We start from the raw sequence: 72,089 nt of genomic DNA on the forward strand, positions 1-72,089 counted from the left end.
TTTTTCAGAATTCAAATGTCCGACTTGTGTGTTCGCTAAGAGTCATAGCACCATTTTTTATTCGAGTGATAGTTACAGTGCGGTTCCTTTTGAATTGATGCATTCTAATGTTGGGGGGCCTGCCCCACTATCTACTCATAATGGTGTTCTTTGGTTTGTTACTTTCATTGACAATTGCACCCAAATGACATGGGTCTATTTTTTGCATAATAAGAGTGATGTCTGTGATGTCTTCAAACTTTTTTATCATATGGTTTTTACTCAGTTTAATTACTTCATTCATGTTTTGCGTTCTAATAATGGTGGCGAGTACATTAATACAGGACTAACTGAATTTCTTGGTTCTCATGGCATTCTTCATCAGACTACTTGTCCTTACACTCCACAACAAAATGGAGTAGCAGAGCGCAAGAACATACATTTACTGGAGGTTACTTGTTCCTTGTTGATTGGTGGTAATATATGTTCCATCTTTTTATGGGATGATGCTTTAAGCTCCGATGTGTATCTACTTAACCGGACTCTTTCAAGTGTCCTTGAGTTTCAGAGGCCATTGGACGTCTTGTCAGACTATTGTGTGCTTCCTTCTATTTTGCATTTAGAACCTTGGGTTTTCGGTTCTACAGTTTATGTTCACTTGCATGGTCATCAACGAAACAAGCTTGAGGCTTATGTGTTCATTGGATATGGTCCGAATCAAAAGGGGTATAAATGTTACTATCCGTTGTCCCATAAGTTCTATGTTTCCTTAGATGTTACATTTCATAAGGACGACTTGTTCTATCGTACAGATGGTTGTGATTCTTCTCTTCAGGGGGAGAATAATGGTATGGAAGGCAAGAATCAGGTGGATGAAATTGATATGGGGTTTTTCTTTAGTTTCGGGTTGTAGAATGATGAAGCTTCTCGTACCAATCGCTAGATAGCTCCTGCCGATCGCTCGGTGGACTCTATCGATCGCTTCGCAAAAGACTTGTGGGAAACCAAGCCCCTTGATGATCGATCCTTCAATATGGAGCCCCTAGAGGATCGATGATACAAGGGGATGTCAGGTGGTAAGCTCCTAGAAGACTGATCCTTTAGAACTAATCATCGCTCCCCGAGCATTACTGAGCGCTTGACTTCCCCTGCCGATCACTCGAGAGTGGATTCTTCTTCAGAGACTTTGTTTGGTGATTTATTGAACCAATCATCTCCTGGTATTTCTGAAGAGATAACTACTCTCATATTTGATTCTAGTGATTTAAATGTTCAAATTGATTCTGAGTCTAGTTCCCATAAGTATCATATACCATAATACCACCCCGGTTTTTTAATATATAATGTTTTGGGTAGAAAATAATAGATATGAAGGTGCATAGAGGTTAACTGTTAAGAAAGAAGCATGTTGTATGGCAGAACCACATTATTGGAATTAGTTGGGGAAATATATTTTAATTTGACATACACATACAGATTTCTCAAAATTGTCCACCTAATAGTGATTTGTATTTTTCCACCATAATAGGGATTTGTATTTTGCCACAATAATAGGGATTTGTATTTTGTCTAGTTACCCTACGTATGCATTTTTTGCTGTTTGTATTCTAATATTCAGGGGACAACTTTTATCTGGTAGTGGTTATCTTCAAGGATTTTTTTTCCTTTCATTGCAATGTATATAGAATCACGGATATATGTAACATATTATATATATCATGTTAGGAAAAAACTTACCTATAACAAGAATAGAGGCTGACTTGGCATCTCTTGAGATATGTTTTATCTTGAAATTAAAATTTTTTTAATGTAATGAAGTATAAGATCGAGCATATGTGTCATCATGTTATTGAGTTGTGATACCAAATTAACCATATCCCTGTTACAGGGAAGTTTCTCTCAACATGTTATATTTTCAAATTGTCACTCTAAAATATTAATTATAAAGCGATTAATTCTAAAAAATATTAATTAGGCAACATTTTATTTGAATGAGAGCTAGTGATCTATATTGACAAATGATTTGAACAACCCGTAGTATATCTTGTAAGAAAACATCCCATATATGTATGTATAGGTAATCAAATTTACTATTAGCGTCAAACTATAAATTTTGGTCATGAATTAGGTTAATTCTTATTTAAATGCGTGGTCAGGATTTATAATATGTCAATATAATATTTTATATTTTACAACCTCGTGAATATATATATATACAGGCTCCTTGAGGTATACATCAACTTATTTATGTTGAGGTATACCATGTTGGGGCCCACACGAGTCGTTTTGTGTCGATCCGAACCGTTCAATTTTTACATCTCCATAGATAGATCATCCTTGCAAAAAATTAGCCAAATCGAAAATCATTTACCTATCTAACTTTGATCAAATAAATGGACGAACCAAATATTTTCAATGAAAACCGTCCATTTGTTTTATCAAAGTTAGATAGGCAAATGATTTCCGATTTGACTAATTTTTGGCAAGGATGATCTATTAATGAAGATGTAAAAATTGAACGGTTCGGATTGACACAAAACGACTCGTGTGGGCCCTAACAAGGTCATATCTCAACATAAATAAGTTGAAGTATACCTCAGCAGAAGGAACCTCTGTATATATATATATATATATATATATATTTTTTTTTTGATACATGGTTGGTAAAACATGAGCATCCATGGTTCTGAGTACTGATCGATTAACCTTCTATTTTCATATATTTCCTTGGTCAATATTTTGGCACATTTCTGAACCTCACATGCCGCATGAGGTCAATTCTCCTCATCATTTTACACATATATAAAACATAAAAATATAAATTATGAAGAAGATCATAGGAGTACTAGCACCTCAAAGTTAGTGTGTCATCATTTTACAATTTCCTTATACTAGTTAGAAATTTCTTAATCAACGAGAATTACGTGGTCGTACACTATGCATACATACTTCAACATAAAACAAATTTTCACCTTTATATCAGAATTTTATAATCTATGCAAGCATATGGTTAATTATAAACTATTTTAACACATAAGAAAAACTATAAACAATTCAAAATGCAAGGTGATGACCAATACATGCATATGTATAAATATATGTGGTGGTTTAAATGTAAGGATCAAGGCGTTATTTAAGTTAATGTGTACACCAATACCACTGGCTCTCGATATATATGAGATGTGCAAGCATGCTAATATTGTAATATTTAGTATATAATATCCTAAATTAATTAGAGTCTATATCTGTAAGCAAACAAAAATTAGAGACTGTATCTGCTTAACCTGGACAGGTCCTGTCCTCTACTCATTGATTGGATATGTAGATGATAGTCATAGAGGTTCATCGAAAGAAAATAAAATAGTTAATGTTTATTAAACAACATGTCTTGCATTGGTATTTTTTTTTTGGTACCTTTATTCATTTTTCTTCTTCTTGTTCTTATGCTTTTGCTCTTTTCGTTGTTGTAAGTTGTCATAATATTATTAGTTTTATTATGATAATCATAGAAAAAGACCCCTTGCAATTGCTTAATTTACTAGCTTTTCTTTTTGGACAATTAAATGTAGAAGGAGAAATAAGCTAGTTAAAAAAAGAAGAAGATCTAGCTGGAAATATTACTTTTTTTTATCCCCATTTATTCTTTTGGGTGGTTTGGGATTGGGGAGTTCAAAACTTTAATAACCATCACACAACAAAATCTGATAAGAATGTGCCAACATATGCTACACATTGTTTGACCCCCTTTTTGTTGTTTATGAGGTAAACTGCCCAGAACTAAGTTGACTTAATTAAAATATAGTACTACAGTTGAAGTGGTCAGGATGGATGGAGTTGGCTTGTGGGCTCAAAATATAATATTATATCAAGTATCATCCAATTGCATCAATATATTTCTGAAGTGGAAATTCAAGTTGTAATTGTGATTGCTTAACAACTCTAATTATATGCACTAATAATTTAGTTTTTTAATTAAAATATTATTGGGTAGTACGTTCTGATCGATATACATATATTTATATCTATTCTACCAACCCTAGCTAATTAACAACTTATAATCTTGTCATTTCCCAAGTGAGAGTAGGTGCAATATACTCATAGCTGGCCGTCTGTGTGAGTTAGTGCAATACCCTTGCTTTCTCTGCTTCTTGCCAATGAATTAACAAATGTAAATTAAAGACTGGTTGGTCTAACAGAAGCATGCTTCAATTTTGAGTACGTATCACACATACGTTGCCAGGAGAGATGTGAAAATGCATGTAAGCCATCATATGCATCTAGCTAATTTGAAACATTTTGTTCTCATACAGTTCGATATCTTGTCAGATTATCAATCTCTAAATATTATCGACCAAGTGAAGTCGATCTTTTTCAAATATTTACAGTGTGAGAATATAGAGTGTTGTCCCACATTGAAAAATTATAATTTTGCATAGTGACTTATAAGGGTCTTGGACTACTCCTCTTATTGTCAATTGATTTTGGGATAAATGTCTTGATTTTTTCATAATATCAGAGCAGGTTTACCCACGTACGTTTGTTAGGCCGAGTGGCCACACGTGCTCTACGTCACCCAATATGAGTATTAGTTGTCTACATGTTTAGCTTAAATGACGCCACACATGCGGAAACTTGTGAGAATGTAAAGTATTGTCCTACATTAAAAAATTATAACATAACTTGCATAGTAACTTATAAGGGTCTTGGATTACACCCTAAGCTTATACTTAATTTTCTTCTCATTCAAATGAAGAAATTAAGCACCAAAACTTAATGCAAATTAATCATGTATTGCTTTGGGCTTCAAAAGTGGCCCAACATTCTATATCAATATTAGCGATCGAATCATCATTATTTTTCTGATGTAGTCACCAAATTAATTATTTACATACGAATAGGACAAATATATTACAACTAATCCAATATAGGTTGTTGAGGGGTTAAGATCATATGAATGAGAAGTTGAACAACCAGGCTTAATTTTTAATTTAAAACAATCAAAAGAATTATAGGATCTCTAGATGATTATTGTTTGGAACTCTTCACAATTCAGTAGTTAAGATTGGGTGCAGCTGCCCTATCTACCTTGCCATCCAATGAAAAAAGCAAAATGCCAAAAAGTCATATGGCAATGGTAAATTGGTAATTATATATATTATATAGAATTTTTCTCTAATGTGGTGAAACCACGTACAACTTGATAAGCTGTCAATCTGCTAATACATCTAAAAACTTACATTTGTATTTTTATTTAATTTTCTGATATTGTTAATTATCTTCGATATAGAATTGATCACCATTTTTTAAACTTAAACTTTAGATTTAAATTCTTCGCTATATATGAAATTTTGGCTTTTTTTTTTTTTTTTTCTACTAGAAAAAATAAATAACAAATTACATTAAAATCAATAAAAAATTTTAATATTACATAATAGTTAATATAAATTTTCTTTTCCCATAAATATCAATGAGTTTTGAAATTAAATTCCATTTTAGTCACTAAGCCTAATTCACTTGATGATGTCATGTATTTTGGTGCATTGGAAAATACTACTTTACCCATTCCTTTTTTTTATTACTTATGGGCGTAAAATTATGACGTTGCCCTTAATTTAGTTTAGGGTATAGAAATGAGGTGCAATGTATATAAATGAGGTTTATGGTTTAGAATTAGAGTTTTTAAACTTATGGCTTAGAGTTTAAGTCTCGAATTTCTTCGTAGCAGTCAAATACAAACCTAACTAATACAAATCTAAATATGAATAATAATGTTTGTTTATTAATTTATTGTAATTTTTTTTTTTCATTTTGGTCAATAGTGACTAAAATGAAATTATGAAAAAGTGCATTGATTAAAATGTAATTATGAAAATTTTTATTGATTTATTTGTAATTAGCCCAAAAAATAAATTTCGTTTTTTACTTCATATTTTAAAAAAATTCTTCTCGGACATGAAAGACATCAAAAGATTGACCTTGAATGATATTCAAGTTTCAATATATATTCTTAGAAATACAAAAGTTCCAATTTAATTATATATGGAACAACCTGGCCAAAAAAAAATTATATATGGAACAAAAATATGCTATAAATTAAAAAAAGGACCAAAAATAAAAGTAACAACCATTATATTGACTTGAGCATAAAAAAACAAAAATCATGATATTGGTTAGACGGTTAGACCATTATAATATTGCTTTGAGTATACAGGAAGAAACACCTTACAAAATGGAAATCATCCCCATCTCGTCGTCAAAAAAAAAAAAAAAAAAGAGTGGGGATCCTATACTCGTATTTTATGTGCTGATCAGGAAGGGAGTAAAGGCAGAAGGCTAGAAAGGACTGGTTGAATTGGTTGATATTGTGTAGAAAAAAAAAAAAAAAAAAAATCTCAGAAGGCCATTGCTGTTAGCTATTATTCGTTATTTGAGTGGATATTGTGTTGATGATTAAAATTATATTGTTTCGGGTCTATATTCAAGTATCTTTCAACTATAAATGTTAAAAGACTTTTTATTTGATATTTTATTTATGATTAAAATTATGTTGTTTCGGGTCTCCTATTCAATTATCTTTCCACTGTAAATATTAAAAACTTTTGTGTTGATATAATGTTTATAATTAAAACAATGTTGAGAATTTGAGCATCCAACCAATAATATAAAGTAATGTTTCACATCGGAAAACTAGAATTTAGCATATGTGCTTATAAGATTTTGGGTCTCTTCACCCATTGCCAATTGGTTTTAGGTTGGATGCTCAAATTCTATCATGGTATCAGAGCTTGGTTATTTGCGTGTAAGACCCAATGGTCACACGTGTTCCCATGCATGTCACCCAATACAATTTATTCACGTGTTAGGCTCAAAATCTCACCACGCATGCAGATGCGTGTAAAGAGTAATGCGGAACAATGTACCACATCGAAAAATTAGAACTTAGCATATGTGCTTTTCAACAATTTAAAGTCTCTATTTAATTATATTTTTACTGTACATGTTACACTGCACTAAACCTAATTAAAGCACAAAATGCTTAAATCTAAACATTACAACTATATTATTTTGTCTATAACACATACTATCGATGCAGTAAGCATAAACAAGAGATCTATTTCAAGAACAGAAAAAAAAAAAAAAAAAAAAAAGAAACTGAATTTGTGCATATCAATGCAGTAACAAAACGGTTGTAGCAGATGTTGGGATGATGGGATCGATACCCATGTGACAGTCCCAAATTTTTGTACCTGAATAAAAAAACAAATTGATAATAACAATTAAGATTGAGGATAATCTATGGCAGTGATTGCATTAATATCTAACTCATCAGACTAAAGGTTAGCAACTATATAATATTTTAATTTTAAGTAACTCAGTCAGATTCAAACTCCATGTGATATGTGTACCCAGTTTGGGTAGACAAATAGACATGCAATGAAAAAGCCACAAGTACCTGCAGAATAATTTAGAGCTTGTTCTTATTATGTAATAACAATCATTAAGTAGAGACATGGCTTGTGTAGATAGGATAGCACAAAAAACATGCAGTGGGTCAATGGTTTGGCACTTTTATCATACAAATTAATGCACAGCTTGTGAAATGACCATGTTTTCCAACCCAATCTCAGTAGTTTTATGCAATCTTACCCCTCATAGAAGGGCAAATTCGACAGTTAAGTTGGAAAAGGAGGGATGGTGCTTCATTGTTTTTATCTGTTCATATTTCCGTGCTAATTGTTTGTGTCCAAAACCACGTTATTTTGAAGTGAGGATTAAGTCTTTTGAAATTAGAATTTTGTAGTGAAGAAATAATTAAATGGGAGCCTGAAACAATGTAATTCTATAATTCTAAATATAAGCATAATATCAATGTAAAAATATAGAAGCAAGGGATATATCCTCCAAAAGAAAAGGGTTGCCAAGCAATGGCCCATATTAAATAATGGTATTAAGTTTGATTGGAAGTGTTGAAAAATGATGACAAAGAGGATAAGGTAGGGATGTAAATGACTGCTAATAAGGAACCAAACAGAGATCTCATTGAATTGAGGAAGCAAAGGCAAAGGCCTACCCATGTTTCTTACATGTGAGTGTTGTCCCCCTTCCATGTGTATTTACTTTATGTCCTCTTGTAGTGGCTATTATTTCTCCGCCCTATTTTGTTTGGTTCTTAGACACTTTTTCATTTGGATGACAAATCTGTCCCTCAAAGATGTGGCAGCTTTGAATTATTTGGTGTATTAATTGTGGTTCTTAACCCTTACACCCAAAATTCAACTTAATTTCTTCATCATGCTATGCAGTGGCATTAAGGTTAGGTTTATTTATGGACACCGATATACACTCATTTATTCAAATTTAAACCAAATTCAGACCTCATTTATCTCAAACAAATGAGATACTAACATATATAATTACAACCGGTGAGTCTAGTATTATTGTCAGGCAAAACATGTGGGACCCACTCACAAGGGTGCCACATTTGGACTATGCAATCACAAAATAGTATCGGAGATCCCTACAAGTGCCATTGACAAGTGATTTGTGCCCAAAGGCTTTAGGGCACTATAAAACCATGCGACTTGATGCCTTTGGAGTTTGGACTGGATTTGGGCTCAATTTTCTAGTAATGAAAGGTCACCAGAGACTATCTAAATTCGCAATGCCCACATCAGCTTGTACATGGGCCTGAGGGGCATGATATTATTTGTACCTTCCCATTTGTGAACTATGTACAATTGCAGAGCCAAATCAATGGATCATTTTGCAATCCATTGTACTTCAATTTTCCTAGTGGAAGTGTGTTAGATTTAGTGTTCTAGACTCTTTGTCTTGCTCTCCGGTCCTCCCAGTAATAAAAAGAAGAAAAAGACGGGGAGAATTCATACAAAATACATTAATTTGGGCTTTGTTCATTGACATTGATGTGCAATTAGGCCCACTAAATGGGTTTACATTTGTTAAATTCAAGAAGCTCAGGTTGAGTTTGGAATGCAGGACGATTCTCATGAGTCATGAACGATTTAAAGTTAGGGTGGCTTTTTGGACACCAAAATTTATATATGCACATTTCTTTGGAGACCTATGACTAAGTTTTTTAAAATTAGTAGTACGAACACGAGTATTTACTTAGAATTAAGTTTATATTGAAACAAAATGAGTTTATATCAATAGCAACCTTAATTTTTCCAACCTTTTTGTCCTATATACTTAATTTACCTCAATAGCAACCTTATTAAAGAAACTGATGTAGGACGAGTTAGGGGTCGATTTAAAGAAAATAAAACCAGAAAAATAAAGCGGCTATAAATTAGCAAGAAAACACGAAATAAAGAAAAAAATCATATCCAGTCAATATGACGACATAAAATGCAAGAAAAAATATTCTGGTATCAGAATTGGGCGTATAATATATCGATTTTAAGGAAAACGACAAGATCTACAAGACTCATAATAATATGAGCCCGTTCAGTTTTTGGCCAAATTTCTTTGTTTATGGTCTCAAATAAGAAGTTTAGTAATTTTGAATAAGTTTCTTAAATTGTATTTATTTCCGATTTGAATTTTGAGCGTTTAGGGTTGTGGAAATATTTAAACAACCTTTTTAGTTGCTTGTAGGAGATCTTTTATCTTATTATTATCAAGAAACATAAGAAACATATGCCCTTTCAAGTCAGAAATCATCTCAAGGATACAAAACCACTGGAATCAACTATTTTTATAATTCAAATGACACATATAAATGACAATTTAAAAAAGGCACGTCACTATGCTTTAGATGGACTACTTGGGGAAGGCTCTTACCATATAATCCCATTGGATGGGCCGGAGTAGCAGAAAGGGTATGCTGCTCCTTTTTGATAAAACCTAGAAAAAAAAAAAAAAAAAAAAAACAATGGCAAGAAACTCACAGGCTAGTGTTGTCAAGAGACTATCTACATAAGTGTCTTCAGTTAGTAAGATTAACAATTGGGACCGAGCAATCAGGCTCTACAGTTGATGATTCCTCCTGAGTCCTGGGCCTCATTTTCAGTAGCCACATGGTTGAATTGTACTTCGGTGTTGGTTATTGAACACCTTGAATTAAAACTGTCAAATCTGTCACCAAGGGAACAAGAAAAAAAGAAAGGTTTAATAATCACATTCAGTATTTCTATCAAGTCATGATCTAAGGTTTGAGATTTCACTAGTAATCGTGCCGGCGCGGTGCTACAGGTGTGGAAAACTTATAAAATGTGCTAAAAGCTTATAAAATTTGAGTAGATAGATGGAGTGTTTTGAATTTACTAAAGCTAAAAATGTTTATGAACTCTAAAAATGTTATGAAAGTGAATACAATTACATTTTTCATATTATTATCATAACATTTAAGTACCAAAACTGAAAACTTATCAAAGTTTATAATAGAGAAGTAAAACATTTAAGAGTTCATATTAAGTGAAACATTCACTACTACAAAAAACGTAATATACAACGGATAAAATCCGTTGTGTAAGTTGCCAAAATACCGTCGTCTAATCGACCGACGTCTATTGGGGTACCATTACACAACGGTTATTTTCCGTTGTCTTGATTACATTAACACAATGGTAATGACAGAAATATCGTTGTATATACATCCTAAAAATCCCATGGTTTAAGGGCTACTGTTGTTGAGTATATATCTACACAACGGTTTTCTCCTCGAACCCATTGTTTTATGTTCTCAAGACAACGGTTACGTTTACTAATACATGTATTTTACAACTATTTTAGTTATAAACACGAGGTGAAATACTCCTTAAAACAACAGTTTTTGGATCCTAACCGTGGTATAGGTCATTCTAAAAATAGGTGTTTGAGATGTGTATATGTCTTTCATACTATGGTGTTTATATAAAACCGTTGTATTATGAATTTAAGAACATGGATTTTAACTATATAACCGTTGTGTAAGATACCAATTTCAAGTTTAATTAGATGTCTATTGGTATTAGATACATCGGCTTTCTAAGGTTTGTGCGGTATTGTTATGGATTATACAACGGTTTCTGATATTGAACAATTGTAAGTTAATGTTACAGACCACGATTTCGTCAGAAAAATTGTTGTAAAATGTTCATATTTACATCTGGTTCACATAGGCGTGCAGTACCTGAAATAGCTAGCTAGGTGTTTTTGGTACAACACCATTGTTCCAAGTAGCATGTGTCCCTTTATAATGTTAACATTCTTAATAAATTATATATTAATTCACAAAATCACAATTTACTCAAATTTAAACTAATCCACAATAAATAAGGATTTTGGAATTGATAAAGTACCAAATATTAAAAGGAATTTCAAGGTAGCTAGTAATTGTATATATGTAGTTTACTTTCTTAACCCAATGCTATTCACACAACCAGCCATGCCGTACACAAAAACCATCTATAACACAAAAATTAGCCATCAAGTTTCTAGTCTACCAATTTGCTGCCATCAATCTAATCTAGCAATTAATTAAGCCTAGCTATCAATAGCACCCAAAAGAATTTAGCAAAGTGATCAATGATATATATATATATATATATATATATATATACCCTAAGCTAGTCTAGCTAAACACATGGCCTACAAAATCAAGTTCAAAAATGCTATACGTCAAAAATCCACATTCTACTCGATCTACATATACTGCCCCACAAAGTTTGTCCATTTAGCCCGGATTTCATTGATATCTTCTTGGGTATAAGCGCTGTCCTTCCTTCGCTCCCACTGAAACAAGGCAAAAATGAAGTAGTAATTAAAAAGAAAATTCAACCCAAAATGAAAACATAATGAATCCAAAGAAGAAATAAACAATATGGCCCTTAGGTAAAAAAGGCCAAGACAACTCATGATATAAGTGCACAACTACATTAATTAAGAATCAAGCACACATATATAACTAGCAAAATGTCCTAAGCTAACTACACCCAAAACAGAATCCCCCAATGGCCTAAAGAAATTGCACCAGACCACTCATGAATTTGTTATTAATAATATAAGTGCATAACTACATTAATTAGAATCAAGCTAAAATCAACCTCAAATTCACACAAGTGATCATTAAATAGGGGCCTAGCTATATAACATGTCTACTTCCACAAGTTTGAAAGAATCCACCCAGTATTCCCAATCTGCATGCACCCAAAACAGACTCCCCCAAGCTAATTTATTTCCTTTATTCCTTTACTACATTTCCAATTTTTCAGCCACAAAACAAATAAAAGAATTTCAACATTTCCAAGTAAAGACAATTTTCATATCACTGCTCAAAGTTCACATGACCAACATAATGTCAAGTTACTTATACTTCACTAGTGCAAACCTTAGTCACAAAAGCTAAGCTCTCATCTTCAATTATTTCCTTCATAAAACGCATAATAAAATAGCCACACTCCTTATCACTTGGCTGTTGAGGAATGCCCTAAATGCAAATAAACATTAATTAGAATGAGCACATATACAGTCCACTTAGCAATCTGTTATTTGAGTTTTAAAGCAAACTACAAACAAGCCAACCTACCGCCATATTTTTCCAGATTATTGCCTTACGCCTTTGCCTATTCCCTTGAGCATTGAAGATTCTAATTCCCCTATCGCATGAAAAACCAAATGATTTTAACACTTGCTGATATATGTAAATGAACTTATAAACTGATGAGAAGTCTAATCAACTTACTTGTCCACCACAGTTTTCCATTCATCACCGATCAGACGTCTTCTCATTGGGTCCATGAAATAAACAATCTCCTTGTCCGGATTGATAACAGTCAGCATCCAATGATTTCTACACATTTATAATTCTCATTAAATACTTTATATGGTTGGAAAATAGTATTTACAATGACCACATAAATGATTAACTTACCTGGAATTGTAAGGGACCAAAAAAATCTCATTCGCAAATGTACTAGAAACTTCTCCGTGCCATATCCAATTTTGATAACTTTGGTCAACCCTATTAAAATATAGATCATCCCTTATAACTCCAATCCCAAATTTTCTCATATTTCCACATTTTTGGCAAGGACAATGAATGAGGTTTGGGTTTCTAGCATGCTGTAATGCAAACTTGAAGAATTCTTGAATCCCTAACTCATATGCCCTTGATCTTCTATCCACATACATTCATGACTTGTCCATCTTTGACTTATCCATACAAACATGTATGTCATTTATAAAATCATACCAAATATTGACTCTAGTGAAACAAAACAAATACAAAGACAAACTAAACACAACCACTATACCATTGAACATGGGCATGCAATTGAAAACTAACTGGTCTTAGTAAGATTGGTCTTTGAAACCTAGGCTTGAGGTACGGACCTCACCCTTGAGGACCGGACCTCCAATAAGATTGGTGTTTGAGACCTAGGCTAGAGGTCCAGACCTCTCATTTGAGAACCGGACTTCCAGTGGCGATCTCAGTTTTCTGACAATATGAAGCTGAGCAACCAAGACTAAACAAAAGGAAACAACATTTTGAACAACCAAAATACTGATTCAACTAAAACCAAATCAATAAACAAACCCCATATCAGTAAACAAAATCAATAAAGATCAAGCAAAATAAATAAGCATATTTCAGTAAACCCATATAATTTACAAAATCAATAAACAAACCTTATATCAGTAAAACCTAGTAAACCAAATAAACCTCATATCAGTAAAATCAATCACAAACCAGAGAATTTAACACAACCCATGAATATTAACTAAACCTAGAAAAATACCCCAAATTTTTATCAAGCAACAATAACTTCACCAAGAACCAAAACAAGAATAAGAGAGATAGAGCAGGTGAGAGAGAGGAAATGAACACTAACCTGCAGGCTGATCTAAATTAGGTATTTCAAGCTAGCACAATGCATCATAAAAATTATACACGTAGTTTAGTCTTAGTAATTTCCTCAATTGAAATAAAGCAAACACAATGGAGTGAATGAACTTATATGATTTCTATAGGATAGGGGAGGGGTAACAACTTTCCACTTCAATACACAATTACTTACTCATAACTATTTTTCTCATCAAAATCAAACATTCATTATAATGAGTAACAAAAGTTAATCAATAGCATCAAGAAATCAACATAATTCTTTCAATAGTCTACAAATAAAACCCCTACCATCAAAACAAAAGAAAACAAGATGCCAAAACCAACAAAAAGAAAAAAAAAAAAAAAAGGCCTGATGAACTCACCTTTCCAATCCAATCAGCAGCCCAGCTATTTTCTTTCCCCAAGCTCAACAATATCACCAAATATCACCAATATGAACTTCACCTTGAGCAAAAACTCAAAACAAAAAGGTTTAGAAGAACCTCAAAGAACAAAAATCAGAAATGCACAAAAAAAGAAAGAACAAAATCTAATGAGGAAAAAATCCGCCAAAATCAAACCCTAACCCAACTGTACCTGAACCAAAGTGCAGAGATGCGCGAAGATGATTCAGGGGAGTGCAGAGATGGCCGAGCGATGAGGAATGGGCGGAGACGATGAGGACGAAGATGGAGGTCGGTGACGTCAAGAGACGTGCAGATGGAGAGCGAGGGACGACGTCGAAGATGGAGATTGACACGCGATGAGGACGGAGATTGATGCGCAAGAAGGAAGATCGATCGGTGAAGCCAAAGGACTGAGTTAGGGGTGGGCATTTTAACCGCGCACCGCCAAAACCGGCCGAACCGCACCGCCAAAAAACCGCGTTGATCAAAAAAAGTCAACACCGCCAAAAAAACCGAACCGCACCGGTTCTCTCCGGTTCCGGTTCTGGTTCTACACCTTATTTAACCGCACCGAACCGAACCGCACCGCATACTTGCAAAAAATATATATTTTTTATATTTTTATACATATATACATCATTTTATATATATTTATACGATTATTATATACTTTTTATATACTTTTTATACACTTTAGACCATAAACCCTAATAAAATATTATAATTAATATTAACGTAGCTATATTTTAGGGTTCAGACCCTAAAATATATTTTATATATCCCTATGACCTATTTTCTAGATATATAATATAATAATAAATTAATAATGTTTTAGTATATAATTTTAGTTATACCCATTACCCTATATAATAAAATTAGTATATTCTTTATATTTTATATAAAAAAAAATTAGTATATTATTTATAGTTTATACTCTATATATTAAAATTTTTAATTGTTTATAGTTCTAGGGTATAATATATAGTTATATACTATATAAGTGTATAGGGTATATGCCATATAAGGTTTATAACTTGTAGTAACTAGTAAGTTAGTAACTTTGTTTTAAGCAGGTTCTTAACTTGTAGTTGTAATCATTGGTTGTATACTTGTATAATTGATTTTGTTTTTAACTTTTAAGTTTTAAGTACTAAGCAGGTTAAGAAAAGTTTAATGTGTGAGTCTTTTTAGTTAAGTTCATTGAATTAACTTGAAAATTTGTTTTTTTGTTGCCAAAACTTGTTAATTATGATGGGTTTGCATCATTAAATAATTGGGCTTAGGCTTAAAAAAATAAATGTGAGGCTCAAAAGTGCTAATCTGAATAATAGCCCATTAGGCCCAGAACCGCACCGCACCGCACCTTAAATGGTTTGGTTTGGTTTGGTTTTTTTTATTTCTTTCACGGTTTTAAGCACCGAACCGCATCGTATATTAATGTCCGGTGCGGCGCACGGTTCCGGGGGAAAAGTGAGTCGAACCGCACCGCGCCCACCCCTAGACTGAGTTGAGGAGGGAAGATCGATGGATGTTGAAGTGTTTTCTTAGAACAAAATAAACAATTATCTCATTTTAAGTATACTCGCAAGTGCACGAATCGCATCAGTAGCTAAGCGTACAAGCCGAGGTCGATCCCACAGGGAATGGTTAATAAACAACAAATCAATGCAATTAATCACTAGAATAACTAAATGGGGGTTTTTGGAAGATGGAAACACACGCACACATCACCACATGCACACACCCTTTATTCTATCTTACAATGTTAATTTTCAATTTCAAATCAGATAAACATGCAATAACCATCCAAGGCTAATGACAGTTAATTTGAACACAACATATTAAAGTTTGACTGCTAAAAAGGTTTGGCTAGTTACTTTCTCGCAATTGTTCTCCTAATGCATACACTAAGAGCTTCTTGGGCCTTCCTTAGCCAGTTAACCTACATGTTCCCTAGTTCAAGCTAAGGCAGCTATTACCCATGCATGAGTCATTAAGTTTTATGAGAACGTCAAACATGCACAACATATAAGGTTTGACTATTTCCTTATAGAGGTCGCCCAACCCCACTACCAAGAATAATCCCTTATTCCGTTGTTACTTGTGGTTTAGTGTCTTTGACTATTTCACAGCTAAACCTAACAATTAAACTAGATGCAATTACCCTAAGGTGGCCGGTCAAAGAATTCAAAAAACTAGTGACGGGTTCTAATAGATAGTGGAAATTTAATACATGCAAACATCAAACTAACAGACCAAGAGACGGATAAACGATTTGTTAGAACATGCAAATCCATTAATCGACCTACGACTAACATGCAAGATAGAATAACTAACCTACATACTTAAATTAAATAAATAAAAACAGCAACCAACAATAATAAAATCCCAATTCATGCTTAACAAATAAATCAGAAACACAAAGTAAACAAACTTAAAAGCATAAACGAATTGAAATCAGAGACATGAATTAAATGAAATCAAGAGACAAACTACATAAATTCAGAAACTTAATTAAATATATTCAGAGGCACAATCCAACAATAAAATAGAAAACTAGAACAAAAATTGAAGGAAACAAGTGGAAGGGGCTGCGGCAAGACAAGGAAGATAAGACACCTTGCACAAGCAATTGGCTCATGGCTATGGTGAGCTAGGGCTTGCGGCTTAGGGTTGCTCTTCCTTGCAGCCACGCCACTTCTCTCTCTCTCTCAACCTTCGGCTAGCCCTCCCAAGAACAAACTACAATTCTGAAATTAAAAACTTAGAACAGAAAAATAAAACTAGGAACTAAGAGAATTCGGCTGGAGTGTGTAGGTGTCAAAAAGTCCTCTAGGGTTCTGAATTGAGGGGATATATATAGAGGTGCAATCCTTGAGAGGCAAGGAGAAGGTGACTTGCGGCACAACTAGGGTTTGCTGCTCCTTGTAGCTTGCGGCATCAGCTAGGGTTTCTAGCTATGGGCTTGCGGCAAGGGCTTGTCCTCTTGGGCTTAAGTGGCGCATGCAAGTCAGCTAGGCCTCCCCCCTTGCGCATGGGCTGCTGATCTTGGACCTTGATGGTGCATTGGGCTCACATGTGTTGGGCTAAAGTGGCTTGCACAAGATGGGTAGGGTTTCACTCCATGGGCTTCCATCTTGGGCTTGCATCTTGGGCTTGCGCAATGGGGCTCCTTGGCTGCTAGGGTTTGCATGGCATGCATGCGCATGCATGGGCTGCCATCTTGCTCCTTACGCATGGACTTTGGGTTGCTAGGGTTTGGGCCCATGCATGTGTATGCATGGCCCATCTTGGGTTCGACATCCCTTAGGCCCATGGGCCCTTGACTTTTGACTTCCCATTTTGCCCCTCATTTCCATTTGAATTCAAATTCATTTCTTCCCTCCACTCATTTCCATGGATGTCCACCACCTTCTAGAAGCTTCTGGAATCTTGACTTTGTAGAGTTGACTTTGACCAACATTTCCTGGTGCAACTAGGATTTCTTGAAAATGAAGGATTCCTTATCCGTTTCGACTTCTCGTAATGACCATATTGCCCCTGGGGTCTCCTAGTGTCATTAGGACTCCTTTCTCTAGTTGGGTTAGGTTTCCTAGTTCAACCAGGATTTCCTATTCGAATCAGGATTTCACATTTCTGGCTCCGCAATGATGGTTCTGGACTTGATGTTTCCTAGTGTTACTAGGAATCCTCATTTGACTAGGATTTCTGCACTTTTCCTGGTTTGACCAGAATTTCACTAGTTTTCCTAGTTTAACCAGGAAATGTCCCAAATTGGCTCAATTTGCTTCTTTTTCTCATTTTTGCTTCAGTTGACCTGAAAACACAAAAAGAAGATAAGAAACACAAAATATTGAGTTCTAACACTCTAGGTTAAGGAATTAGTATCATAAAGTGATGCAAAATGTACACTCATCACACCCCCAAACTTAGATTTTGCTAGTCCTCGAGCAAATAAAGGAAAGAAAAGACTCAAGACTGACTCTAACATCCCAACAACTGAATTCATGCGCACAACCATTAATCACATAGGAAAGCAAGGCATATAAATTGTATTCTCCAAATTCTAATAACATTTCAAATACATACCTCGCTCCTCTATTGTCATATAGGCCATCCTTGACACAAATCCAAGTATTAGACAAACAAGATTAAATCAATACATACATAATAAATTCAACTTCAATCCTCACTATGACATACTCTCAATGATAAACACTCAAGAATTGGGTTGATATGTGCACTCAAAAGTATATGTGAGAGGAAATATGTAACAAAAGCAATTAGCTCACATATGTGCATGAAATAAAGGCACATTTTAAAAAGAAATACTGATCTCAAGAAAGGAATCCAAATGCTTAAAATAGAATCAATAACCATAGGCTCTCTTCTTAAATAGACTCCACATAAGTATAATACACACCTCCTGAGATCAGCTAGGGCTTTAATAGGGTTATAATGAAGGCTTAGGCTAGAATAGGGTATTGAAATGAAAAGGAAACACAAAGGGCTAAATTCATGGAATTGCAAGCATCAATAGAACATTCTGAGGTACACTTTGCTTCTTTGCACTTCATAGCTTAATTTGAACTCTTTTTGCTCACTTTTTTTTTTTCTTTTGAAAGCACCCCATCTCTTTTCTTTGATTTCTTTTTCTTTTTCTTTTTCTTTTCTTTTCTTTGGGCACGGCTTACATGCTTTTCTGTCATATTTTTGTATAAGCTATGCATTTTCACTTCTTTTTCACCTCAATCAACATATAAACAACTTGCAATACCATAAAAAGAGTAAAACGGATAGAAGGGGTAGAAGGGGTACCACCCCCAAACTTAGGGTTTGGTATGGGGTAACAAAGAAAACGGCTTAAAAGGCACAAAATGGGTAACTAAGGATAAAACATGTAATGGGTAGGCTTTCAGGCTATGGGGTACACAAACAACGACTAAGGGCCTAAATTCATTTATCAAGAGTTATGCAAATACGACATGCTTTGTGTACACAAGAAAAGAGTTCTAGCTCATTGATTCAAGATTATGCATATTCCAAGCAAATGACTAAATGAAAGACAATGAGATCAAAACAACGACTTATATGACAATGATAGAAACAGATTGGCGCGCAACACTCAAGAATTGAAGAACAGGGCTCAAAAGCTCACTTAGGTCATGCAAGTCTACTCTATTATGCATATAATCATTAAAAATGCTAATCACAACCTAAATTTATATCAACAAGGCCAAATGACATAGAATTGCAAGATATGTTATGGAACACTATTAGAATGAAAAGAACACCAAATATACACACAATACTAAAACATGCTCATAACAATCATGCACACTCAAATCAATTAGTTGGGGACTCAAAACGACCTGAAACAACCAAAATGACTCAAAAACTTTTTGTGTTTAAAACAATGTCGCACACTTCTAAAGAATCACATCCATCACTAAGGTGAATGAGATCTAACGAAAACGTGCATTTTGATGTGGGTTTTGACACCCTAAGTTTAAAAACAAAATAATTTTTTTTTTATTTTTTATTTTTTTAAAAAACACTCAAAAACACTTAAAACACCCTAAACACTTGTTCTAACCTAAAAACACTAACAAATGACAATTGCATTTCCCCCCCACACTTAAATGATACATTGCCCTAAATGTATATGAAATAAATGCAAGAATGATCAAATTAAGCGAAACGGGAAATTGCAAATATCCAAAATCAAATAAACACACCAGAATGAAAAATTGTCTTATGAAGCGAAATAAAGAAACTGTTTACTTGCGTATGCAAGCGTGGACACTCCAAGGGTAGGCGCGGCCTCCTTGGTCCTCCATGACTCCTCCTCCATTATTCGAAACAAAAACTTGGGTTGCCTCCCAATCAGCGCTTGTTTTTCTGTCTTCAGCCTGACATTGCCTCTCCTTTACTTGCGTCCTTTCCTCTTCTTCTTGCCACTGCTACTCTCGGCACTCCCTAAGAACGCATTGAAGAAGCTCTCCATCTTTGACTTCTCATCTCCATAAAAATTGGTCTCCTCGCTCTACGGAAGCTCGGAAGTGAGACAATACACCTCTTGCTTGGTGTTGTGCCGAATCTTCATGGTACTCTCCATCGCCTTGTACTCCATGTTAGAGGTGCACAAAAATGGTCTCCCAAGAATAATAGAAACGTCACCCGGGAGTCTCGGCACATCTAGCACTATGAAATCAGAGGGGATTAGTAATTTACGACATTTAACCATAACATCCACAAGCATACCACGGGCTCTCTCGACTGAAGAGTTGGCGAAGCGAATGTTCAAATCAAACGGTTGCAAATCAGCTTCCACAAATCCAAGCCTCTTGAACACCACCAGTGGCATGACATTGATAGCTAAGCCATTGTCAATTAAGGCATTGGCGATCTCATACTCCCCTATGCTGCATAGTATGACCAACGAGCCCGGATCCCTCTTCTTGCTCGGAAAGGACGCAAAGAGATAACCACAAATCTCCCTAGGAACGTTGTGACTATGCCCTTGCTCCTCAACCTTCTTCTCGATTGACTTCAACTCCCTCATGGTTGTTGGAAATTTGGTGATGTCGATGTCCGGAATGAGGGGAATCACACGTGTGTCATCTTTCTCTTCAATCTTTTCCGAATCCTCCTCTTCTTCACTATCCACGATCTCAATCACCTCCTTAGTCTTGACCACTCTAACTCTCTTTCTTGGAGTTGTCCTCAAAATAGCATTTACATGCTCCTCATTCTTTGGGTTGACGATGGGCTGGCTTGGCAATTTCCCCTTCTCTCTCTGACCCAAAGTAGTGGCAATCTGACCCATTTGACTCTCCAAATGTGCAATAGCCTTCGAATTGGCTTGCATCTGCTGCTCGGTACGGTTCATGAAGACGTTGGTGCTCTGAGCAAGGGAAGTGGTGCTTTGAGCAATCTGAGCAATCTTGTCCTCCAAACTAGACCTCTCGGCATTAGGGTGCATATATGGCTTGTTGGTGCTCCCACTAGCTTACTGTCCATTGTTGTTGCTCCACCTGAAATTAGGGTTGTTCTTCCATCCAGGGTTATAAGTGTTAGAAAATGGATCGTATGGCACCCTAGGATAATTCCCAACCTGATTCACGTGTTCCACATCACCTCCTTGTTCTTGCATACCCATCAGCTTCTCTTGAGCCAAAGATAACTTCTGCATCATAGTCTTGATTTCCAAAATCTGTCCCTCCATGGTGTTTGGCACATCAGCCACCTCGTATAACCCTCTCTTTGGTCCTCCTCTCGAACGATTGGAATCCCACTGTTGAGAACTCAAAGAGAGTGACTCAAACAAATCTGTAGCCTCATACTCCGTCTTTGACATAAACGCACCACCACATGCCGAATCCACCTTGGCTTGATCTCTCTCCAATAATCCCTGATAAAAACAACAAATCATATACCAATGAGATAAGTTATGGTGTGGGCAGCTAGTAAGTAACTCATTGAATCTGTCCCAAGTCTCATGGAATGGCTCGTCCGCTTTCTGCACAAATCCAAGGATCTCCTTCCGAATCGAATTTGTCTTGGAAATGGAATAAAACTTATTCAGGAACTTGCTCGAAAGATCATCCCACGTCGAAATGGAACCACTGGGCAGCGAATACAACCACCTCTTTGCCTTGTCCTTAAGCGCAAAAGGGAACATCCTCAAACGGTACTGATCGGCATTCAGACCCCTCAACTGTGCGGCTTCACAAACCCCGAAAAACTCCTTTAAAAAGTGGATCGGATCCTCCCCATTCAGCCCATGGTAGCTCGGCAACAAGTGAATCTGACCACTCTTGATTTCGAAATCAGTGGCTATGGTTGCATACCGAATGCAAGATGGTTGAGTGGGCAGCGAAGGTGCTGAAAAATGGCTCAGGGGCTGCGGCATCATCTCGTTTGTCTCAGCCATGTCGACACTCTCAGTCTCTTCACTACTCGAATCTGATGCGCTAGGTAGAGGGCTGCCTTGTGATGTACCTAAAGTCTCCTTTTTGAGCCTCTCCAACCTTGCAACAAATTCAGGGTTCATAAAACACACCTAATCAAGAGAAAAACACACAATCAGTAGAAAGAATGCATATAAAGGCATGACATTTATTAAAACTAAAAATTAACCAAAAATTAGCTAATATAACCTAATTCAAATGACTAATTAAACCAATTCATTGATATTAGACACCATTCCCCGGCAACGGCGCCAAAAACTTGTTGAAGTGTTTTCTTAGAACAAAATAAACAATTATCTCATTCTAAGTATACTCGCAAGTGCACGAATCGCATCAGTAGCAAAGCGTACAAGCACGAGGTCGATCCCACAGGGAATGATTAATAAACAACAAATCAATGCAATTAATCACTAGAATAACTAAATGGGGGTTTTTGGAAGATGGAAATACACGCACACATCACCACACGCACACACCCTTTATTCTGTCTTGCAATGTTAATTTTCAGTTTCAAATCAGATAAACATGCAATAACCATCCAAGGCTAATGACAGTTAATTTGAACACAACATATTAAAGTTTGACTGCTAAAAAGGTTTGGCTAGTTACTTTCTCGCAATTGTTCTCCTAATGCATAAACTAAGAGCTTCTTGGGCCTTCCTTAGCCAGTTAACCTACATGTTCTCTAGTTCAAGCTAAGGCAGCTGTTACCCATGCAGGAGTCATTAAGTTTTATGAGAACGTCAAACATGCACAACATATAAGGTTTGACTATTTCCTTATAGAGGTCGCCCAACCCCACTACCAAGAATAATCCCTTATTCCGTTGTTACTTGTGGTTTAGTGTCTTTGACTATTTCACAGCTAAACCTAACAATTAAACTAGATGCAATTACCCTAAGGTGGCCAGTCAAAGGATGCAAACAACTAGTGACGGTTTCTAATAGATAGTGGAAATTTAATACATGCAAACATCAAACTAACAGACCAAGAGATGGATAAACGATTTGTTAGAACATGTAAATCCATTAATCAACCTACGACTAACATGAAAGATAGAATAACTAACCTACATACTTAAATTAAATAAATAAAAACAGCAACCAACAATAATAAAATCCCAATTCATGCTTAACAAATAAATCAGAAACACAAAGTAAACAAACTTAAAAGCATAAACGAATTGAAATCAGAGACATGAATTAAATGAAATCAAGAGACAAACTAAATAAATTCAGAAACTTAATTAAATATATTCAGAGGCACAATCCAACAATAAAATAGAAAACTAGAACAAAAATTGAAGGAAACAAGTGGAAGGGGCTGCGGCAAGACAAGGAAGAGGAGGCACCTTGCACAAGCAATTGGCTCACGGCTATGGTGAGCTAGGGCTTGCGGCTTAGGGTTGCTCTTCCTTGCAGCCACGCCACTTTTCTCCTTCTCTTCCCTGTATGTCTTCTTCCTCTCCCCTGCTTCAACCCAGACCCAATCACCCATCTCCCTCCCCGACCACCCATCTCCTCCGTGACCGCCGCCCTCCCCAATGAAACCCATACCCACCCCCTCTTCTTTCTCTCTCCCCGAAACCCATCCCTACCCCCTCCTCTTTCTCTCTCCACGAAACCAATCCCCACCCCTATCGAAACCTTCCTCGGCCTCCTCTTTCTCTCTCCCCTCTCCCTTCCGCCTCCTTTGATTCCTCACCAGCAACCTATCCCCATCAGCAACCCCCACCCCGACCAGCAACCCAACTGGAACCTACCCGATTGTGGGTTTTCTAATTTTTTTTTTAAATTGTGGGTTTTTTTTTTTGTTATTTATTGTTTTATTTATGAGATTGTGAAGGATATTGGGTCTGGGAATTTTGGGGTTGCAAGGCTGGTCGGAGACAAGTGGACCAGAGAGGCCAGAAGGTCTGTTTCATCTCCTTCACCCCTTATCTTCCTTTTCTTTTTTGTGTCAATTCTCTCACTTTTTTTTTCTTTCTTTTTGATGTTTGAATTTTTCTGGGAATTGGGTTTTTTTGTTTTTCATTTCTTTGGTGTTGCAGATAGTCGAACATGTGCAAAGGGAGATCATGAACCACAGGTCATTGAAGCATCCAAATATTATTCAATTCAAAGAGGTTAGTAATGAATTATGTGTATATCCATAAATGCTACTCTTCTATGTAGATTACTAATGTAGAATTAACCAACCTTTTCTTTTGCTGTTAATTGGTTGTAGAACCACTGTAAATTGGAACTCTTCTGTTAATGTGTTGTTATACTGCTATTTTTCCTCATGATCTTTGGTAGTGTTGATTGTAGTAAGGAATTAATTCATTTCTGGCAGCAAATCTGCCATAGAGACCTTAAGCTTGAAAATGTACTCTTAGATGGCAGCACAGCACCTTGTGTAAAATATGCGATTTAGAGTAATTATAAAATTTAGTTAACTTCTTAAATTGTTGAATTTAGTTTAATTGTTAAATTGTTGTGTTTAATTTTTTTGATTATAAGGTGGAAGGCGAATGCATGCATCTAGGACCACCGAGCTGGCATGCACTCCAGGTCCCGATACCTCACCCGCTCTTGAGGCCGCAGTCCAGGCCACTTCCTCACCCGTTCCTGATGCAGCAGTCTAGGCCACTCCCTTTTCGGCTCCCGATGCTATAGTCTAATTCTCTTCGGCTCACCACTACAGTCAAGTTATAGGCACCTCGGCTTCGGCGTCATCCGGTGCGGCTTCCGTATCTACACAATTCGGAGGACTGAAGTCGAAGCAGGTGAATAAATTTATGAATACATTTTGTATAAATTTATTAATACATTTCGTATCTACACAATTCGGAGGACTGAAGTTGAAGCGGGTGAATAAATTTATTAATACATTTTGTATAAATTTATTAGTTTTGTGTTATATAAATTTTGGATATAAAAAATATTAAATTAAAAAATTTTTTTTTTAAATAAAATAGGTTTTGTATACATTTATTAATACATTTTGGATATAAATTTATTAATTGTATGTTATATACATTTTGGATAAAAAATATTAAATAAAAAATTTTTTTTTAAATAAAATAGGTTTAGGCGACGGAATTCTTCGTCACCTAAATATACTTTGGGAGAGGAACTACTTATTCGTCGCCCAAAGTATGTTTAGGCGATGAAATAATTCGTCGCCTAAATATACTTTAGGAGAGGAACTATTAATTCGTCGCCTAAAGTATATTTAGGCGACGAAAAATTCCATCGCTTAAATATACTTTGGGAGAGGAACTATTAATTCGTCGCCCAAAGTATGTTTAGGCGACGAACTCATTCGTCGCCTAAACATGCTTTGGGCGACAAACCACATGTCTTAGGAGACGAAATAAATTTGTCTCCCTAGGTAGCTTTGGGCGTCATGTTTTAGGCGACCAAATACTCGACGAACAGATTTCGTCACCCAAAGTTTTGGGCGACGTAAATCAACTTTGGGAGAGGAACTAGGTTCGTCGCCTAAAGTGTTTTTTCTTGTAGTGGTTGTTGATCACTTGATTGATTAAAAAAAAAAAAAGTGAAATTGGATATTAAATGCAGATTGTCTATTATTGACTTTTTACATTTTATATATTAACAGAAGTCATCAAATTTTTATTTGTAATTAAGTAGGACAGTTTAGTTGGTGCGTAGGGATCAGTTTTGAGGATTGCAATAATTCATATTGTAGTTGGGAGGTGACAGTGAGTGGTAGGACAGAAATATATGCAGCAATTTGTACACAGAATCTCCTGCTAATTAAAGTATGTTTAGTTATCACTATTCTAAAAAGTTTTAATAAGTGATTAGGACATGAGCCAACAATTAATTATTTTATCGATTAACAATAATGTCGACATTGAAAGGCAGGGGGAGAGAGAGAGATCATCACCTGGATGTTTCCTAGTGAAAGTCTCCCGGCCAGACACTAGCTCCCCTTCCATCTGTAAATGTTGCTCCTTCAGACTGAGAATGAAGAAATCAACAAAACACCAAAACAATAAATGAAAACAGTACATAAAATGAACATTATATATATAGCATAATTATTTCCATGTAAGCATGTCTCTGTTTCTGAGTCGAATGTATTGTTATCCAAATTAACATACCTGATAGGCAGCACAACCAGCACCAAAAATGAAATCAGTTGGAAAACGGGTTCGATTAAATGGCACCGAAACTTCACTGGGTGTGACTGATCCTTGGGTGCTCACCAAAAACCCAGCCATGGCTACAAGGAACAACATCAGACCACCACCTTCAAATGCCATGTTTGGCTCTCTAAATTAAGCTAATTGCTCTTCAACCCTGATGCCATGTCCCCTATATATAGACTCGATCCCTAGCGCATGCATGTGCAGGTGCATCAAAGCTCGTGCACCTCAGCTTCACTGTAAACATGGACAGTCATGCATGGGCTAATTCAACTGTACTACATATTAAAATTAGCAGAGCAGTAGTAGGGTACTATTCAATTTCTGTTGATTCATTTTTCTCTCAGAGTATTCCTTTCTCTCAATTACATTACGTGGAATCAAAACAGAGAAAAAGATAAAATCAATTAATTTGGGTGATATTATATTGGATCTCATGCGCCCTCAAAAAAATCGAAAGAAATAACAATATATTCCTTTTTCTGGTACTTTGTCCTTAATTTAAATAAATTCCTGCTAATGTGACTAATTAAAATAAGTCACAACAGAGAGTAATTAATTTTTGTTGATTTGGGTTTAGCACGCAGGGGGGAACGTTTAGCTATGGATGCCGGGTTTCGATACACGTACTCAAGTTGCATGTCAACATGCATGGTGCAAGTTTATGTGTGCATGGAAGGTAATTTGATTGCTGTTGTGAAGCAACTTATGACTAATTTGAGTCAATTACAATTAATTATGAAACTAGAAATTGTAATAGATCGAGTGGCTCATAACCTTGCACGCGCGCCTTGGGTTTTATTGGCTTACTTTATTTCCTCTGCGCCAATATATGACACTCTCATAATTCACAAACATGTATTAAATTTCTCTTCTGACTGATTGTGCATGGCACACTGAAATATTGTCTATGCATGAATAGTACAAACTTTAATTTCAGACAATAATTATTATATATTTATAACTGGAATTTGAATTAGAGAGAGAAGAGTACAGAGCGAAAGGACAATGAATTATTGGAAGTTCTTAAGTTTTGGCGCCCGTATGTGCAGATTAATGATCGTTGATATGGATCATGGATGTGTAGGCTCCACATATAGCATTTCCAGATAAGATTTACAGGTACGTAGCTCATCTCTTCACCACTTCTTTTCAAACACATGCATCATGCAGGCCCTTTTCTGCTGCACGCACTCCTCATCTCTTCACCATTGATTGACATGGTCGAGTCCAATCAGTTCCAGCTCTATTGCCATCTTTTCTAATTAATTTATATACTATTATAAAGTTAAATGGAAAAAGGTTTTTCATACATTACAGTCTACTAGGCTAGTAAAAGCCTATTAGCCACGTGACCTCAAGCCAAGTTAGCAAACAGTTCCAACCCCACACGCATACATGCACCAAACTTAGATCCTTAACACGCGCTAATTTACAGATTCTTATCTCACTTACTTACCAATATTTTCTTTTACCTTTTATATGAAGATGTGGAATTCAAATGCTTGTCTTAGCCTTTTCTAACTAAGTAAGGAGACATATTATTAAGAGTGACGATTTTAACACTCCAATTTTATACGTTTAAACCCTTTTCTTTATTTTATGCATTGATAATTGAGCAAATAAATGAAGTTTTTAAAAAAAAAGTAGTGCAGGTGTACAAAACAAGAGTGCAAAGATTGCTATCCATAATTAATTAGATTGTAGCTAGCTCCCTTGCCAAATTTAAACTTCATGATGTCCAAATAAGCAATGGATATTAATTTATTCAATTTATATATCAAGCATAATAATATCAAGATATGTATTGTGAGGGATCATAAATATGTGATGGAGTTCTTTGCTGTTTGATCGATCAGTTTCACAAGTACGTATGAATTTATTATCTTCTCAATCCAGAAGAAATCTCCTCTTTATACTGTATTATTGATGAGGGAGATTGATGGAGAAATCCTTCTTAATTATTTGCTACCTAGCTAGTTCAGTCGATTCACATCAATTCAGGAGGAACATCTGTAAGTTTCTTTATACATCTTTAGCATACACATCTCATATGTACCAATCAAACATATATATATATTGTATCCAGTAAATATTCATATATATTAGTAGCAGAACACTTACCTGGTGAACTCATGATAATTGCAGGGGATTGACTGTGAATCAAGACGCACACCAACTGCTTGATAAAAGGTCTCAACACACCAGTCTTCTGGTCTGCACACTATACTTAATAATTTCACTCAAGATGGGGAAGTGGATGAAAAGCTCGGGGTGATTGTGCAGCCAGGGACCAATGCTATATATAGGGTCTTGAGAATATAAGTGTCCTCCCACTAAGGTACCTCATACTCAATCCTAATTTGACTCCTATACAAAGACTTGCTGCAGTCATGCTTAGTTTACAGCATATAGCAGCTGTATCCAAGTTATCCTAGTTCATATAGGTTTAGGATTCCATCTTTATGTGAACTAGTCATGTAGTAGTATTTAGTGAGTACTCCTATTACTTGCTCCTTAAGAATGATCAGTTAATTGAATCCGTGATAGTTTGATCTCGCTTGACAGTCTTGAATCTCTGCTTTTGACTGCTGAACGACGATATCGAAATCAAGGGCTCTTGGGACATGATTCTGAACCGTCATTACAAGCCATGAGTGCTAATCGTGGCAGAGGTCGTGGAGGCCGTGGTGGTCGAGGTTCTCCCAATTACCAGGCTCACAACCACCAGGGGTCTCGTTTCCATGAGTCTCCACATGCGTTTGCTCACGGCCCTGCTACTAATCCATATTCACCCCATAGGCGTTTTACTCCTGGTATGTTTGCTGCTGGTTCTGTTGGTAATTCAATTACTAATCGAAATGCTTCTATTCTTGGTCCAGCTCCATCGAGTTGCTCTTCTTCTGGTTTTTCAAATAGCAATCACACAGCCACAAACAATTCCACTGGGCGTGTTCAGTGTCAAATCTGCGGCAGAACAAATCATTCTGCTATTGATTGCTACCAACGTATGAATCATGCTTATGAAGGCCGAGTGCCAGCAAGTAAACTCTCTACCATGGCTGCCACTTCACACGGTGGACAGGATCCAAATCATTGGTTGCTTGATACAGGTGCTAATGCTCATATTACACATACGCTTGATAATCTTCAACATCCACGAGATTTTCAAGGGGATACTGTTGGTGGTGTGATTACCTGTTCAGGTTTGAACATTCATAAAACTGGTTTTAAAAATTTTATTCATGATTCTAAGTTTTATTCTCTTTCTCCTCTTCTTTATTCTCCTCATGCTTCCGCCAATATTCTTTCTGTTCATCATTTTCTTAAAGATAATAATTGTAACCTTTTGCTTTCTCCTGCTTCTTTTTGTTTGAAGGATCGAACTTCGGGGAAGATTCTTTTCCACGGCACGAGTAAAGATGGGCTCTATCCCATTGTTCTTCCTCGCTCCGATTCCAGTCTCAAAGTTTATCATTCCAATAAAGCTGATGTGCATCAATGGCATGCGCGTTTAGGACATCCATCTTCTGCTGTTTTGAATATTTTACGTTTCGATCTCGGTTTTTCAATAAAAGACAAGTCTTTTTGTGGTTCTTGTCCGTTAGGCAAATCTACTAAGTTACCTTTTGGTGTTTCGGATTTTGTTGCTAGTAGTCCTTTTGAGTTAGTGCATACGGATGTATGGACATCTTCAATTTTATCACATGATGGGTTTCGCTATTTTGTTAATTTTGTTGATCACTTTACCAAGTATACCTGGGTGTTTCCTTTACGCAGAAAATGTGATGTTTATGATGTTTTTTGTCGTTTCCTTAAATATGTCTCCACTCAATTTTCTTTTTCCATTAAACAATTGCAAAGTGATGGTGGTGGTGAGTATCTCAGTACTCCTTTTCAAACTATTTTATAGGATAATGGTATTTTTTATAAAATCACTTGTCCACACCATCCTGAACAAAATGGTGTCGCTGAACGAAAACATCGCCATCTTATAGATACTACTTTAACTCTTCTTGCTCATGCTCATATGCCATTAACTTATTGGGTGGATGCTTTGCACACTGCTACTTTTCTTATTAATCGCATGCCTTCCTATCGTCTTAAAAAGATGTCTCCTTACCAACTATTATTTAACAGAAAACCTGATTATTCGATGTTTAAGGTGTTTGGCTGTGCTTGTTATCCATATTTACGTCCCTATAATACTCATAAATTTGCTTTCCGATCCAAACAATGTATCTTTCTCGGCTATTCCTTAAATTATAAAGGATATCGTTGTCTTGATCATGCCACGGGTCGAGTTTATTTGTCTCGTCATGTTCAGTTTAATGAGTCTCTTTTTCCTTTTACATTGTTGTCTTCTCCATCTACGAATTCTCTTTGTTTTTCTCTTTCTGAACAGGTGGTGTCTTTGCCCTCTACTCTTCCATTAGTCGCGGCTCCCCCACCTGTCCCTTCTTCTCCGTGTGGTGATCACTCCACTATGACATCTATCAAGATCTCATCTACGCCTGCCCTCTCTTCTCCTTCTTCCGAGTCTGTGCGTCCGGTTCATGATGCTCCTAGTCCCTTGCCTAGTTCCTTTTCGGCCGGCATTCCCAGTGTTGCTATTTCTGCTTCCGCAGGTGAGAGTGGGGAGCTCGTGCCTGACACCACCCAGGCTTCTGTTGCTTCTAGTCCGGCAGTGGCACCACCACTCTCTCTTTCCTTGTCTAATTCACAACCTGGTATTGGTTCATCATTAATCACCAACACTCACTCCATGCAAACTCGTGGTAAGGATGGGATTGTCAAGCCTAATCCTAAATGGGCATTAACATCTTTATCTTCTCCTATTGATGTGGAACCTAGTTCTTTTTTGCAGGCCAACAAACATGAGGCTTGGCGGCAGGCCATGCGGGTTGAATTTGCTGCTTTACAACAGGCCGGTACTTGGATTTTGGTACCTCATCCGCCCAATATTAATTTGCTTCCAAATAAATGGGTTTTTCGCATCAAGCGAAAATCGGACGGTTCCATTGAGCGTTATAAAGCTCGTTTGGTAGCCAATGGGTTTCATCAGCAGGAAGGTATTGATTATGGTGAGACTTTTAGTCCCGTGGTTAAGCACACTACTATTCGGTTGATTTTGGCTCTTGCAGTTACTTTTAATTGGCCAATTAAGCAGTTGGATGTTCAAAATGCGTTTTTACATGGTCACATTTCTGAAAATGTTTATATGAAGCAGCCTCGTGGTTTTGAGGACTCTACTTTCCCCCATTATGTTTGTAAGCTTCAATGTTCTCTTTATGGTCTTAAACAGGCACCTAGAGCCTGGTTTTCTTGCTTCTCTGCTTATTTGGAGGAATTGGGATTTCAGCCTTCCTCTGCTGACCCATCTCTCTTCACATATCACCATGGTTCCATTGTGGTCTATTTGCTTATTTATGTGGATGATAATCTCATTACTGGAACTAGCATTGCTACTATTAATTTTTTGATTACTGAGCTTGCTCGCCTTTTCTCTATGAAAGATCTTGGCAATGTTCATTATTTTTTGGGTGTTGCCATTACCCGCTCGCCTGTAGGAATGTTTTTGAATCAGGAAAAGTATGTTCGTGACTTGCTCATCAAACATGACATGCTTCAGGCCAAGCCGGTTTCTACTCCTTGCACTTCTCATCGTCTTAGTCTGCTTGATGGTGCTCCCTTGCCTGATCCTTTTCCTTATCGGAGTGCCGTGGGTGCTCTTCAGTATCTTACCATTACTCGCCCAGATATAACGTTTGCTGTTAATCAAGTATGCCAGTTTTTACATGCACCAACTACCACTCATTGGGCTGCAGTTAAACGCATTCTTCGGTATGTGAAGGGTACTCTTACTCATGGCATTCTTTACACTCCTGATCCTTGCACATTAATGGGTTTTGTGATGCGGATTACGCGGGTGATCCAGATGATCGGGTGTCTACTGGTGGATATTGCTTGTATTTGGGTTCTAATTCAATTGCCTGGCAGTCTAAGAAACAACGTGGTGTTTCTCGTTCCAGCACGGAGGCAGAGTATAGACAACTCGCCTATACTGCTGCATCTATCTCTTGGCTTCGTCATTTGTTCAAAGATCTTCGTCTTCCTTTGTCCAAGCCTTCCTTATGGTGTGACAACGTAAGTGCTATCTCTCTTGCTTCTAATCCTATTTTCCATTCTCGCACTAGACATGTGGAGGTGGATTATCATTATATTCGTGAGAAAGTGGTTCGTAATGAAATCGCTGTCAAGTTCATTTCTTCTCATGATCAAATTGCCGACATCATGACCAAAGGGTTGCCTTCTTCTCGTTTTCACGATCTTACTTCCAAGCTTCCGGTGCTTCTTCCTCCGTTCAGCTTGCGGGGGCATGATAAACAATTATCCTCAGCCAATGTCTATCCAACGCCAGAGCCTCAAGAGTCCCCAATTCATCCAAAGGCTACGTCTTTATCTCCTGGGTCATATCCATCTACTGGATCATCATCAGATTCTATTAGATAATGTTTGCTTTGCTATTATCTCTTTATGTATCACTTATCCTCCGTATAAAGGATGTCTTGTACCTTAGATAGGTCTCTTGTATGTTTTTACTATATATTGAATGCAATACAAAACCCTCTGTAGTCAAGAGGATTACAATTCATATTATAAGGTACCTCATACTCAATCCTAATTTGACTCCTATACAAAGACTTGCTGCAGTCATGCTTAGTTTACAGCATATAGCAGCTGTATCCAAGTTATCCTAGTTCATATAGGTTTAGGATTCCATCTTTATGTGAACTAGTCATGTAGTAGTATTTAGTGAGTACTCCTATTACTTGCTCCTTAAGAATGATCAGTTAATTGAATCCGAATAGAACAAGGCTTGCAGTCCATTAGAATCTTACATTCTCCCACTTGGACTAGCATTATTCTTAATCAATGACTTCACTGATAATTCATCAAGTAATCTGTAATTGCGCTAGAGATATCAACTAAAACTTAACTTAGATCAACTTAGTCAAGACACAGTTGTAAACATTAGACTATGAGAAGTTCTTAGACTATTATTTGTCCAAACAACTCATAATCATTAATGTTCAAACTGCATCTTACCTCAGTCATTTTCCAAGCATGAAATATTAAAAAAAATATGAGCTTACAAAAATCTGTTGGCTTATTCTCAGTACTTAACCATTTGTAAACTTGGTCCTACTGTATGAATTGCTAATCTTTAAGCAATTCCTCTTATCTTATTAGCAAGATTACTGTATGTATATATAAAAATTATGGTATGCATGCATATACGTATATGCATGCATACCGTAATTTTTATATATATGTATGTATCTACATATGTACATTAGTCTTAATGAACTGAATAAGTGAATAAACTTTAAATGTTTAAGTTGAACTATTAAGCTGTAATCATGATAAGTATAGTTCAATCTTCAACATAACTGAAACTAAGGAATAATTTGTAAAATTTAACTGAATGGCACTGATCTACTTAAATATATGCAGCAATATATTTGTACACACAATCTCCTTCAGACTGAGAATGAAGAAATCAACAAAACACCAAAACAATATATGAAAACAGTACATAAAATGAACATTATATATAGCATAATTATTTGCATGCAAGCATGTCTCTTTTTCTGAGTCGAATATATTGTTATCCAAATTAACATACCTGATAGGCAGCACAACCAGCACCAAAAATGAAATCAGTTGGAAAACGGGTTCAATTAAATGGCACCGAAACTTTACTGGGTGTGACTGATCCTTGGGTGCTCACCAAAAACCCAGCCATGGCTACAAGGAACAACATCAGACCACCACCTTCAAATGCCATGTTTGGCTCTCTAAATTAAGCTAATTGCTCTTCAACCCTGATGCCATGTCCCCTATATATAGACTCGATCCCTAGCGCATGCATGTGCAGGTGCATCAAAGCTCGTGCACCTCAGCTTCACTGTAAACATGGACAGTCATGCATGGGCTAATTCAACTGTACTACATATTAAAATGAGCAGAGCAGTAGTAGGGTACTATTCAATTTCTGTTGATTCATTTTTCTCTCAGAGTATTCCTTTCTCTCAATTACAATATGTGGAATCAAAACAGAGAAAAAGATAAAATCAATTAATTTGGGTGATATTATATTGGATCTCATGCGCCCTCAAAAAAATCGAAAGAAATAACAATATATTCCTTTTTCTGGTACTTTGTCCTTAATTTAAATAAATTCCTGCTAAGCTATATGTGACTAATTAAAATAAGTCACAACAGAGTAATTAATTTTTGTTGATTTGGGTTTAGCACGCAGGGGGGAACGTTTGGCTATGGATGCCGGGTTTCGATACACGTACTCAAGTTGCATGTCAACATGCATGGTGAAAGTTTATGTGTGCATAGAAGGTAGTTTGATTGCTGTTGTGAAGCAACTTATGGCTAATTTGAGTCAATTACAATTAATTATGAACCTAGAAATTGTAATAGATCGAGTGGCTCATAAGCTTGCACGCGCGCCTTGGGTTTTATTGGCTTACTTTATTTCCTCTGCGCCAATATATGACACTCTCATAATTCACAAACATGTATTTCCTTCTGACTGATTGTGCATGGCACACTGAAATATTGTCTATGCATGAACAATACAAACTTTAATTTCAGACAATAATTATATATATTTATAACTGGAATTTGAATTCGAGAGAGAAGAGTACAGAGCGAAAGGACAATGAATTTTTTCTTCTTTTTTTTTTTTTTTGGTCTGGAAAGGACAATGAATTATTGGAAGTTCTTAAGTTTTGAAATGCATGCGCCCGCATGTGCAGATTAATGATCGTTGATATGGATCATGTGATGTGTAGGCTCCACATATAGCATTTCCAGATAAGATTTATAGGTACGTAGCTCATCTCTTCACCACTTCTTTTCAAACACATGCATCATGCAGGCCCTTTTCTGGTACACGCACTCCTCATCTCTTCACCATTGATTGACATGGTCGAGTCCAATCAGTTCCAGCTCTATTGCCATCTTTTCTAATTAATTTATATACTGTTATAAAGTTAAATGGAAAAAAAAAAAAATTTCTTTTTTGGGGGGGGGGGGGGGAGAAGGAGAAGGAAAGAGGTTTTTCATACATTACACTACAAGAAAAAAGGGTTTGGGAGAGGAACGGAATTCGTCGCCCAAAGTAGAGTTTCGTCGCCCAAACGTTTGGGCGACGAAATTGGTTCGTCGAGCAATTGGACGCCCAAGATGCGTCGCCCAAGAGTTTGGGCGACGAATCCATAAATTTCGTCGCCCAAAGACACCTGGGGGCGACGAAATTTTTTTGTCTCCCAACACATAAAATTCGTCGCCCAAAGAATGTTTAGGCGACGGACAAATTCCGTCGCCCAAAGAAGGTTTGGGCGACGAACACCCTTATTCGTCGCCCAAAGCATGTTTGGGCGACGAAATTATCCGTCGCCTAAACAAGATTTGGGAGAGGAATAACTAATTTCCTCGCTGGAACGTTCTTTGGGCGACGGAATTTTTCCTCGCCCAAAGTGTGTTTGGGAGACGAACAAGGGTATTCGTCGCCCAAAGCATGTTTAGGCGACGAAAAATTCCGTCGCCCAAACATGCTTTGGGCGAGGAATAGATTTATTCGTCGCCCAAACACCCTTTGGGCGACGAAAAATTTCGTCGCTCAAACATGTTTTTTTTTAAAAAAAATTATTATTTTTATTTAAATTATATATTTAAATTTAATATTTAAAAAAAATTCTTTATTCAAAAACTATATAAAACAAAATTCATAAATTTATATATCAAAATATCCATACAAAGTAGTAATTAACCCTAATATATATAGTCAATTTATTCTAAACTAGTAGCATCATCATCATTCATATCTGACGGAGGTTGATGAGAAGATGGTGGCGGGACAAACCCAGGTATCGCCTTGGTCAATGCAGCATACAACGCCTCCTTCTCCGCTCTCTCAGCTCGTAAGTCCTCCTGCAACTTCTTCACTTGAGCGGACAAGCCTGCGACGACTGCAGATGGCTGAGACGAAGATGAAGACGAAGACGAGGATCGAACATCACGAATCCGCCCATATCCCATGCCGCGTATTTCCTTACCGGGCCTAACACCCAGTGAGTCTATCATAATACGAAGTCCGACATCGGGATCGGGTACTGGAATCGACTCCAACGGAGTACCCGGAGGGTGCTGCTCGGCCAAGCTCTCCAAATATATTCTCGAGTTGGCCACCATCTCATCCTTCAAAATGTTATATATACAAGTAACCAATTAGAAAAATAAATATAAAAAATTGTGAAAAAAATTAAAATATAAAAAACTAACATGTTTTGCCTTGGCCGCATCACAACCGGGATGAACATAGATATCTCCGAAAGTATCTATCTCCGGGAATTGCGACCCACGCTGAAAAAGAAAATAATTTTGTCAAAGACCCAACCAATATTAAAGAATATATATGTATTAAATTAAATAATGACGTACCTGACGTCGCGACTCCACTCGATATGAGATGGGCGTCGGACCACTATGATGGTTAAACGGCTTCCCTTTCCGGTTTCTGGCGTTGGCGACCGACTTCTTCTGTTAAATATTAAGCAAATTATAAATATGTTAGTGTATGTATACAATAATAGAATAACAAAACAATAATCGATTTTTTAAAGTCTTAAGATGATAAAACGTACCAAAAACGACGGACTCATGAAATGATCGCACAAAAAACGCCACTGGTCAGACCGCTCTACCAACTCCATAGGGGGGTTCGCCAATGCCTCAACTGCCGACGAAAATCCCTTGAAATGCACGTGTAGTTCGTGCTTCCACTGCCTGTAGGACTTGATGAGTAAATCTGTCATGTACGTGACAGTGAGGGGATCATCCATCTGAATGTCAAAGTTAACCTGAAAAAAATATTAGATTGTTATGAATGATCAAATTTATCATTTTGAATTAATTATTGAGCTATATACTCACTGAGATGGAGCGGATCACTTTGTGTTGAATCTCTGCCGGCAATTTTTTCCAAGTGGTTGCAACCATGGCGCACTCGGCACGAATAATAGCCCCCACATCATGCGAGAACAAACTGTCAACGTTAGGATCTAACGGTCGTCGGCCGTTTTGCACACACATGACTGGAATCCGCGCCCCAGTACTGCGCACGATCCGAGAGGACTTCAACCCACTACATGGTCCCCTCGTCGCAGTGGATGACGTGGCAGTAGATGAAGCGGAAGCGGAAGCGGTGACCTGACTAGAGCGGTGAGATCGACGGGCCCTCCGTGGCATAGAGGGGCTCCCAGTACTCGAGGATGGCTGAACTACATCATTGGGAGCTGACTCCATCGCCTTTCACCTTATAACTAAATTATATATATTTCTCAAACTAATTAATCTACATTTTGTAATTAAACTAAATTTTATATTTAAAAACTAACAAACTAACTAATCCACATCACATGAACCGCTAACCACAACACATAATTGTGCACTCCCAAACTGTCCATGGGTAATTTGGACAATTCAAGAATCATATTGGAGCGCAGTCACGCCCAGCGCCCATGCGCGCGTCCAATAGACTCTCGAACGGGTCTAAGGTGAATTTAAATTTAGTGTACAAAGTTATCCACTGATAACTTCGCACGACTAGTTAAATGTACAAAGTTATCGATTGATAACTTCGCACAAGCGCTTCGTGCCACATGACCTCACCCAGTACTCGAGGAGTGCTGGACTACGTCATCGGAAATTTTGCAATTACAACTAAACTAAATGTAACATACAAACTAAATTATAATTAATCTAACAATATACATATAAGCATACAAACAAACTATTAAATTTTAGCATATAAAAACATACAAATTAATTAATCAATTTTATAATTAATTTTAACATACAAACTAATTCACTCAAAAATTTAATACAATTATATATGAAACATTAAATACTAAATCATACAAAAACTTAACTAAAAGATAGATTAAACACATACCTCACTAAAAATGCAATTATCCTTCACAACAAATGCAATACTATCCTTCCTTCACCAAAAAAATAAATCATTGTCAAATATGAGCCCAACATCAATCTAAATTCAGATTTCACAACCAAACCACTAAATTAAAAAAAGCCCACAACATTAACTAATTACCACTAAAATCAGAAATTTCACAATCAATTTATGCAAAATCCACAACAAGTACAAAATCCACAATATTATAAAACATAAAAAACAGAAAATACCATAAAAACAGAAAATACCATAAAAAACAGAAAATACCAAAAAAAAAAAACAGAAAATACCATAAAAAACAGAAAATACAAAAAAAAAAACAGAAAATACCATAAAATACCATAAATTAAAAAAAAAAAAAAACAAATACCTTGAGCTGGTTTCGGCTTCGAGGGGGGGGGGTGTTTTGGGTGAGTGGTTTCGGCTGGGGGGGGGATGGGTTTCGGTGGGGGTGGGTTATCGGGGGAGGGTGAGTTTCGGGTGGGGGGTGGGTTTCGGCGGGGATGGGTATTCGGGTGGGGGGTGGGTTTCGGCGGGGGTGGGTATTCGGGGGGGTGGGTTTCGGCGGGGGTGGGTGGGTTGCCGAAGGGGGGGGGGGTTTTGGGTTACGGGGAAGGAGGGAGGAGGAGGAGGAGGCGAAGGGAGGAGGAGGAGGGAGGAGGAGGAGGAGAAGGAGGAGGAGGGAGTGAGAGCTTAGGGAAGGAGGAGGGTGCGGCGCTGCGAGGGTGAGGTGAGTGAGTGAGCTGACTGAAGTGAACCCAGAAATGGGTATAAATTTAAAGACTTTGGGCGACGAACATGAATTCGTCGCCCAAAGTGACTTTAGGCGACGAATTAACATGTTCGTCGCCCAAAGTGACTTTGGGCGACGAACATGCTAATTCGTCGCCCAAGTATATTAAAGCGACGAACATGAATTCGTCGCCCAAAGTGACTTTGGGCGACGAACATGTTAATTCGTCGCCTAAAGTCACTTTGGGCGACGAATTCATGTTCGTCGCCCAAAGTTGTTGACTTTAGGGCTCCGTTTTATCCCGCCATAATTTCAGACTTTGGGCGACGCACTGTTCGTCGCCTAACGCTACATTTCGTCGCCCAAAGTTGAATTTTTTTATGAACCATGATCGTTCATACGTTCGAGCTCCAATACCAAACTTCTAGATCTTCAATTGACCTAATATTTTAGAGGAATGATCTTTGAGTGACAAACTAATAAATGAACGGTTCAGATCGTTAAAAACACAATCGACATATAAGGTTCTACATATAAATCAGTGGTTTTTGCATTTGAAGAATAAAATTATATCAACTCTTTCGTTAAAACCTTATAGCTTCAATAATTGTGAAGACCACAACGTGATTATCACAATCAGAGCCATTCTTCATATATGTTCATACTCAAAGATCAACCCTGGAAAAAATCGGCTCAATCGGAGTTCATCTACCGGTTCGATTATTATTATAAGAATCAAGATCGTTCATACATCCTAAATGCTAAACCTAACTTCTACATCTCCAATTGAGTTAATTTTTTGCATGGATGATCTTTGAGTGAGGCACTAAGGAATGATCGGTTCGGATCGTTAAAAACACAATACAAAAGTGATCTTCTACATACAAATACACTTGAAGAGTATAATTATATTAACTTTTGGGTAGAAATTTTGGTTATTCAACAATTTGTGAAGACTACAATATGATTTCAACGATCGGAACCGTTCATTCTATTCATTTATACTGGAAGATCATCCCTACAAAAAATCGGCTAAATCGGAATTCATCTCATACTTCGATTCGTATTACAAAATTTACAATCGTTCATAAGTTCAACCACCGTTAGCTAACTTCTACATCTCCGATTGAGCTAATTTTTTGCATGGATGATCCTTAAGTGAGGCACTAAGGAACGATCGGTTCGGATCGTTAAAAACACAATACAAAAGTGATCTTCTACATACAAATACACTTGAAAAGTATAATTATATTAACTTTTGGGTAGAAATTTTGGTTATTCAACAATTTGTGAAGACTACAATGTGATTTCAACGATCGGAACCGTTCATTCTATTCGTTTATACTGGAAGATCATCCCTGCAAAAAATCGGCTAAATCGGAATTCATCTCATACTTCGATTCGTATTAGAAAATTTACAATCGTTCATAAGTTCAACCACCGTTACCTAACTTCTACATCTCCGATTGAGCTAATTTTTTGCATGGATGATCCTTAAGTGAGGCACTAAGGAATGATCGGTTCGGATCGTTAAAAACACAATACCAAAGTGATCTTCTACATACAAATACACTTGAAGAGTATAATTATATTAACTTTTGGGTAGAAATTTTGGTGATTCAACAATTTGTGAAGACTACAATGTGATTTTAACGATCGGAACCGTTCATTCTATTCGTTTATACTGGAAGATCATCCCTGCAAAAAATCGGCTAAATCGGAATTCATCTCATACTTCGATTCGTATTAGAAAATTTACAATCGTTCATAAGTTCAACCACCGTTACCTAACTTCTACATCTCCGATTGAGCTAATTTTTTGCATGGATGATCCTTAAGTGAGGCACTAAGGAATGATCGGTTCGGATCGTTAAAAACACAATACCAAAGTGATCTTCTACATACAAATACACTTGAAGAGTATAATTATATTAACTTTTGGGTAGAAATTTTGGTGATTCAACAATTTGTGAAGACTACAATGTGATTTTAACGATCGGAACCGTTCATTCTATTCGTTTATACTGGAAGATCATCCCTGCAAAAAATCGGCTAAATCGGAATTCATCTCATACTTCGATTCGTATTAGAAAATTTACAATCGTTCATAAGTTCAACCACCGTTACCTAACTTCTACATCTCCGATTGAGCTAATTTTTTGCATGGATGATCCTTAAGTGAGGCACTAAGGAATGATCGGTTCGGATCGTTAAAAACACAATACCAAAGTGATCTTCTACATACAAATACACTTGAAGAGTATAATTATATTAACTTTTGGGTAGAAATTTTGGTGATTCAACAATTTGTGAAGACTACAATGTGATTTTAACGATCGGAACCGTTCATTCTATTCGTTTATACTGGAAGATCATCCCTGCAAAAAATCGGCTAAATCGGAATTCATCTCATACTTCGATTCGTATTAGAAAATTTACAATCGTTCATAAGTTCAACCACCGTTACCTAACTTCTACATCTCCGATTGAGCTAATTTTTTGCATGGATGATCCTTAAGTGGGGAATTAAAAAATGAATGGTTATGATCTTTGGAAATACAATCGTATAGTATGCTATTACATATATAAAATTGTAAACAAAAAAATATTCTTACTTTGGGCGAGGAACTACAAATTTCGTCGCCCAAAGTGATCTTGGGCGAGGAACCTAACATTTCGTCGCCCAAACAAACTTTGGGCGACGAATTGTGAGGTTCCTCGCCCAAACCAAACAGGATGATCCTTTGGGCGACGAACATATTTCGTCGCCCAAACTCATTTTGGGCGACGAACATAATTTCGTCACCCAAAGTGTCTTTGGGCGACGAATTGTGAGGTTCCTCGCCCAAACCATTATTACAAAACAGGATGATCCTTTGGGCGACGAACATATTTCGTCGCCCAAACTCATATTGGGCGACGAACATAATTTCGTCACCCAAAGTGTCTTTGGGCGACGAAATGTATATTCCTCGCCCAAACTCAGTTTGGGCGACGAAATATTTTGTCACCCAAAGTAAGTTTGGGCGAGGAATATATATGTTCGTCGCCCAAATTATCTTTGAGCGACGAACATGTATATTCCTCGCCCAATGGATTTCTCAATTAATTGTTTGTTGTTAATGTTTAGGCGACGAAATGTGTTCGTCGCCCAAAGTAACTTTGGGCGAGGAACGTGTTATTCGTCGCCTAAACCTTCTTTGGGCGACGAACATGTTCGTCGCCCAAACCTTTATAACTTTGAGCGACAAATTTTCTTGTTCGTCGCCCTAAATTTCTTTGGGCGACGAATATATGTTCGTCGCCCAAAGTTTGGTCGCCCAAATATGTTTTTCTTGTAGTGTTACAGTCTACTAGGCTAGTAAAAGCCTATTAGCCACGTGACCTCAAGCCAAGTTAGCCAACAGTTCCAACCACACACGCACACATGCACCAAACTTAGATCCTTAACACGCGCTAATTTACAGATTCTAATCTCACTTACTTACCAATATTTTCTTTTACCTTTTATATGAAGATGTGGAATTCAAATGCTTGTCTGGCCTTTCCAACAAAGTAAGGAGACAGTATTAAGAGTGACAATTTTAACACTCCAATTTTATATGTTTAAACCCTTTTTTTTATTTTATGCATTGATAATTGAGCAAATAAATGAAGTTAAAAAAAAAAAAAAAGTAGTGCAAGTGTACAAAACAAGAGTGCGAAGATTGCTATCCATAATTAATTAGATTGTTGCTAGCTCCCTTGCCAAATTTAAACTTCATGATGTCCAAATAAGCAATGGATATTTATTCAATTTATATATCAAGCATAATAATATCAAGATATGTATTGTGAGGGATCATAAATATGTGATGGAGTTCTTTGCTGTTTGATCGATCAGTTTCACAAGTACGTATGAATTTATGATCTTCTCAATCCAGAAGAAATCTCCTCTTTATATTGTATTATTGATGAGGGAGATTGATGGAGAAATCCTTCTTAATTATTTGCTAGCTTCAGTCGATTCACATCAATTCAGGAGGAACATCTTCAACCAATACGCAGAGTATTTGAGATGCCTTTTCAAATTATCCTTGAAATCAACAAATGTGAGGCCAAACCTAACTGTGTAGCCAGAAGCCCATTCGAAGTCATCCAAAAAAGACCATACATATATAACACCCTCCCTGCAAGAATATATAACATTGTTCAATCTTAGTTAACTGATCATACATATACATATAGAGAAGGGGAAATAACTTTCTCCATTTTGTAACCAAAAATATATTAATACATAACTATTACTTACTCATAATTAAAGTGAAAGAAAATTTGTTTATGAAGTGCATTTATTCGATCAAACTAGAAAATGATAAGAAACTTCTTTGCAGATTTCTCACATTAATTGATAGAAAAAACAAATGTGTTATTATTTTTTTTCTAATCCACTTTTAATTTGTTTTTCTTTACTGTTGTATACATGTGTTTCTTTTATGTATATCGTAATACTTTTGCACTTAAAATAAATTGGATCAAAACCTTCGCTAAGCAACTATTATTTTAATCAAGACTCACTTGATAGCTTCCAAAAGATGTCGGAGATGGCCCTGATGGTATCTTATCCTTGAACTATCCTTGAGTGCTTTCTTAATTGGTAATGAGTCATCATATGCGTATGCCATTCCTGAAAAAGGAGTAAGACGAGTAACATAACAAACAGAACATTAATGATAATTTATATTTCTATTTTAATCTCCATTTTTTAATAAGATATAATTTTCATTTAACGCGAGTGAAGATGAATTGAATAATATTTGTCTCAACCACAATTGGAGGAGTTTCTTCAATCCCCTCTCACAAAATATGTCTTCAATTTCTAGTCAATCTTTTCATTTAATTTATGAATTAATTTTTTATTATTTGAAATAAAAAGTTCAAAAAGAGCATACTTTTGTGAGATGATGTTGGAAGAACTCCTCTAACAGATCTATGGATCGGAGGCAAGTATTATTGTTGATTTTATAATTCTACTATAATTAAAACCAAATATTTATAACATTGGAGTTTAATGAAAATTAAATTTATTTAATTATCTCCATTATAAAACACAACAAACAGAATAAAAGTAGACTAGTGACATGAAAGACGGTTTACCATTCTCAGTTATATAAATGGTCGGGTTCTTGTACTTTTCTTTTATATATAGCAAAAGCTCTCTGATGCCCCTTGGATAAATGAAAAGCCAACTCAAAGTAGTCTGTACGTAGCATTTATTATATTGCATGTATAACACAAGAAGCATATACATAATAAATGCTTGGAGAGAGAGAGAGAGAGAGAGAGAGAGAGAGAGAGAGAATACCGGTATACCAATGGGAGTCCCATTTTTATCAGCTGTAACAACAAAAAATAGATGGTTGTGTTAGTGACGTACAACATATATAGTCGAAAGTCTCTATGAATTATAAGGTTATAAGTTTCTTTTAGCATACTGGAAGCAATGGGTTGCTTATCTGTAGCCCAACTATGATTGACACTATTGGTTGAAGGAGCATTTTCTACATAATTTGCAGTGTAGTAATTTAATTAATCCGAGAAAATCAAGGGACCCTTTTAGCTGCTTGGATTGAACCTTAGTAAATTTGGGTAATCGGCTCCCAACCAAGGATCGCATGCTTTGGGGATAGTGACCATGTACTGTAGGATCCGCAAACCTACATAAATCATATAACATAAAACTCACTTTGTGATGAATTGTAAGTCTTAATCCCGACTATATATAATATATTTATACATAGGTAAGCAAACTAGGGATTCTAACTTTTTTTCTCAATTTACATGACATTCATACATTGGATACTAAAAAATAAAAAATAAAACCTAAAAAAAAAAGCAAGTACCTTGTCCAATAAAGTAATGACACATATGGTAAGAAACAAATGTTAGGAAAAAAAAAAAAAGTGGAGACTCTTGCATTTTCTAATATTAAACCATCCCTTAAATGATGTTATTTGAGGGACACAAAGGTCCAAATCGTATATTTTTAAAATTCCTATTCAATGATAATTCCTACAAAAAGTGCACAATTTAGAGACCATTTAACCATTAAATTAAATGGTGACTATTTCAGTGTTTATTGGAAACACAGTGTTCTTCTATTTAATTAATATGTTTAATTTTTTACAAGAATGATCATCCAATGAAGACTTATAAAATAAAATAGACAATTTAAATTATTGAACTACAATATGTAATGAGTCTCACAATTTGTTTCTCAAATATTCTTATTTAAGGAATCCTTCAATAAAACCTATCTTTTATCTGCTCGTAATGCAACATATTTCAAGGAGACAACAAAAATCAAATTAATTAGTGCAACTTTTTGCTTTTCTTGGCCAAAATTTGAAATAGTGAGTAATTTTAAACCCCTTAACCATCCAAAAAATTTGCCTAAACCCCAACCTATCTAGAAACTCTCTCAAAACCCCCTATAACTTATAATTCTAAATTACCCTTCTGACGCATGCTGACGCACCCTGACACGCACTGACGCGCGCTGACGTCACTGTAACTGAATTTTAGTGAAACAAATTTTTTTTTGAAACTGCATTTTTTGCTGAAACTCAATATTTCACTAAAACTAAAATAAAACACTGAAACTGAATTTCAGGAATTCAATTACACTAATTGAAGAATTCAGTTACACTAAATTGAAGAATTCAGTTATGAACTCACTTACTGAAATTGAATTAAGTGATGAAACAATTACACCTTGACTAAAAAGCAATTACACCTTCACTAAAACAATTACACCTTCACTAAAACAGTTACACCTTCACCCAAACCATCAAATTCAGAGTAACTGCAACTGGAGCTTGGCAACCTTTTCAATTGTCTGCAATGCCCGTGGGTTCAAAATTAGGGATTTCAATTTCTTCAAAAACCAATTCAATTAAACACAATCAATAGCAATATAATGCAAAGGAGATTTGATTCCATACCTGTGTCGAGGCCAACGGCCGCCAGAGTCGCCATATAATGGGCAGAGAAGCCGCAACTTTGTAGCTTCGCAAAAGCCGTGCCCAGTGGTGGTCGGAGTGAGGAAATAGCATGGAGAGACTCAGCGTGAAGAGAGGAAGATATTGGTGCTAGAGCTAGGTTGCGACGCTACCGGAAAAGAGAGATCGTCGGTGGAGGCTTCGCTGCTGTTTGGCGTCGTTCCATCGCCGTCAAGGGTCGGTTGGATGATCAGTGGGTACCACCGTGTTCGTTGCGAGGAGAGGAAGCTATTAGTGCCAGAGTTAGACCGCGATGCTGCCGGAAAATGGAGATCGCTGACAGAGGAGCTTGGGTCTGCCTGGGTTGATCCGTTGCTGTTGTTGGGTTTCGTGGAAAGTGGAGGGCAAGGGGAGGAAGCAGGATCAGAAAGGCGAGCATGATGGGACCAGTCTAGCCGAAAACTGTCGCCGGACGGTGGTGCATGCGCCGACGGGAAGAGAGAGAGAGAGAACGCAAAAATAGAGATGGGAAATTAAAAAAACATGGGGAGTCAAAGATGGGGCAGAAACAGAGACTGGAATTAAACAACAAAAAAAAAAAACATAATTAGAATTTTATGGAAATTAAAAATAAATAAAAGGGGTAAAACTGAAAAATTAAAAGATAGGGAGTCAAACTTGGCTGGGTATTAGTTGACTAGGGGGTTTAGAAAAATATTAAGTGTAAGATTGAGGGTTATGGGAGAGGTAGATTTTGGGTGGGGCTTATGAGAGATTTTTTCTCTAACTAGGGGGTTTATAATTATTTACATAATTTGAAAATTGAATCTTCCTAAGAATTAAACAAGACATGTTTTTGTTAGTTAATCACATTTTAAAGGGAAATGTGATTATTAAGAGTCATCTAAACATATACGTTTGTTAAAACACTCACCATCCAAGCATAAATCAAGAGCTCTAATGGCGGCCTTTCGATTTGCAACTTTTTGGAACTTAGGTACATACCATTCTGACAATATTGTTATTCCGATCTTTCCATTTTGGGCTGCCTGCACATTCGTGTATGAATAGACATAATTGTAGTGTACGTTCATCAACATAAAGAATCTACTTTGTTTGCGATTAAAAAAAAAAAAAGAACTTACTTTGTTTAGTGTCTGATTTTAAACAAGTACCTGGTATTTCTTCCTGTATACTTTGGCAGCAGCTGCATGAGCAAGAAGCAAATGGTGGGTGACAATGTAGGGTTCAATTGCAGAGTTACCAACAGTGCAATTTCCAACATAATTGGAACATCGACCGGGTGCTGTGGTACCACTATTGTACCCGCCAAGTACAAACTTGTTAGGTTCGTTTAGTGTTACCCAAAGTTTGACTCGATCACCGAATGTTTTGAAACAAAAATTCGCATAATCTCGAAAGTCATCTCTGTTAATTACACGATAGGATTATTGCTACGTACTATATCAAATTGCATGAAGTTAATAAAAAATTGAGCAATACAATTCAATTATGTTTTTCCATTTTTAACCCCACCTATATTAAAATAATAATTTCATACAACAATTAAACTAATAATTAGTAAAAAAAATTAAAAAATTAATCAAAGAAATGAAAGTTTAACAAGTCATTCTTATGATGTATATGAATGCAAATCCCTAGTTTCCATTTGGTTCTCAGATTTGGCGATTGGAAATAAATATGAGATTTTATTCCCTGTTTGGTTACTTTGGTAAACACACTCTTGGCAATGTGTTAGATTTTAGGCTCAAGTCTATTTATATTCACCAACTATAGGGTCCATTTTAAGTTGGTCCATGAACTATAAAACATTTCAAATTTCCCCATTAACTATAGGGTTCATTTCAAGTTGGTCCACAAATTATAAAACATTTCAAATTTTCCCATTAACTAACAAAAAACATACAGAATGGTAGACCAAATCGGGTTGACGAAGAAAACCGGACCAGACCGGACCAGACTATTTATATATATTTTTATATTTTATTATATATTATATATTATATAAAATTTATATATATTGAATAAAAAAAGTATAAGGTGTTTCTTGCACATGCTGGGGTTTGAACCCATGACCACTTAAGGAAAATCAAAGTATGAATTCCCACAACACCACTTAGCCACTTGTAATATTCAAGTACATGCAATATATTTATAGACATACTGATACTTGAAATCTAATAATTTATAAAATTAATATAGCATTCCTTTTTTTTTTCTTTAAGATATTATTTTAGGTCTCTATTTAATTAAATATTATCATTGCAAAAAGTCTAAAATGCTAGTTTATATTTTATATAACTTATAGTTTCTATATTGTAAAAATATTACTAAAAGTCCAAAACAATAATTTATAGTTTATATGCTAAAATTATTAATATTGTATAGGGTTAATTTTTAAGGTATAAGGTTTCGGACTTTATGGTTTAGGGTATAAGGTTATGGTGTAGAATCCCAATTATAATTTTATAAATTATTATATTAATTTCAAGTATTAGTATGTCTATAAATATATTGCATGTACTTGAATATCACAAGTGGTTAAGTGGTGTAATGAGAATTCACACTTTGACTCTCCTCAAGTGATCATGGGTTTGAACTGGACCGGTTTTTCATCAATCCGGTTTTGTCTACCATTTTGTATGTTTTTTGTTAGTTAATGGAGAAATTTGAAATGTTTTATAGTTCGTAGACCAACTTGAAACGAACCCTATAGTTAATGGGGAAATTTGAAATATTTTATAATTCGTGGACCAACTTGAAATGGACCCTATAGTTGGTGGATGTGAATATACTTAAGTCTAGATATACATAGGTACGATAATTTTATGCATTCCCTTGGGTTTACTATTCGCATCACTTGGAAAAGCATTTATTGTGAGTTATTATTACCAAATTACTCCAACTATAATTGAGAATATCATTTTTTATAACATTTTTTCATTGAAATATGGATAAGTTTTATAATTAATAATAATGTATATGAATTCATTGCAATTTACGTCGTACAATGATGCAATAATTAATTTTGAGTTTAATTACCTTGAGAATATCATTAATTATAAACTATGATTCACCTCTTATGAAGATTAGAAAAGATCGTCTCTTCGAAATGATTGTCCAATCAAATTGGATGAAATAAGTAATAGTCGATTTCAATTGAACTTTTAAATGATCCTAAATCTATGAAAAGACAAATATTCTAGCTAAAGTTGGTAGGCAATGGGTGCACTAGTGGTTAGAAGTTCATCCATGGCTCAATTAAATTCTTACAATTTTGTAAAAGAAAGTATTGAAAGTGGTGGATCCATGTTTCTATACTCTTAGCACTTGCATTCTATTTGTGTAATGCTAGGCAGCCATGGCAGCCTTAGATATATTTTTGTTTTTGTTTTTGTTTCTTTTTTTTTTTTTTTTCTGTTAGTATGTCCTGTTTAGTAAATTTATAAAAGAAGAAAATTATAATTAAATTTTTTTAAAAAAAGAGGTGGGAAAATAAGACAGGTGCGTGAGAATAACACCACTCTAATTTTTTACATTTGGTATCATATAACTCATTTCCAACTAAACTAAATGAAAAATTGTTAACATTTAAATTTAACTTACACCATTGTAGGGCTTAAGAATCCACCATAGTCATCCTCAAGTGCTTGTGGAGGATCAAAATGGAACAAAGTCACAAAGGGCTTGATACCTACTCACATATTTATACATATATATATTAAAAAAAAAAAAAAAAAGATTAGGATAGATTAAGGATTCAATCCCTTTCAATGTCATCATAAAATTAGGAAGAGAAAATTAGGAGATTAAATCTACTTGAAGTAGATTATAAATAACTCGGCTCCTTCAACTTTTACTTATGTGTCAATTTAGTTTCTAAATTTTTAAGGAAGATGCTATTTGTTCCAACACCTAATTAGTCTTTCTCAACTTACATGGTATTCAGATATGCATTGGACTCTATAAGACAAAAAAGAACATAAAAAAATAAATTTTATCGAATGAATTGATGACACATAGGTTAGGAAGCAAAAGTTGAGAAAAAAGGTTGGGACAATTACCATTTTTTCATTTTTTTAATTTGGAAAGTTTTACGTTTAGGACATAAATTTTGGAGAAATCACATTTGAGGACATATTTTGGACTGTGCAATTGGATGCTATAAATTTTCATTTTGTGTCATTGTGGGACATCTGTCACCTCCGTTAGATAATCTGTCTAAAATAAGTCATATGACACACACGTGATCTTTTTTCAAGGGTAAAAATGTCATTAATTTTTAATCTGTTATAAATTTCTTTTTGGTTAGATTTTATAAAAAAAAATATTAAAAATTTAAAACTAAAACAGAAAAAAAAAAGAAAAAAAAAAAAGAGGGAGATGCACATAAGCATCTCCATCTCTCAACTGCCTCTCTCTCTCTCTCTCTCTCTCTCTCTCTCTCTCTCCATATCTCCCTTTCTTCCTCTCTATCTCTATCTCTTTCTCTCGATCTCTTCCTCTCTTTATGTCAGTGTCTCTTTCTCTTTCTCTCTCTTCACTAACCTTTCTAAAGCCATGAGGGAGGCTGACAACCTAGCTAGCCGACCTCCAGATCGAAGATTGTCGATCAACCGCCGATCTGGGGGCTAGCTAGGTCGTCGATCTCACCTCATGGCTTCGACGGGGTTAGTGAAGAAAGAAAGAGAGAAATTACAGAGAGAGACAAAAAGAGAGGAAGAGAGAGAGAGAAAGATGGGGCCGCCAAAGGTTGGATTGGGCGGGGTGGGGCGGGATGGAAGCACTTTGATTGTCCGCATCCATCCTCCCTCTTTTTTTTTTTTTTTTTTTTTTTTTTTTTTTTCTACTTTACTTGTAATTTTTTAATGTATTCTTATTATTAATTTAAACTAAAATAAAATCTATACTTATTCTTATTGTATATGTGAAAATTTTTTGTTTCAGTTTTTTTTAATGGTAAAATAGGGTATAGAGAGAAAGATTTTAGGTTTTGAATAGAATATATGAAAAGACCAATTTTTCCTCATCAAGTGGTCATGTGATAGGCACATGCATGATCTATTTTTAACGGATTATTTGACGGAGGTGATGGAATGTCCCATAATACGCAAAATAAAACTTTATGTCCTCGATCTAGTGGCACAGCTCAAAGTATATGTCTACCAATGTAATTTACCCTAAAGTTTATGTCTTAAAAGTAAAATTTTCTTTTTTATTATTTGAACAATGTCAACGTACATCAAGCTATAAACAAGTATTTGATTGAACATTGTATTATTAATTTAAACCTGTTCAATGTGGATGCAAGCGACACATATTTGATACATGACTAACTAAAAAAAAAAAATGTTGAGGTTTGAATCATTAAAAAAAAATAAAAATCATTGTGTCATGCATGGTGGAGGGATTTAATTATAATTCACTCTAATTAAATATTTCAAACTTTCAAGTTCAGAAACCATTCCAATAATATTTTTCTTTTTCTAAAACCAATAAGATTCGAATCTAGGATCTATCAATTTTCTCATACATGCATGTTTCTAATGCTACTTGAGCTAGGGCTCATGTGCACATTCTAACAAATTATATTAATTTATTTTACTTAAATTTAATATTTTGAGGGAGAATGAGATTTTCACCGTTGGATAGGAGATCATTAATGAGGTTGTTGTAGAATTTGACGCCAAGTTGGTTCACTCCTCCACTAATTTTTCCCTCTGATAAAAGGCAGGTGATGGAAATATATCAAAAAAACAAAGCCCCAAATATCAATTCATGTCATAATTACTTTCAAGTACTTTCAATGCATTGAAAAATTAGTGGGTTCACTGCCCACTTATTATCATGACCATTTATCATAATTTTGACATAAAAAGTAAAAAATGAATGGTCATGATAATCACTAGTTGAATAATATATATTTATATTATATATATATTCATTAATGAAATAGTAGAAAAAATTTACTTATCCTCGTATTGTAGTGATGTGGCATTCCTTGAAGAGAGAGATAGAGACAAGAGATAAAAGAAAGAGAGATAGAAAAAGAGTGAGAGAAGAGAGAGTGCCAATGAGCTAGAGAGGGGAGATGTCATGTAGTATCACATAGGGGGATAGGTAAGTTCTTCTCATAAAATAGCTAGCTAGTTCTAACTAGTTATATTGACGTCTTGGATGAGATGGAAAAAATAATAGGCACTACTCTTACTAGGCAATAAGCTGGACCATGAAATAGAGAATCTGAAGGAGTCTAGACCAATTATTTTCATCAATTTTATATCATCCTCTCACATCAATTAATTAAGAAGAAAGAATATTTATTAATAAAATTCTTGCATGCATGGAGATATCAAAAAAAAAAAAACATGAAAGAAAAAAAGAAGAGTAAAATTCAAAAATACCCCATGAGGTTTTTTTTTGTTTTCATATATAGTCTTGAGGTTTCAAAAATTTCAGCAAAACCTCTTGAACTTTTAAATTGTTTTCACATAACCCCTTCCGTTAAATTTTCATCCAAAAATATCTTTAAATGACAAATTTAATCTAAGGGTTCATTTACACTAATACCCCCCCTAAGGTTTATCATGTTTTCACATAACCCTTAAGGTTTTAGTTTTTTTTCTCATATCACCCCTTAATAACAAACAAAAATGGCAGGATCTTGTAAATACTAAAATAAAATTTACGATGTGAAAATAATGTTTCTCAATAGTAATATTTCTTTTAAGTTTTTATATACTAAAAAATATTGTTTTTGAAATTCAATTATTGCTATTATTTTGTCTTAAAATATATATATATATTTATGAACCAATATATGAATTATTTTTTTCTCGAATATCATCATAAAAAAATGAGTTTTTTTTTTTTAATAAAAAAGAATACTTTATACAATGAAATAAATGGATTATTTAAAATAATTGAATTACATAAAAAGAAATACTTATTTGGTTTAGCAATATTTTCATACAAGAAAAATAAGATTTAGTAATATTTTAAAATTTCAAAAACGATATCTTTAATCAACATGTAAAAAAGATATATTAATTATATTCTTGGCAAAAAAGAAAGAAAGATATATATTATATTAGCCAAATAATATTTGAGGTTATTTTGGTGTTTTGTCATTATTGTCATGCTCGTTTGTGATTAAAGGGTTATGTGAAAATGTGTTCAAACCTCAGTGGGTGTTTGTGTAATATCTAGTACCTTAGAGAATTATGTGAAAATATGATAAACCTTAAGGAGTGTGCATGTAAATAGCTATAAGGATAAATTAAATTGTCAGTCATTTAGAAATATTTTTATGATGATGTCATCAATTTTTGAACGAAATTTTAACATAAGGAATTATGTGAAAATAATTTAAAACCTCAGAGGTCTCGCTGTAATTTTTGAAACCTATGGAGTGTGTGTGAAAGCATGAAAAACTTCAGGAGGTGTTTGTGTATAATTCTGTTGAAGAATGGAGCATGTGTAGTACATGGTATTCATATATTATCAGGAAATGCAGGCTTAATTAATTAATGATTAAGGTCTTTAATTAAATTTGAATTACCTTATAACGGTGATAAAAATCCTCGGCCTCATCTCCATTGCTATGATCCAAAATCTTTTCTGTCATCCCACCAACCATAATATTTCTCAATAATATTCAAATAATAAATTAATTAATATTGGGGCTTGGGAGTAATTCTGAAATTTTTAATTTGAAGAGAGAGACCTGGATGCTGTTTAGTAAAAGTATCCACTATACTAGGTCCCTTTCCATCTATAAATGCTGCTCCTTCAAACTGAGAATCAAAAAACAAAGTTATTTATTAAAGCGTATATAAACACTTGTATTAAGATCCCTCTCTCCCTCTGAAAGAATATAGAAAGAAACAATATTAAGAAATATTTTCTTATCAAATAGTTCTAGTTATAAAATTATGTACGTGAATTTGGATGATTAATTATGTTGATATTGGTTTGAAATTCAAGGTCCAATTAAATTCATATATTAACAATATCAGCTAGCATTTTATGTTCTATACTGTCTAGTAAGAAAATATTATATATATATATATGCAATCCTTCTTTAGAAAGGATATCCACATTTTTTAAATTTTACGGATGTGTGGACTATCTAGTCGCCATTCGGATGTCTATCGGATGGCGACCGGATAGTCCACACATCCGTAAGATTTGAAAAATACAGACATCCTCTCTAGAGAAAATCTAGTATGTTTATATATATATATATATTATACATACAGGCATGTCCACATGTATATGTAGTCACCTGATATGCAGATGAACCAGCACCAAAAACAAAGCCATGTGGGAAACTGCTTCGGTTAAATGGAATGAAATAGTTACTTGGTTTGAATCCTTGGGTTCTAATAACCAAAAAGCCAGCAGCCAGGGCTACTAGGGAGAAGAGCAATCAACCTAATTGAGATGCCATGTTTGGTTCTACATGCTTTTCAACCCCAATGCCATAACCTCTATATATAGCCTCTCATGCATGCATGTGCTGCTGTATGAAAACTACACAGTAGTATTTATATAAGTTGTATTTGACAAAATGATGTGCACCGAAAAGCAACAATAAAACTGTACTTCATTCACATTACATTCGGAAAACGTTTCAACCCATCAAATGCCACTCGCCAAATTCATTAACTCATTGTATAATGATGAATTATCATCAGTTAGCTTTTCCATCTGTTAAAAGACAATGTAATTAATATATTACAAAAACATACAAACACATGAACGAACTGATCATTATTGACAGTAATCACTTACATGTTCCTTAAACCATTTAGGAAACAATTCTCGATGCTTTTTCTCTACACGTTCCTTGTCTCATCCTAGATAGTTGCGATTCATTAGTTCCTCATGCTCAATGCGTAAGGAGTCAACTTCTTAGCAATTATTGAGTATAAACCAATAAGCCACCTTCATATCGTGTTTCGAGAATTCAACAGCTGGTTTAGGGGCTTCGCCAAATGGTCGTATAATTTGAGAAAAGACAAAAAGTGTCTCATTTTTTTCACCACCGTCATCGTTGCGTTAGAGCCGATTGAATGACGTCTCAACACTGCTGAGATACATTGTACAGTAGGTGATGGATTCATTTGCAATGTATGCCTCCGCTATGGAGCTTTCGGAGTGTGCCCTGTTTCGGATGTACATTTTGTAATTACCCAACATTCTGCAAATGTAAGTACATAGTGAGAAAACTTTTATGAGTAACATAGAGCTAAACTTGGAGAATAGTAACAAAAAAGTTTAGGAATTGTTACCTTTCTATTGGGTACATCCACCGATAACTGACCGGCCCAGCAAGAATTGCCTCTTGCGGTAAATGTATCATCAAGTGAAACATTATATCAAAAAAGACCAATGAAAATATTTGTTCAAATTCGCATAGAATGTACACAATCTCATCTTTCAATTTTGACACGTCTGACACATGCAACGTCTTAGCGCATATATGCTAAAAGAACCTCGACAACCCAACAATCGGTTCAACCACATCATCGGGCAAAATTTTTCGAATGCCCACCAGAAGCAGCCGTTGCAATAAAACATGACAATCATGACTCTTTGAGCCCAAAATTTTTTCAGAGTCAATTTTCACAATTCGTGAGATATTGGCCGCATATCCATCTGGAAATTTGACCGATGCAAGAAACTTTAAGAATTCTTTTTTATCCCCAGGCTTCACTGTATAAAATGGATGCTTCTTTATCATTTTTTCACCCTTCTTTGTTAACCACAAATGTTTCATGATGCTAATTTCTTACAAATCTTATCGAGCCTTAATTGTGTCCTTTGATTTTTCCTTAATGCCCAAAATTGTCCCCACCAAACTTTCGCACACGTTCTTCTCAATATGCATTACATCTAGATTGTGCTTGATTTTCAACTTGGACCAGTACTCCAACTCGAAGAATATCGACTTGTTTGTTCAATTTAGATGTGCAAGTGACCTTCACATATTTCGTTCTTTGTTAGAGGGATGTTTACCAATCTGGCCAAATTCTAAGTTATTCAACTGCCTCAAGCTGTCATTGCCAGATAATTCTTTAGGTTTCACGCCCATCTCCTTTTTTCCGTCAAAGGCCTCCTTATTGTGACGCTATTTATGATCCCCCGGCAACCATCTTCGGTGGCCCATATAACATACTTTACCACTGTGCCAAACAGAAGTTATATTCTTATTACAAGTAGGACATGCCATATAACCCTTGGTGCTCCAGCCTGATAGATTCCCATAAGCTGGAAAATCGGTTATTGTCCACATGACTGCTGCATGCAAGGAAAACATTGTTCCGGTGGACTTATCATATGTCGTCACACCATTTTACCACAATTCTTTCAGCTCATCAATCAACGGCCGCAAATATATATCGATCTCCTTGCCAGGGAATTGTGGTCCGGGAATTAATAGTCATAATTGTGAATTCTTTTTTCATGCATATCCAGGGAGACAAATTATAAGAAACCACGACCACTAGCCAGGTGCTGTAAGATGTGCTCATATTCCCGAATGGATTAAATCCATCAGTAGCAAGTCCTAACATGACATTTCGTGGATCTGCTGCAAAATTTGAATATATCTTGTTAAATTCTTTTCATGCGCTTCAGTCTGTAAGATGTCTCATTACATCGTCCTCAACCCGCTTATCTTTGTGTCATCTCATGTCACTTGCAGTATGTGTCGACATATACAATCGTTGCAATCTTGGCTTAAGTGGGAAATAACACAACACCTTTTGCGGAAGTTGTTTGTTTCTTTCTACAGACTTGTTCTTATATCTCGGTTCATTGCACATAGAGCATTTATCCTTCCTTTGGTGTTCTTTGTAAAACAATATACAATCATTCTTGCATGCATGAATTTTTTTATATCCCAAACTGAGATCTTTCAACACCTTATTCGACTGATAATAGGTTTCAGGTATATGATTGTTCTTTGGAAGCATTCGTTTCAAAATTCCCATCAACTAATCATAACTTTTATTCGAATGTTGATTAAGTACTTTCCAATGCATTAACTCCACAACAGCAGTTAGCATTGAGCTTAATTCAACAATCTCTCATACTTATCAAACTCTTCTCTTTGGACTTCGGGCAACCCATCATTTTCATTCATATTATCGCTCTCTGTATCATCCTGATTGACTTCGTGATCAAGCGATGCATGCGAATAAGCATCGTTTATTATGCCCATTACTTGGTCATTATCATCAGCAACAGATTCAGCAGGCTGCAGAATTGTTCGAGCATCCGAGGAAGTCGAAGCATAAACTCTTGGTTCACCATGATAATACCATGTCGTATAGTTATGTGACATCCCATATTTCACCAAATGAATTCTTACTTCACGCACTGTCTTCCATAAAGTGTTGTTACAAATTCTGGCACGGACACTTTATATTATTCTGAGCATTGACATGTTCCTGTGCAACTTGGATAAATGACTCGATCCCATATAAATATTCATCACTAACACGATTCGTATTACGTATCCACTGTCGGTCCATGAAGTCTGTTTCCATATTACACGATAATTAGAAAAAGATTTATCACCTTTCTTCGTCTCCTTATGCCTCCGGTAAGGGCCCTATCCCATTCGAGAATGCACATAAGTGTCGTGGTTGTTGGCTCTCACGACGTAATTTCGATCTGGAAAAATTTCGGCAGCATCTCCCTATTGTTCTCCAAGTGCACGACGTAGATATTAAAAACAAATATCTAGTATGCACTCGAATAACAGATAGGGAGATGTTGCCGAAATTTTCCCAGATCGAAACCACATCACACGAACCGCTAACCACAACACATAATTGTGCACTCCCAAATTATCCGTGGGTAATTTGGACAATTCAAGAATCACATTGGAGCGCAGTCATGCCCAGCGTCCATGTGCACGTCCAACAGACTCTTGAACGGGTCTAAGGTGAATTTAAGTTGAATGTACAAAGTTATCCACTGATAACTTCGCACGACTAGTTGAATGTACAAAGTTATCGACTGATAACTCACACAGGCGCTTCGTGCCACATGACCTAACCCAGTACTCGAGGAGTGCTGGACTACGTCATCGGAAATTTTGCAATTATAACTAAATTAAATGTAACATACAAACTAAACTATAATTAATCTAACAATATACATACAAGCATACAAACAAACTAATAAATTTTAGCATTTAAAAACATACAAACTAACTAATCAATTTTATAATTAATTTTAACATACAAACTAATTCACTAAAAAAGTTTAATACAATTATATATGAAACATTAAATACTAAATCATACAAAAACTTAACTAAGAGATAGATTAAACACATACCTCACCAAAAATGCAACTATTCTTCACCAAAAATGCAACACTATCCTTCCTTTACCAAAAAAATAAATCATTGTCAAATATTAGCCCAAACTCAATCTAAATTCAGATTTTGCAACCAAACCACTATATTAAAAAAATCCACAACATAAATTAATTACCACAACAAATCAGAAATTCCACAACAAATTTATGAAAAATCCACAACAAATGCCAATTTTCCAATCCTACAAATGCAAAATCCCCAATATTAGAAGAAAAAAAAACAGAAAATAACAATCAATAATTAAAATAACAGAAATTGAAAAAAAAAAACTTTACTCGTGGGGGGGAGGGGGGGTTTCGGTGAGCTGGAAGGGTGGGGGGAGTGGGTTTCGGTGTACTAGGGAGGTGGTTTTCGGTGGGGGGTGGGTTTAGGTGTGGACGGGGTAGGGTTTCGGTAGAGGGGGTGGGGTTTCGGTGGGGTGGGTTTCGGTGGGGGGGAGGGTTTTCGGAATGAGGAAGGAGGGAGGAGGGAGGAGGGAGGAGGACAAGATGGGTTTTCGGGATGAGGGAGGAGCGAGAGTTGAGAGAGTTGAGAGAGTTGAGAGAGATGAGTGACAGTAAAAATCAGCAATCTGGGTATACAAATTAAAAAACTTTGGGCGACGAACATGATTCCGTCGCCCAAAGCACCTTTAGGCGACGAAATCCTGTTTGTCGCCCAAAGTCGTTGACTTTAGGGCGCCGTTTCATCCCGCCAAAATTTTAGAATTTAGGCGGCGAATATTTCGTCACCTAAACACAATTTTATGTATGAACCATAGTCGTTCATACGTTCGAGCTCCGATACCAAATTTATACATCTCTAATTGACCTAATTTTTTGGAGGAATGATCTTTGAGTGAGAAACTAATAAATGAACGGTTCGGATCGTTGAAAACACGATCGAGATATAAGGTTCTACATATAAATGAATGGATTTTACACTTAAATAATAAAATTCTATTAAGTATTTCGTTCAAACCTTGTCGATTCAATAATTGTGAAGACCATAACGTGATTACAACAATCACAGTCATTCATAATCTACATATTCAAAGATCATCCCTGCAAAAAATCGGCTCAATCAGAGTTCATTTACCCATTCATTTTAACGATCAGAGCAGTTCATGTGAAGACTACATTGTGATTTCAACGATCGGAGCCGTTCATTTTATTCGTTTATACTGGAAGACCATCCCTGCAAAACATCGGCCAAATCGGAATTCATCTACTCCTTTGATTAGTATTAGAAAATTCACGATCGTTCATAAGTTCAAGCACCGTTCCCTAACTTCTACATCTTCGATTAAGCTAATTTTTTGCAAGGATGATCCTTGAGTGGGGAATTAAAAAAAGAACGGTTCGGATCTTTGGAAATATGATCATATCATATGCTATTACATACATAAAATTGTAAACAAAAAAGTATTGGAACTTTAGGCGAGGAACTTAAAATTTCATCGCCCAAAGTGACCTTGGGCGAGGAAACGTTAAATTCGTCGCCCAAAGTCACTTTGGGAGAGGAAATTTTAAGTTCCTCGCCCAAACCATTATTACAAAACGATCGTTCCTACATTCGAGCTCCGATACCAAACTTCTACATCTCCAATTGACCTAATTTTCTCCATGAATAATCTTTGAGTGAGAAACTAATAAATGAACGGTTCGGATCATTGAAAACAAGATCGAGATATGAGGTCCTACATATAAATGAACGGTCGTTACACTTGAAGAATAAAATTCTATTAACTCTTTCGTTGAAACATTGTAGCTTCAATAATTGTGAAGATCACAACGTGATTATCACGATCAGAGCCATTCATCATCTATGTTCATACTCAAAGATCAACCCTGCAAAAAATCAGCTCAATCAGAGTTCATCTACCCGTTCGATTATTATTATAAGAATCACGATTGTTCATACACCCTAAATGCCAAACCTAACTTCTACATTTCCAATTGAGATAATTTTTTGCATGGATGATCTTTGAGTGAGGCACTAAGAATTTATTAGTTCGGATCGTTAAAAACACAATAGAAAGTGATCTTCTACATACAAATACACTTCAATAGTATAATTCTATAGCTTTTTCGTTGAAACTTTGTCGATTCAACAATTGTGAAGACTACAATGTGATTTCAACGATCGGAGCCGTTCATTTTATTCGTTTATACTCAAAGATCATCCCTGCAAAAAATCGGCCAAATCGGAATTCTTCTACTCGATTGATTAGTATTAGCAAATTCTTGATCGTTCATACATTCGAGCATCGTTACGTAATTTTTACATCTCCAATTGAGCTAATTTTTTGCAATGCTGATCTTTGAATGAGGAATTAAAAATTGAACGGTTCGGATCGTTGAAAACACGATCGCATTGTATAAATAACCTACATATAATTGTACACAAAAAAAAAAAGGCAATGAGACTTTGGGCGAGGAACATACAAATTCCTCACCCAAAGTCACTTTGGGCGACGAAACATGTTGTCGCCCAAAGTCATTTTAGGCGAGGAATATGCATGTCAAAACATGTTGACTTTGGGCGAGAGTGATTTTGGGAAAGGAACATGCATATTCCTCGTCCAATTTATTTGTCAACCACCATTTTGGCGCGTGAGTTTAGACGACGAAATGATGTCGTCGTCTAAAGTACATTTAGGCGAGGAACATAGTATTCGTCGCCCAAACTTGTATGAGATTAGGCGACAAATTTTCTTGTTCGTACGAATCTAGGTTCGTCTCCCAAAGTTTCGTTGCCCAAATATGTTTTTCTTGTAGTGTATGTTCATTGGCCTAACCTTTTGAAGACCCAATTAAAAGGAGAGTCCAGATCATCATGTGTTGACCTTTTTTTTTTGTCTTTTATTTAATTATCTCACTACAAGAAAACTTATTTTTCCCGACAAAGATATTTTGTCGGGAAAACTCTCTTTTGTCGGAAAAAAATCTTTGCCGACAAAATAATTTAGTCGGCCACTTTGTCTCCCAAAGCTCCTCGAGCAAACCTTTGCCCAACATCGCCGACAAAGTAATTTAATTAGTCGATAAAATTAGTCAGTTTAAACAACCGCCGACGACATTTTTTCAGGAAACTAGTCGGTAAAAGCCATTGAACAATCAGATTTAGAGTTTTACCGACAAAGGTTTTGTCGGGAAAGATAGTTTTACGGACCAAAATGGTTTTGTCGGGAGAGATGAAATCTTTTGCCGACAAAGGGTTTGTCGGGAAAAGTCTTTTTTGCGACAAAATTGTTTTGTCGGCCAAGATGTATATGCTTATGCCGACTAATATTTGATCGGAAAAAAATTTCTCTACCGACAAAATAACTTTGTCAATAAATATTATCAATGATAATTTATGCATAAATTATTTTAATTATATATTTAAACTTTTTAAAATTAACAAAACTGCAATTAGTGAAAGATACCTTTTTAATTCATACATCAAAAAACATACAATAAGTGAGTTCATGTCCATATAAAATAATACATAGCCAACAAATACCCAACATATAAATAGTACCCTAATTAACCATGCATGTGGCAGCCTAATTCACATTCAAAATATACACCCTGCAGTGGCAGCCTAATTAACATTCAACATATGTTTGATGCATGTCAAATTTATCAAAAAATATAAGGTCTAGATAACCCTAAAGAGGTCTATGATCAACCTCGCCCTCATCGTCATGAGCACCATCATCTTGTTCATGCTGTACTTGAGTATGTGTTGGGGGTAGTACTAACCCAGGGTAAGAGTCTGAAGCTGTGGTAGAAGAAATTGAATCTGTTGCATTAAACCCTCCCTTACAGCCTTCTCTTCTTGAAGCTGCTCCAATTCTTTAGTAGTAGAATTTGATATATGGGGGAGTAGAAGATGATGAAAGATCATGAAACCTGCAATAACCAAACCCACGGATTGTCCTTCCTAGTTTAGTACCCATTACATCCATAACTATTTGAGTCCTAACCTCAACAGGAACTGAAATATCTTCTAATGTTGTACCCTCAAGATACTCCTTCATGATATCATCAAGTATGGCATTTTGCTTCTCCATCATCTCATCCTAGAAACAAGTAAAAAATTTGGATAACATTAATAATCTGTTAGGCAAAATTAATAAGTAAAACTTGGAAAATATCACAATTTGAAACTGCAACCTGTGAACATACAAGAAGTCTTTGTAAATTTAAAGGCTTATCAATGAATTGTCTGCCAAGAGAATTTTAACCCACCAACTGACTTCAAAAATAAATGTTTTAATTATGTCAATATAATTTGCTAAACGAAGGGTAATTAGTAGATTAGTTGTGGATCACTCATCCCAGGCCAATTTATACTAGACCAAAAGCTAACCCTCAATACCCAATGTACAACAATGCATCCAATGGATTCCTTGCTAAAGGAATACATCTGAATTGCTCTAAGCAAAAAACTTGTTTGTCACTGAGAAAAACATACCCTTGGTACTCAATGTAAGGTTAGCTGTTAAGCTACTTACACCTCCTCCCCCCCCCCCCCCCCAACCAATATATCTTTATTTTCTTGCGAAAATTTGAATGTGATGAAACAGAACCATTAATGGAGACCATCATTTCGATGAGAAGTCCAAAAGTGTCCCTTTTAAACATATAATAGAAGTGAATATATACAGCATACAATCTTCATAAGACAGTACACAACCTAGAGAAGATAACATATTGAAAAAGTGTTATGGTAGACTTTGAAAGCATGAGAATTATAAGAATATTAAAAACTGGGGGTATGGTTGACTGAAGTGTGAAACAAAATTAACCTGTAGTATGTATATAAACCAGTCAATCCAAATCATAAAATAAAAAAATAAAAAAAAAAAAAAAAAAAAAAACCAAATCATAAAAAAAAAAAAAAAACTTGACACCCCTTAATTTATGATCATATATTAACCTTTTTAAAGAAATTAACAAAACTTAGCTCCTCAAGCTAGGCCTAGATATTATAAGCATAATGGCCATCTTATATATTATAAAAACTAAGAAGATAAGACGTGATAAGCAGGATGGCCATCTTACATATTAAAAAAAAATTACATATTTCTCCTTTGCTAACTCATTAGTCTATGTTTTACCATCCTTCTTGTGGTGGACCTTCTTAAAGGTGACAACATCCGAAAACTTCTCGATCCCCAGCCTGTAATTAAAACATGATTTTAATTTTACTTTATAAATAAATCAACATATATCATTATTCTTATATCACATGAAAATTTTACCTCATAAGCCTCTTGAAATGTCACATCGAACGGACATGACCCAGCACAATGGTTAATAGGCTTTTTGGTCCGGTTAACCTTGTTGGCCTCAGATCGCTTCTGTAATAAATTGAAAAGGTTGGAGCATTACACATAACCAAATGTTTACAAGTTGAATATTATAGCATAAATTTGTAAATGTAATATTAATTTGTACAAGTGACTGGAATTAATACAAAAAACGCAGGGCTAGTAAAAATATCACACAACTTCTAGCACTGTTCAACATCTTGGTCTGCCATCTCATCAGGATGTGCTGCCCGTGCATCCTCATCCTTCACAAAGGAAAGGTAGTAATCATGCAGCTCGTACTTGAACGCATTGTATGCCTTATTCATCACCTTATTAACATATTTATAACACCTATCATCTTCCAAAGATATATCAAAATTTACCTACAATCCAAGATTTAAAAAATTAGTAATAATGGCTAAAAAAATTAGTAATAATATAACATATGAAATTGAAAAGTGTTAATAGGAAACTCACCGTCAACTCCTCCATAAGGTCAACTCTAACATCTTGTGGAATGTGCCTCCAAAATTTATAATTCATTGGTGCTTCACTTCGCAATGGCCCCTATGTCATTAGATAGCAAGCTTCGTGTGGCTCTGTCAGGTAGATTACTAACGTTATGAAGAGTGACGTGAATCTTCTTCTTCATGTTTCATATAAGGGTGGAGGACTTAATTTGTCTACTTGGCCCTCTCACAACCTTTTTATAGCATGCAAAGAACCCTATGTGGATGCTGAAAATAAAGAAATCAACATAAATCAAATTACCCTACAAAATCAAATTGACTAAAATTAAATAATTGATTTTTAACCATTAACTTATTATTATGGGAGCCCTGTTCATTACCGGTCTGAGGCATTGCAGAAGAGTCTACATCATCACCCAATGAGGGTCCTATATTAACAACAAAAATATACAAGTATGGCAAAAACTAAGAGAATTTAAATTAAGTCAAATATTATGAACAACAAAAAAAGACCTGCAATCAACTTATTTGGTCTTTCTAAAAACAAACACTAGACTTAGGATTAATTACTTAGAAGATATCCCAAATGCAACTCAGCTCCACACCATTTCCAAAATAAAAAAGATTTAATCAAATTTTAAGTGGGCTAATGAAGGTCATACCATCAGCAGATGTTCTGGCACAAGTGCTTTGAGAATGAGACTTATGACGACGACGTGCACTGGTAGACCGAGTCTAATTGGTAGTTTGGGCCATAGTCATTGGTGGTGAAGTCTGGGGGACATAATTTTGGGGTGATGAAGTCTGGCGAACTGAAGTCTGGGGGACAAAATTTTGGGGTGGTGAAGTCTGGCGAACTGAATTCTCAGGTGGTGAAGTGCGGCAAGATAAAGTCTCAGATGGTGAAGTACGGCAAGATGAAGTCTAGAGGACAAAATTTTGGTGTGGTGAAGTATGGTGAAATGAAGTCTGGAGGACAGAATTTTGGTGTGGTGAAGTACGACGAATTGAAGTCTCAGGTGGTGAACTGAAATCTGTAAAAAGTCGCTTCCTCGGAGGCCCAACAGGTGGTGGAAGAGGGGCAGACGAGCGGTATTGGTCTTGCTCTCATTGGATGTACGTCTCCTCTTAGCAGTACAAATCAGATCTTCAATCAAATAAATCAAATCAAATTAGTCAAAATTATTCTATATAATTAAATAAGTCACTAACATTAAATCATATTTAAAATTGAAAGATTCATATAAAAAATAAATACTTACTACTCCAAATCAATGTCATCGTCACTATATATCACTATCATCATCACTATCACTATACATATTATATATTCCTCTCTTTGTTAGAGTCACTTTCATCCTTTGACCTATTATCATTAATGAATTCATCATCGGCACATGAATCAAAGTTGAGATAGATTGTTATGGCATCGATTGCAATAGGAGCAACATCATTTCTAGTCAAAGGCGTTTGAAGAGCATCCTCATTATAATCTTGGTCCACTATAGTAATGTTGAAAGATGTACTTTCTTGGCGTGTGTAGGTCCTGTATGTAACAAAAAATAGGAAAAAACACAACACAACACGAAAGAAATTGTGTGAGTTTGGAACTGAAGTTAGATTGACATTAAAAGACGGCACGCAAAGAACATTAGTGAGTCGAAAGTTGTTATTAAAGATGATAATGTATGTGCAATCTATAAGTACTTTAGCCCCTGTGGGAAAACCTACTGGTGGCATATGAGATGTGGATGTATTTGTCAAAAGTGCATGTGAATTGGTGATGTGATATGTCGCCACACTATCAATGACCCAAGTATGAGACAAAATAGATTGTTTTTGAGAATATAGACAAGTAGAATAATTCAGACCTGCAAAATTTACTTGGGTTTGTGATACTTCTTTGTTACTTACAACACCCATGATTTGCTGGCATTGGTCCAAAGTCAAGTGTGGTGCAATAGACTGAAGGTGGTGAATCTGCGAGTTTTGGTTTTGCACATTATTGATAGTAAGCTACCTCTCTTGGTTGCCTTTGTCGGGTTTGACATTCTTGTTGTGCCATTTGTGACCTGGAGGAAAACTGTGAATGAAATAACAAGTATCAATATTATGAGTGTCACCGTTTCAATGAGTGTAGTGACGGGGCTCCCTTCGATTTCCTCACGGTGCCGACCGATAGGAAGAGTTCTGGCCTTTTGAACTAGTTTGGAATGAGTTTTTGTGAAAGTTTATCTTTCCGTGTATACTCAACATAGCCATACTTTCTATACCAGGGAAATTGGTGGTAATTTCTCGTTGTTTTTTCCCCTGTGATAGTAAAGAATAAGCTTTACGAACTGTTGGTAATGGCTGCATAAGAAGGATTTGCCCCCTTGTTGCCGCATCTGATTCACGTAATCCCATCAAAAATTGCATTAACCGCTGCTGCTCCTCACGATCCGTTAAGGACTTCATCGTTCCACAGGAACATGGTTCAACTTCATTGTAGGAACTCAACTCATCCCAAAGAACTTTGAGTTTGGAGTAGTATGTCGCTAGAGGCATCTGGTTTTGCATCTGTGTCTCTATGCTGCGCTGTATTTGAAAGATCCTAAGAGCGTTGCTTTGTGAAAATCTCTCCTTAAGATCTGTACATACCTTATAGAATTGGGAAGCCATGACAAAATCTTGTCGTTGCAGATTTGCCATCGTTGAAACGTTGTGGATTTTGTTATGGATGATGGCTTCTCCATGGAACCATCAATAAAAGCTATTTTGTTCTTCACACTCGGAGCAATTAGAATAGAACGACTCCAAGTGCTGTAATTGTCATCGATCAATGGCTAGGAAACCAATATCATGCCAGGATGATATGAGTGATGAACATAGTAGGGATTGGAAAGGTCAAACGAATTGTTTTCCGTCTTGCTAGAGGATTTCTTTTCGTCGTTTGGTGCCATCAGAGAAGTGGCTTTGATACCATGTGAAGAAATTGAGTTTGTATTGAATTGATTTACAATGACGCTAATATAAGAAGATAAATACAGTAAGGCTGATATCTAGATCCTATAGTTAAACTAATAACCAAAATAAGCATCCTAACTTCTAGTAGTCAACTATACTGATTAGGAATGAAATATATACAATAACTGCATATCTTGACAAGTGTCCTTGCCGGAAATGTAATAATAGAGTTTGGAAACCAGTGGTTGAAGTTCAATATGATTTGTTTAAAAATTGGATGTTGACGAGCTATGTCACTTGGAAATATCATAGAGAGCGGTCAGGACCATATGTTCATGCTTCAAGCTCTTCAAATGCCCCACCACCCGCGTTGCTTAATGACGAAGATGATGATGTCTTGAGCATACTCCATGATATTTTCCCACAATCTTCAGTTAATAATCATACAGAGGACATGGAGGAGGATGAAATCATATATAATGATACAAGAAGGGAGAATGAGCATCCTAATGTAGATATGGAATACTCCAATAAGTTTGAAAATTTGTTCGAATATGCACAACGAGAACTATGCCCTGGTTGCGAAGCCTTTTCGATATTGACAGCAATTGCTGAGTTGATGCATTGCAAAGTTAAATTTCTTTGGTGCAACAAATCATTTGATCATTTGTTGAGGATTTTGAAGCAGATGTTGCCAACAGGTCATCATTTGCCACCGTCTTATTACCATGCACTAAAGATATTGAAAGATATCGAGTTGAGTTACGAAACAATCGTGCTTGTAGGTATGGTTGTGCGTTGTTTTATAAGGAGCACGAAGGAAAAGACAATTGTCATGTCTGTAATGAGACGAGGTATAAGAAAAATGTGGGAAATCAAAAAAACATCCCACAAAAGGTATTGCGCTATTTTCCATTGACTCTGAAGTTGCAGCGGTTGTACATGTCGAAACATACAGCTGGTGATATGACATAGCATAAGGATGAACAGGTTGATGATGACATAATGAGACATCCTGTTAATGGAATTGCATGGAAGAAGTTTGACAAGATATGTTAGATTGGGGCTTGCATCAAACTGTTTTAATCCGAACGGGATTATGAGTCCATCATATAGCATGAGGCCTGTGGTGGTAGTTCCTTATAATTTGCCTCATTTGAGGTGCATGGAAAAAGAATTTTCGATGTTGACTTTATTAATTTCAAGTTCACTAGCATCGGGTATAGAGATTGATGTTTATCTACAATCGTTAATTGACGAATTGAAAGTGTCATGGAAACATGGTGTGCACACTTATAATAAAGAGACTAATTCTGCATTCAAGTTACGGGCAGCAGTAATGTGAACAATAAATGATTTTCCTACATATGAGAATCTAGCCGGTTGGAGCACAAAAGGTTATAAGGTATGCCCCGGTATGTAATGAAGATGTGTCATCTGATTTGCTAGAGCATAAGATTTGTTATATGAGGCATCGTCGATGGTTGTCTCCTCGACATGCATTGCGTAGGAACAAAGAAGCTTTTGATGGGCATAATGAACTAAGAGTAAGACCCATGGATTTTTCAAGTGATGACATTTTGGCTAAGGTCAATAGCCTAAATTTTGGGCAAATTGGTAAACATCTGAATAACAAAGATAGGAAGAGGAAGAGGGAACCCCACAAATTGAACTGGACGAAAAAATGTATCTTCTTTGAGCTAGAGTATTGGGCCAAGCTTAAAATCAGGCATAACCTATATGTAATGCATATTGAGAAAAAAGTATGCGGTAGTATGCTAGGGACAATTTTGGACATAGATAGAAAATTGAAGGACACAACCAAGGCTTGGTTAGATTTGTGGTTAATAAAAATATGGGATAAGTACATGAAGCCACATCTATGTTTTACAATGAGTCCCATTGAGCAAAAACAATTCTGCCAATTTTTGAAATCTGTGAAATTTCATGATGGCTATGCATCTAACATTTCAACAAATGTTAATGTTGAGACAAGAAAAATTACAGGATTGAAGAGCCATGATTTTCATGTGTTAATGCAGAGAATTATTTCAGTGGGTATTAGAAAATATTTGTGTAAAGATGTTTGTGATTCGATTGCTACGTTATCGGTTTTCTTCCAATAGTTATGTGCCAAAACATTAAATGTATTAGATGTGGAATGGTTGGGACAAAAGATTGCGATCTTACTATGCAAATTGGAGCAAATATTTTCATTGGCATTTTTTGATATCATGGTTCATTTAATGGTGCATTTGCCACATAAAGCAAAGCTTGCTAGACCAGTCAGCTATCGATGGATGTATCCAATAGAAATGTAACATTTTCTTTTAATCATAATGTGTACCAACTTGTTAATGAGCAAGAAGGCCATCCAATTTGTGAGATGTATCTAGTGTTTTTTTTTTTTTTTCAAAATTTTGGGCACATACAAGCAATATGTGCGAAACAAGGCTCAACATGAAGGGTCCATAGCGGAGGCTTACATAGCAAATGAATCCCTTACATTTTGTGCAATGTATCTCCGTAATGTTGAGACGGCCTTTAATAGGCCCGAACGTAATGATGATGGTGGTCTCCGTCATGAGAAACTTTCGGTGTTTGCACAAAATGCCCGACCATTTATGGTGAAAGGAGGAGTGAAATGGTCGCGTCCTGCCATCCAAGCAGCTCAATGGTACATATTGAAAAACTGTGAAGAGGTCTTACTGTTCCTAGAGTAAGTGAATTTTTTTAACATTCAATATTTCACCAAGTGTATTTTAATTTCATCTTCTAAATTTATTATTTATAATACACTTGTTTCCTAGGGAGCATGAAACATTATTAAAACACGAAATATCTCAAAATGTGAGTAAAAAACAAAGAGAATAGTTTCTTATTTGGTTTCGTGAACATGTAAGTAGTTTTTTACATTTGGCCTAGTACATTATTTTTTTTCAGGTGTTGTATGATCTAAGTAATTTTCATTATTTTTTAGATGAGAAGATTAAAGAATGAAGATTCACCCTTGTATAGTGATGAGTTGTTCCAGTTAAGCTTGTGTTGTGCATGGAATTAGGTTCACTTGTATGGAACGAGATGATAGGCTCACCACACAAAACAATGGGGTCTTTGTGATAGGAGAATTTGATGGTAAAGAAATAGATTACTATGGTAGGTTGCAAAGTGTTGTAAAATTGTTATATAGAAACTGATATAGGGTTATGCTATTCAAGTGCAAGTGGTTCAACACCAACCCTAGAAGAAGGGGAAGCACTAAATGTGATTATCATCTAACATCTGTGAATACAAACACAAGGTGGTTTGAGAGCAATCCTTATATATTTGCAACACAGGCCAAACAAGTTTTTTATCTAGAGGATCCTAAGGCAAGTTCTAGTTGGAAAGTTGTTCAAAAGATTGATCATAGAAATATATGGAATATTCCGAAAAATGAGACCATCAATGGTGATGAAAGTGACCAGGATGTGGCATACCAAGAAAATACATCTTTCAACATTGTTATAGTGGACCAAGATTATAATGAGGATGCTCTTCAAATGCCTTTGACTAGAAATGATGTTGCTTCTATTACAATCGATGCCATAACAATCTATCTCAACTTTGATTCATGTGCCGATGATGAATTCATTAATGATAATGGGTCAAAAGATGAAAGTGACTCTAACAAAGAGAAGAATAATATGTATAGTGATAGTGATAATGATAGTGACATATAGTGACAAATAGTGACAATGACATTGATTTGGAATAGTAAGTTTTTATTTTTTATATGACTCTTTCAATTTTAAATATGATTTAATGTTAGTGACTTTGTTTATTTAATTATATAGAATAATTTTGACTAATTTGATTTTATTTATTTGAATGAAGATCTGATCTGTACTGCTAGGAGGAGACGTACATCCAATGAGAGCAAGACCAATACCGCTCGTCTGCCCCCCTTCCACCACTTGTTGGGCCTCCGAGGAAGCGACTTTTTACAGATTTCAGTTCACCACCTAAGACTTCAGTTCGTTGTACTTCACCACACCAAAATTCTGTCCTCCAGACTTCATCTCACCATACCTCACCACACCAAAATTCTGTCCTCTAGACTTCATCTTGCCGTACTTCACCACCTGAGACTTTATCTCGCCGCACTTCACCACCTGAGAATTCAGTTCGCCAGACTTCACCACCCCAAAATTTTGTCCCTCAGACTTCAGCACCACCTCAAAATTATGTTCCCCAGACTTCAGTTCACCAGACTTCACCACCAATGACTATGGCCCAAACTACCAGTTAGACTCGGTCTACCAGTGCACGTCGTCGTCACAAGTCTCATTCTCAAAGCACTTGTGCCAGAACATCTGCTAATGGTATGAACTTCATTAGCCCACTTAAAATTTGATTAAATCTTTTTTATTTTGGAAATGGTGTGGAGTTGAGTTGAATTTGGGATATCTTCTAAGTAATTAATCCTAAGTCTAGTGTTTGTTTTCAGAAAGACCAATTAAGTTGATTGCAAGTCTTTTTTTGTTGTTCATAATATTTGACTTTAAATTCTCTTAATTTTTGTCATACTTGTATATGTTTGTTGTTAATATAAGACCTTCATTGGGTGATGATGTAGACTCTTCTGCAATGCCCCAGACCGGTAATGAACAGGGCTCCCATGATAATAAGTTAATGGTTAAAAATCAATTATTGAATTTTAGTCAATTTGATTTTGTAGAGTAATTTGATTTATGTTGATTTCTTTATTTTCAGCATCCACATAGGGTTTTTTGCATGCTGTAAAAAGGTTGTGAGAGGGCCAAGTAGACAAATTAAGTCCTCCACCCTTATATGAATCATGAAAAAGAA

At 35.7% G+C, this 72,089-nt stretch overlaps 2 protein-coding genes, 1 long non-coding RNA gene, 1 other non-coding gene and 1 pseudogene across 4 annotated transcripts; 2 read left to right on the forward strand and 3 right to left on the reverse strand.

Annotated features, from left to right (window-relative positions):
• Nucleotides 1-11,625: 11,625 nt before the first annotated feature.
• Nucleotides 11,626-12,762, reverse strand: LOC147292214 (uncharacterized). The gene is made up of 4 exons (XM_086236149.1): nt 12,665-12,762; nt 12,509-12,578; nt 12,311-12,409; nt 11,626-11,715 (listed from the first exon to the last, which is right to left on the reverse strand). Exons 1-4 carry the CDS (start codon nt 12,760-12,762, stop codon nt 11,626-11,628), a joined length of 357 nt encoding a protein of 118 aa, XP_086092275.1.
• An 8,900-nt stretch (nt 12,763-21,662) lies between these two features.
• On the forward strand, nt 21,663-21,769 carry LOC147292215 (small nucleolar RNA R71). The gene has a single exon (XR_015121582.1). It is a non-coding gene; the product is annotated as a small nucleolar RNA R71 (small nucleolar RNA).
• Nucleotides 21,770-23,988: 2,219 nt separating this feature from the next.
• LOC147292216 (uncharacterized) lies at nt 23,989-25,024 on the forward strand. Its single transcript, XR_015121530.1, has 3 exons — nt 23,989-24,100; nt 24,238-24,312; nt 24,689-25,024. It is a non-coding gene; the product is annotated as an uncharacterized LOC147292216 (long non-coding RNA).
• An 8,220-nt stretch (nt 25,025-33,244) lies between these two features.
• Nucleotides 33,245-37,782, reverse strand: LOC147292217 (uncharacterized). Its single transcript, XM_086236151.1, has 4 exons — nt 37,363-37,782; nt 37,074-37,289; nt 36,871-36,969; nt 33,245-33,322 (listed from the first exon to the last, which is right to left on the reverse strand). The coding sequence occupies exons 1-4, from the start codon at nt 37,732-37,734 to the stop codon at nt 33,245-33,247; spliced, it is 765 nt and encodes a 254-aa protein (XP_086092277.1). The 5' UTR covers nt 37,735-37,782.
• A 5,367-nt stretch (nt 37,783-43,149) lies between these two features.
• Nucleotides 43,150-54,503, reverse strand: LOC147292218 (beta-glucosidase 17-like; annotated as a pseudogene).
• Between the last annotated feature and the right edge of the window lie 17,586 nt (nt 54,504-72,089).

The sequence above is a fragment of the Dryas octopetala genome, chromosome 3 (assembly GCF_963921425.1).
Source record: "Dryas octopetala chromosome 3, drDryOcto1.1, whole genome shotgun sequence".
NCBI lineage: Eukaryota > Viridiplantae > Streptophyta > Magnoliopsida > Rosales > Rosaceae > Dryas > Dryas octopetala.

Coding starts and splice junctions, on each gene's coding strand:
- LOC147292217 (XM_086236151.1), bottom strand. CDS start 37,734: ATGGAGTCAGCTCCCAATGATGTAGTTCAGCCATCCTCGAGTACTGGG. Junction 37,290..37,362: donor AAGTGATCCGCTCCATCTCA/GTGAGTATATAG, acceptor TATTTTTTTCAG/GTTAACTTTGACATTCAGAT. Junction 33,323..36,870: donor GAGTGGAGTCGCGACGTCAG/GTACGTCATTAT, acceptor TGATATCTCTAG/CGCAATTACAGATTACTTGA.
- LOC147292214 (XM_086236149.1), bottom strand. CDS start 12,762: ATGCTGACTGTTATCAATCCGGACAAGGAGATTGTTTATTTCATGGAC. Junction 12,579..12,664: donor TGGAAAACTGTGGTGGACAA/GTAAGTTGATTA, acceptor TTCATGCGATAG/GGGAATTAGAATCTTCAATG. Junction 12,410..12,508: donor TAATCTGGAAAAATATGGCG/GTAGGTTGGCTT, acceptor ATTTGCATTTAG/GGCATTCCTCAACAGCCAAG.